Source organism: Chenopodium album, chromosome 20, assembly GCF_948465745.1.
Source record: "Chenopodium album chromosome 20, dcCheAlbu1.1, whole genome shotgun sequence".
Lineage (NCBI taxonomy): Eukaryota > Viridiplantae > Streptophyta > Magnoliopsida > Caryophyllales > Amaranthaceae > Chenopodium > Chenopodium album.
The window spans coordinates 21,996,180-22,068,268 of record NC_137853.1 but is presented as its reverse complement, the minus strand read 5'-3'; positions in this window follow the sequence as shown (position 1 = coordinate 22,068,268).

The window sequence follows — 72,089 nt, the reverse complement described above, 5'->3', positions numbered from 1 at the left end:
TGCTATTCCCATCATCCTCCTTGTCACTTTTCTTATCACTTTGTTGCTTTTTCTCGGACGTGTTGTCTGTCTGTTTGTAGGTGAATTTGGACTTGGTCACATAGGGTTTCAGCAGACCCTTGTCGGCCAACTTATCCAACAGCCTCTTCAGATTAATACAATCGTTCGTGTCATGACCTACATCCTTGTGGTAATGACAATACTTGTTCTGGTTTCTGTACTGGGCCGAGCATCTCAAAGGCTGAGGCTTCTCAAATTCAAACTTGTCTTTTATCTCCATCAAAATGGAGTAGCCATCCTTGTTGAACTCATACTGAGGCTCGTACGTCTTGCTTTTCTTTGACTTGGGTTGCTTGTCATCAGCTACCCAGATTTCTTTCCTTCTCTCTTTCGACCGGCCGAGTCTTGCTGAGAAGACTGCTTCTTCTCAGCCCCCTTGGCCGGCTGTTTTGATTTGGTGAGCGAACAAAAGTCCACGGCCTCAATATAGGCTTCGGCTTCCCGCAATACACCTGCGTATGATCGAATCTTTTTCCTTACCAAATCAAACTTAAAACCATTATGCCTTAATCCCCGGAGAAATTCTGAGTATGCCATTTCATCCGGAAGATTATGAATTTGGGCTTTTTCTTGGTTAAATCTTTGGACGTACGAGCTTAGTCCTTCATTCTTTCGTTGGACAATTGTTGCCAAGTTGAGACTTGTCTTTCTTGGTGGGATGTTGTATGAGAAATTTCCCACAAACAACAAACTGAGGGTAGTAAAACAATTTATGCATCCGGCTGGAAGGCTGTTAAACCAATCCTGGGCCACCCCCTTTAGAGTGGCCGGGAAGCATCTTCACCATGTAGCATCATCTACACTTTGCAAGTACATCAAATTCTTGTACTAGGTAATATGCTCCTCCGGGTTGCCCGTACCATCATAGGCACCCACTAGTACACTCTTCACCTTTGCTGGTTGAGGGGACGTTAGTATGTCTTGCGAAAACGGAGGCGGCTTATCTCCCAAATTCAACAAACGCATCTGCCAATCGATGGGCTGAGGCTGCGCGGACGTTCCAGCCAAGTAAGGAGCCTGGCCGAACCCTTGGCTATACGACCCATATTGCCCAAAGACTTGTGGGGAGTTGGCTGTATCAACCCATTGAGTACTTGAGGGGGCTGATATTGTGATGGCTGAACTAGAATGGGAGTAATAGTATGAGCGGCTTAACTTCTGCTGGAGACGGCCGTGTTGGTGTATTAAGAGAAAGATTGGTTGGAGACTTCATCCGGCATGGTTGGGGTAGAGGCCGTGTCAGAGTATGCGGCCCTCTCCCTTTGCTTGTGACGAATGTAATCCTATGCGTCCTTGAAACGCTGTGATGGCTCAGTCTCAACTCTTTTCGGCTGTCTGCCCCTCCCCCCAGCCGACTGTGTTTTCGTCAACAGGCTAGAGAGGTTGGTCCGTGGGACTCGGGGAGACCTTCCATGCGGACGACGGAATGGGGTGTTACCAGCATCTGTTGCATTGGTCATGTTGTTTGCTTTCTTGGATGTACCTCCTCCCCCTTTTTGCTGGTTGGAGGCCAAATCTTTGCGGAGCTTAGTCAGCTCGGCCATTAGGGTAGCTGGGGTAACAGGAGGTTGTTCGGCCTCTTGAAATGAGGCAGTCAAAGGATTGCTTGAATGTATGGTAGTACGTATGTCTTCTACATATCCGTCCTCGCCTGGACGAGGACCAGTATTAGGTGTCTTATCATCTATTGCCATAACGGACTAGTATCCCCACAGACGGCGCCAAATGTTTCAGGGTTTTTTGTGAACTCCTCGGATACTGGTCGCGTTCTCCTAGCAATGAGACGTGGACACCTGCAAAACAACGAATATTCCGTTTATCGGAATATTCACCTCCGACAATCAAGTTAGAGATCGGAAATCGGAAAAGCTAGAGAGAGAAAGTAGAGAAAAGTTGGAGCTATTTAATGCTCTATATTTTTGTTATGTCACAATCCACCCCTCCCATCATAAATGATTGGGGTATTTATAGGGGTGGGAACATGTGCCCCTTGATGAGTGGCAGTTATGCCACTTTTACATCCTTTTTCTCTAATGATCGTCCCCTCATTTGCACTCGTTTGAGCCTTTTTAAGCGGTTTTCCTTTAGTTTTGCCTTTCTCTTTCTTTTCTCGTGTTTCCTTTCCCTTTTTCTCTTTTTGATGGTTCTTCTTGCGCTTCTTTGTTGTTTTGTAAGTTCTTGGCCTCCTTTGATGAGCTTTGGATTGCATGGCATGCCGTGAAGGAGGAGCATGAAGGTCAAGAGAAGTAGAAGGGTGGAAGAATGAGCTAGGTTCGGTCAAACCTGGGTGTGGCCGAACCCTCTTTGTGGTGCGGCCGAACCACTTTGGCAGTTTCAAGATGAAAAACGGCCGTTTTGCATGAGTTCGACCAGACCAAGATCAGGGGAGGTTCGACCGAACCTACCCAGGGTTCGGCCGAACCTACCCAGGGTTCGGCCGAACCTACCCTGTGGTCCGGCCGAACCTTCCCACTGTTCGGTCGGACCATCTCTTTTATGCTAGCTGCTTTGTACGGTTTACTTTAGGCGGTTATTTTAGAACGTTTTTATGTAATGTTGGGGGATTATCTCATTATCCTAGACAATTAAACCTAATCTTAGAGAGAGGTAGAGTAGTATTGCACAAGTTATCTCATTGAATGCAACTTTGTATCAAGCTTTCCCTTCAATCAATCAATCAATAAGTAACTTTGCAAGTTTTAATATTTCTACTATTGCCTATCTAGTAATCTCTATTCCTTTCTCTTAGCTTTGTTTATTTGCACTCTAGTTGTTTATTTCTATCTATTTGGTGGATTGATATCTTTTGGTATTTTCATTGTTTTTGATCATGTTTGCTTCCATGTCTATTTTGTTTTCATTTAGTTATATCATCATGTTTAATCTCCCTTCTCTAGGCTAATTTCTTAGCTAGGGGAAGGGGGTGGAAAATATGTGTTGAATGTTGGATGAATGATGATGGTTGGATTGAATACATGCCTTAAATTGATGAAAGATATGATTTTTAATGGCTTGAGATTATTGTTGCACTTTATTTGATTGCCTTCTAGTTTAAATGCATGAAAATGATTTGAACTAGATTAAGATCACCCCTATTTTGATGATTGCATGAAAATGAGTTGTTAAAATAGTGTTTTATGAATTGTGCCTCTTTATTCTCTTGATTTTTCTAGTGTCTAATAGGATGCATGAGAATGATTCTATTAGCATAGGGCTCTTTCATTGATTTACCTAGACTATTGCATGAGAATGAATTGTTTAGGTAGGATCTTGTGTTCTTTGGCATGTTCTTCATGATAACTATCATTATTCACCTCTTTCTAATCATGTTTGACACCCTCGTACCCCTAGCGTCGTTCTCTCTTGATTTTTAATTTTCTTTTTATTTGCTTGTTTGTAGTCTTAGTGCTTTTTATCCAAAAACCAACAAAATTATCCTTTCCTTGACTGTTGATTAGTGAATTTGATATTTAGCTTGCATGCTTCCTTTGGGTTCGACCCTATACTTACCCCTATATTTGTATTAGGGTAGTTTAGGTTATAAGTAGTTAATTCGATTTGGGTTGGTAGTCCCAACGACCTACTAAATCGCGATCACCCCTCAAGGATTTATAACCTAGAATTTCGTGACGTGATTGGCTGCGCAATCAGGGGTCGCCACGTGTCATGGGGGGCGCCGTTTTACAGCATTCAAGGTTTTCTCGGGATTTGGGCCTGATGTAATCAAGGCCTTTTTCTCTTTCTGATGTTGTATTGTGTATTTAAAGGTAGCTGACACGTGTCACCCTGTCAGGAGGACACGTGTCACCCTCTCATAGGGCCACGTGTCGCCTTCTTATTAGGCCATGTGTCACTATGAGATTAGGCCACGTATTTGGGGTATTTTTACCCTAAACAACTTTCATTTAATTCAACAAGCTTTGTTTGAATATGTTTGACTTTTATTTGAATCAATTAGCTTTGTTGAATGCATTATACTTTCATTTGATTCAAAAAGCTTCGTTTGAATTTGTTTGACTTTCATTTGATTCAATTAGATTTGTTGAATGCATTGACTTTCATTTGATTCAAAAAGCTTTGTTTTGAATGTGTTTGACTTTCATTTGACTCAATTATCTATGTTGAATGTATTTGACTTTTATTTGATTCAAAACCAATTGTTTGAATGTGTTTGACTTTCATTTGACTCAATTAGCTTTGTTGAATGCATTTTACTTTCATTTGATACAAAAAGCTTTGTTTGAATGTGTTTGACTTTCATTAGACTCAATTAGCTTTGTTGAATGCATTTGACTTTCATTTGATTAAAAAAGCTTTGTTTGAATGTGTTTGACTTTCATTTGACTCAATTAGCTTTGTAGAATGCATTTGACTTTCATTTGACTCAATTAGCTTTGTATGAATGTTATTGACTTTCATTTGACTTAATTAGCTTTGTTAATTGCATTTCACTTTTATTGAATTCAAAAAGCTTTGTTTGATTGTATTTCACTTTCCTTTAATTCAAAAAGCTTTGTTTGAATGTGTTTGACTTTCATTTGACTCAATTAGCTTTGTTGAATGCATTTTACTTTCATTTGTTTCAAAAAGCTTCGTTTGAATGTTTTTAACTTGAATTTGACTTTATTAGCTTTATTGAATGCATTTGACTTTCATTTGATTCAAAAAGCTTTGTTTGAATGTGTTTGACTTCATTTGAGTCATAAAGCTATGGTGAATGCATTTGACTTTCATTTGACTCAATTAGCTTTGTTAATTGCATTTCACTTTCCTTTAATTTAAAAAGCTTTGTTTGAATGTGTTTGACTTTCATTTGACTTAATTATCTTTGTTGAATACATTTGACTTTCATTTGATTCAAAAAGCTTTGTTTGAATGTGTTTGACTTTCATTTGACTAAATTTGCTTTGTTGAATGCATTTGACTTTCATTTGATTCAAAAACAATTGTTTGAATGTGTTTGACTTTTATTTGACTCAATTAGCTTTGTTGAATGCATTTTACTTTCATTTGATACCAAAACCTTTGTTTGAATGTGTTTGACTTTCATTTGACTCAATTAGCTTTGTTGAATGCATTTGACTTTCATTTGATTAAAAAAGATTTGTTTGAATGTGTTTGACTTTCATTTGACTTAATTACCTTTGTAGAATGCATTTGACTTTCATTTGACTCAATTAGCTTTGTATGAATGTTATTGACTTTCATTTGACTCAATTAGCTTTGTTAATTGCATTTCACTTTTATTGAATTTAAAAGGCTTTTTCTTATTGCATTTCACTTTCCTTTAATTCAAAAAGCTTTGTTTGAATGTGTTTGACTTTCATTTGACTCAATTAGCTTTGTTGAATGCATTTTACTTTCATTTGATTCAAAAAGCTTCGTTTGAATGTGTTTGACTTGAATTTAACTTTATTAGCTTTGTTGAATGCATTTGACTTTCATTTGATTCAAAAAGCTCTGTTTGAATGTGTTTGACTTCATTTAAATCATACAGCTTTGGTGAATGCATTTGACTTTCATTTGACTCAATTAGCTTTGGTAATTGCATTTCACTTTCCTTTAATTCAAAAAGCTTTGTTTGAATGTGTTTGACTTTCATTTGACTCAATTAGCTTTGTTGAATGCATTTTACTTTCATTTGATGCAAAAAGCTTCGTTTGAATGTGTTTGACTTGAATTTGACTCAATTAGCTTTGCAGAATGCAATTGACTTTCATTTGACTCAATTAGCTTTGTATAATGTGTTTAACTTTCATTTGACTCAATTAGCTTTGTTAATTGCTTTTCACTTTCATTTAATTCAACAAGGTTTGTTTGAATGAGTTTGACTTTTATTTAGCTCAATTAGCTTTGTCTAATGCATTTTACTTTCATTTGATTCAAAAAGCTTCGTTTGAATGTGATTGACTTTTATTTGACTCAATTAGCTTTGTTGAATGTATTTGACATTCATTTGATTCAAAAAGCTTTGTTTGAATGTGTATGTCTTTCATTTGACTCAATTATCTTTGTTGAATGGATTTGACATTTATTTGATTCAAAAAGTTTTGTATGAATGTGTTTAACTTTAATTTGACTCAATTAGCTTTGTTAATTGCATTTTACTTTCATTTAATTCAAAAAGCTTTGTTTCAATGTGTTTGACTTTCATTTGACTCAATTAGCTTTGTTGAATGCATTTTACTTTCATTTGATTCAAGAAGCTTTGTAAGAATGTGTTTGACTTTCATTTCACTCAGTTAGCTTTGTTGAATGCATTTGACTTTCATTTGATTCAAAAAGCTTTGTATGAATTTGTTTAAATTTCATTTGACTCAATTATATTTATTCAATGCATTTGACTTTCATTTGATTTAAAAAGCTTTGTTTGAATGTGTTTGACTTTCATTTGAGTCAGTAAGCTTTGTTGAATGCATTTAACTTTCATTTGACTCAAAAAGCTTTGTTTTAATGAGTTTGACTTTCATTTGACTCAACTATCTTTGTTGAATGGATTTGACTTTCATTTGGTTCAAAAAGCTTTGTTTGAATGTGTTTGACATTCATTTGATTCAAAAAGATTTGTATAAATGTGTTTGACTTTCATTTGACTCAATTATCTTTATTGAATGCATTTGACTTTCATTTGATTCAAAAAGCTTTTTTTGAATTTGTTTGACTTTCATTTGACTCAATTAGCTTTGTTGAATGCATTTTACTTTCGTTTGATTCAAAAAGCTTTGTTAGAATGTGTTTGACTTTCATTTGACTCAATTAGCTTTTTTAAATGCATTTGACTTTTATTTTATTCAGAATGTTTTGTTTGAATGTGTTTGACATTCATTTGACTCAATTATCTTTGTTCAATGCGTTTGTCTTTCATTTGATTCAAAAAGCTTTGTTTGAAATTGTTTGATTTTCATTTAACTCAATTAGCTTTGTTGAATGCATTTGGCTTTCATTTGATTAAAAAAGCTTTGTTTGAATGTGTTTAACTTTTATTTGGCTGAATTATCTTTGTTGAATGCAATTGACTTTTATTAGATTCAAAAAGCTTTGTATGAATGTGTTTGACTTTCATTTGACTCAATTATCTTTATTGAATGCATTTGACTTTCATTTGATTCAAAAAGCTTTGTTTGAATGTATTTGACTTTCATTTAAGTCAAAAAGCTTTGTTCAATGCATTTGACTTTCATTTGATTAAAAAAGCTTTGTATGAACGTGTTTGACTTTCATTTGACTCAGTTATCTTTGTTTAATGCATTTTACTTTCATATGGCACTCATTGGGTCCCTTTTTGGATGAATTTCATTTCATTTTATTACTCTTTTGTTTAGTTTTCCTTAGTTTTATTCTAGTTTTCTTCATTTTATGTTTTTTGTAGTTAGTTTCTCTATTTTATGCATTTTCTAGTTTACTTGTTATTTTTCCCTTTTACTTGCTTTTTATCCTTTGTTTGTAGGTAGTGATTGATTGTCCAAGAATTCCCGAGCTTCCTCTCCATGATCTTTCATTGATTTTCATGCCTAAAGCTTGTGCAAGAAGTTTCAAGTCAAAGGGGGATCCAAGGAGCATGCTTCAAGGTCTTGTATATGTCTTTCTCATGGCTTATATCCTTCAAGAAATTCAAGAAAGTTACTGCCTACCTTGTCCTCCATCACCATCATCTAGGATGTTTGCACCACATGAGCTAGGATGAAGAAGAAGAAAGGAGGCTGCAGTTTTGTGCGGGCGCACACGGGGAGTGTGCGGCCGCACATATGTCGTGTGCGGCCGCACATGGAGTGTGTGCGGGCGCACCTTTCTGGGTGTGTCCCGTGCGCACTTCTGTCTCTCCTCCGAGCGCCCGCACCTACGTGGGTCTATTCTTGGGCGTCAAAACCGACCTTCTCCTTCGTATATATAGTTATTTCCTTCTATTTTTGTAGCAAGAAGTTTGATAATAGAATTAGATCATATTCTTAGCTTAGTTGAGAGCTTCTCTCTCTAGATCTAGGGGTTAGTTTTAGGAGTAGATTTTAAAGAGAGAAAGTGAAGAATTTCAATGGTGATTGAGAGATTGAAGATCCAATGGTGACAATTGTATTGGAGATCTACTCTATTATCAATGAGCATTTCTAAACTCTATCTCATTTATTGTTTTGCTTAGTATTCATGTTTAGATTGTTTGATTTGATTGGATTTTGATGATTGATGATTGGTATTGGATTAGTGTAATTGTCCTTCTTTGATTGTAGATTCTTAGATTGTTGATTGTTGATTTCTTAGTTGTTTGTTGAATTGATGATGTTGCTAGAGTAGTTGTTTGGTTAGGGATTTGGTAAAGCTTGTATTATGTAATAGATTGATGTAGATTGGGGATTTTGATGGAGTTGATGATGTGATTAAATTGGTTAATTGATTATGTGCATGTGTGTGTTTGATTTAGGCTTGATCATCCTAGTTATTCACACTAGATTGCATTGTAAGTTCACTTTGATACGGACCATTGATTTGTGGCTTGCATTTACACGATTGAGGTGTCTTGTGATGTTTCCTAGCTAGAGTTTATCGTAGTTGACGCTAGTTAGACCTCTAGGAGAATAGCTTGATATGCTCTTTTGGTTGCATAATTGATCTTCCCTCACATTGCTTGACTTAGTCAACTTCCTAAACCAATTTGCATTGTTCATTGCTATTATAAGTGAATCCTAATCCCTATCATTTTATTTGCTTGATTTCTTTGTCTTAGTAGTTGTTAGTATCCTCTTTTACCCTTCGTCTTCGACCTAGCTTAGGCACATAATTGGAAGCACTTAGACATTACCGTTCCTTTGGGTTCGACCCTTGACTTACCTCTATACTTGTATTTAGGTTTGTTGAGTGTTTATAAATTTTGTTTTACTTAGGAGGATTAGTCCAACGACCTAATTTTCTCACGTCAAAATGGCGCTGTTGCCGGGGAACGGTGTCTATGTTTGAGTGTTTTTGATTGCTTGAGTCTAGGTCTTTGTGTATACTTTTCTTTGATTTGATTTTTGCTTGTTTTGTATAAAAATGGAAAATACCTCGTTTCCTCAATTTGAGAATGAGCCATTTTGGGTGTACTTTAATAGATTAGAGGACTTCATTAGTTACCATGGTTATGATCTTTGGGAGGCTTGTGAGATTGTTATCATAATTTGACTAAGCAAACTAGAGACATTGTTGAAAGCATGTTAAATGGTAGATTTCGGGCATTGTCAATTGATGATGCTTGGGATTTTTATGTATGGTTTGCTAGAGATAGTTATAATCGTGGTCATGGTTGTTCAAATGCTTCTATTGATGATTGTTATGGTCCATGTTCCATGAATAATGAATCTTGCATGCCTACTTGTGCCCCCATTCCCCATATTAATGATGCCACTCATATCTCTAGTGTTGATCTTCATCACATGCTTGCTCATAATTCCTTTCCTCATTATGCTCCTCAACTCTCTTCACCTTTGACAACCTTGGAGCCTAACATTGAGTCTTCTTATAATCAAATTGGCGGTTCTTTGAGAAAATTGGAGATGAATTCTAATTTGGAACCAAATGAGATGAGATATTTGGAGATTGTAAGAAGCCAAATGGAATTGTTGAAAAAGTTGGAAGAGAGAAATGAGGTTGTTTTTAGAAAGAATGAGGAGATGGAGAATCAATTGTCATCAATATTGAATGTAAATGAAGTTTCTACTACTTTGGTAGATGTGGAAGAAGATGATGATGATTGTTTTGAGAGGCCTAAGGTGTGTGAGGAGGACATTAGAGAGCCTATGAGTGAGGAAAAGGGTGAAGAGATGGATGTTCCAAAAGAGAGTTTGCATTTTGAACCTCCTTCCCAATTTGAATTTTGTTCCATTGACCCTTTACATGGAGTTGAAGAGAAACTAAAATGGTTTACTTCTCTTAGTTTTGAGGAAACATTAATTCAAGTTAAGAAGGATGGGACATTGCAATTTTTGAAGCGTGGAGAAGTTGTGAGGAGAGAGAGTGAGGATGAGAAGGATGAAGTAGTCTCCATGGGAGATTGGATGTTTAAGGGTGATGAGAACCAAGAGGTTTTGAGTGTTGAAAAACCAATTGAAGAGTTCATTTCCCCACCCACCTCCCTTGATTGCAATTTCATTCCCCCATTCCTCAATTTTGAAGACCAACCTTCTTCCACCCCATCTCCTTTGTATGATGACCATGGTTTCTTTGAGGGTGAGGCCTTGAGCTTAGATGATTTTGATGAAGAAGAGGTTCCATGTGATAAGGTTGAGGAGGTAGAACCTACTTTAGATGATTATGAAGATGAGAGTGAAGTGTTTGGTGAGGTTGAATCTCCAACTTCTATCTCAAATTTTCAAACATTGCCCTCCTCTTTCACCTTTGATGACCCTTTCTCTTCTACATTTTCCACCATTGAGATGGATGAGGCCTTTTTAGAGGGAGATTGTACTTCTCATGATTATTTTGAGCTACCTCCCAAGTTTGACCCTCAACCCTTTGATGAGCTTCCTTTGAACCTTGATCGTGATTTGAAGCTTTTGAGAGCTCTCTTAGGATGTGAAGTTTGTGAGGAGGATGTGATTGAGAATGAGCTTGATTTGAATGATGATGAATTGGAGGAGAGCCCTTTGGATGTGAGTTCATTGGATGAGAGAGCTTGTGTTTCAATGGATAGTGGTGTAAGTGAGCAAGCAATTCCTATTCCTTCACCTTACACCTCATTTTCAAGAAAGCTTGATCTTGTTCCCTCTTATCCCATATCATTACCTTCTTTTCTCATATCCCCTCCTTTTGAAAAGCCTTTAGTCCCTCAAGTGCCTCATTTGATGACTTTTGAGGATGATGGTGGGATTTTCAACCAAAAATATTTTGTTGGGAAGAATATGCCTTCTTCTTTTTCTTTAATTTCTCTTCCTTTTTCTTATATTCTTCTTTTTCCCTTCTCTCCTTCTTCTTCTTGGCATACTTCTTCTGAACTCCATAGGTGTGCACTATGCTTGTTGCATGCCTTATTTTTGTCATGTGCATACTTGCTCTCATATGAAATGTGTAGTAGTGCATTTGACAAGCTCTTGCGATCGTTGCAATATTATTTTACTAGAGCGGTCAAGCTTGGACCTTAAGCAAGCCTTTCTCGGGAAGTAACCCGTGTTTTAGATTAGATTTTCCTTTTCTTTTTAGAATAGATTTTTCTCTCATGGAAATGTTTGTGTGCCTTTTGCTAGGTACATAACTTGATATACTTTGGTGCTTCGATTTGGATCAAGAATCAAGGAAGGTTGACTCCTATTTCTGCGAGCATATGGAGACAAGGTTCAATTCGTGAGAAATTAGCTTTGAAAGGTTTAAATTGGGTCATTTGCGGGTATTTACACCCACCTCAAATCCGGTAATATCTTTCCTTGCTCTTTCTCTAGTGGATGATGACTTGTTGGACATATGTTGGTTTATTGGATTGATCTCCTTGTTTTCCCCTCCCATGGATTATATGATTTATGTTTGAGTGTATTGTCTCATTCAAGCTTGGGGGAGGGTATTCTATCATGTTTGGTGGAATGTTGATTCTTATGTGTTATGCACCTTTGTATATGCTTTTCCATGTTTCTTATATTTTGAAAAACTCCAAAAAAAGATTTTTGTTTCTATCAAGGCAAATTTGCAATGTGTTTTGTTATGTTCTTGCTTTGGACATAATAACATTTGGACTTGTATAATTGAATGCTTTTCTTCTTAAATGGTAACGGTGTGCACGGTTTGATGTTGATTCTAGGATAAAGCATGCTAAGGTAGTTGGTTAGAACTAGTGGGAACATGAAGCCGGATTCTACTTGTTTGTGGCATGTTTGGTAGTTGCTTCCTATAGTCGATTTGACGCCAATAGTGAGTTTTTGCTACAACCATGTGACTTCTATGTTTTTCAAGCCTTCTACCTTACTTGTATGAGCGGCATGGATCCTTGAATTTTTGCAAACCTAATCTTGAAACTTGACTCATAGATCTTGAATCCGAGACCGAACCATTTAGGAAGGACAAAGGCACCTTTTTCGGGGTGGTATTTTTCTATTTTTAGGATAGTTTGTTTTATTTTTTTTGTTATTTTTGGGTTTACATTTGCCTTCTTGCAACCATTTGAGCCTTATACCTTCTTTTCAAGCCACATCTTTAGATCTTTGGCCTTTTGTTTCATTCTCTTTCTTTTCTTGGTTTTTGTGAAGCAATTGATCATACTTGATGGAGTTTGTGGTGGAGAAGTTGAAATGTTTGGTTCTTATAAAAGCAAGATTGTGTTATGATTTCTTTGTGAATAATGGCAAATGAGTATGAGTAAAAGCCGTCCTTCATTATAAAAGGCATGGACAAATAAGTGCAAAAGTTGAAAAAGCCGTCCAAAGTTAAAAGAGGCGAGGACAAAGCACTATCAAAATAAAAAAGGAAAAAAAGTGAAAAATGAAAAATTCAAAATAATATTTTGATGTGAGTTTTCTCCCTTTTTGAGCATTGAGGACAATGCTCTCAATGCTCCATTTAAGCTTGGGGGGAAGCATTCTCACGCTTTTTGTGTATATGTTTGTGATTTATAGCTTTGAATAAGCTTGGGGGTGTTAGTTTGTTTTTGTTTGGTGACTACTTGATTGTGATTCTAAGAATTGGCCGTTCTTTGCTTCACTATTAGGAAAACCACCAAATTTTAAATTTTTGCCTACCTTCACCCTTTTGCCTTAACGTTACAACCTTGGACAAAGACCTTTTGACCTAAATGGTTGAGTCATTCATCGGTGGAGAGGAATGTGAGTTTTAGGAATAGGGAGAGGGGATGCAAAAGTCAAGATGTCGAGTAGCCTAAAAATTCTCTTTTTTCGGTTCCTTCGTGGAATCATTGGGATGCTCATTAGAGGTCGATTTGAAGCTATTAAGAAGAACGCGGTAAGATCGTTTGGGATGAAAGTGGATTGTGAAAGCTAGTTCCTATGCTTAGCATATTTATGTTTCAATCAACCTTGGGTATCTTGGAACGTGCACTCCCTTACTTGTTTAGAAAGATTTGCAGCCACTTGTGCTTGTACATTTGCAAAGGTCCTTTCATGAACATTTGTTTGCTTTTCTTGTATTTTGTTTTCTTTTTCATGCTTTGCCTTATTTGTATTACTATGAGAGTTATGGGTCAAACTCTTAGGATACCCTTACGAGACCTCACTCGTCCTCATAGGCGACTTTGGGGTTTAAAGGGCTTGTTGTAGCTAAAAGCAACCGTGATTCCTACGACAGTGAGTCTTAGTGTATATTCTTATCTTGAGTCTTTCTTTTTATTTTTCAATAAATTTTTCATCCTTGATCTTCCTTGCTTTGTTTTGCTCGAGGACGAGCAAAAGTTTAGCTTGGGGGAATTTGATGAGTGACATTTATGGCACTCATTTGGTCCCTTTTTGGATGAATTTCATTTCATTTTATTACTCTTTTCTTTAGTTTTCCTTAGTTTTATTCTAGTTTTCTTCATTTTATGCTTTTTGTAGTTAGTTTCTCTATTTTATGCATTTTCTAGTTTACTTGTTATTTTTCCCTTTTACTTGCTTTTTATCCTTTGTTTGTAGGTTGTGATTGATTGTCCAAGAATTCCCGAGCTTCCTCTCCATGATCTTTCATTGATTTTCATGCCTAAAGCTTGTGCAAGAAGTTTCAAGTCAAAGGGGGATCCAAGGAGCATGCTTCAAGGTCTTGTATATGCCTTTCTCATGGCTTATATCCTTCAAAAAATTCAAGAAAGTTACTGCCTACCTAGTCCTCCATCACCATCATCTAGGATGTGTACACCACATGAGCTAGGACGAAGAAGAAGAAAGGAGGTTGCAGTTTTGTGCGGGCGCACACGGGGAGTGTGCGGCCGCACATATGTCGTGTGCGGCCGCACATGGAGTGTGTGCGGGCGCACCTTTCTGGGTGTGTCCCGTGCGCACTTCTCTCTCTCCTCCGAGCGCCCGCACCTACGTGGGTCTATTCTTGGGCGTCAAAACCGACCTTCTCCTTCGTATATATAGTTATTTCCTTCTATTTTTGTAGTAAGAAGTTTGATAATAGAATTAGATCATATTCTTAGCTTAGTTGAGAGCTTCTCTCTCTAGATCTAGGGGTTAGTTTTAGGAGTAGATTTTAGAGAGAGAAAGTGAAGAATTTCAATGGTGATTGAGAGATTGAAGATCCAATGGTGACAATTGTATTGGAGATCTACTCTATTATCAATGAGCATTTCTAAACTCTATCTCATTTATTGTTTTGCTTAGTATTCATGTTTAGATTGTTTGATTTGATTGGATTTTGATGATTGATGATTGGTATTGGATTAGTGTAATTGTCCTTCTTTGATTGTAGATTCTTAGATTGTTGATTGTTGATTTCTTAGTTGTTTGTTGAATTGATGATGTTGCTAGAGTAGTTGTTTGGTTAGGGATTTGGTAAAGCTTGTATTATGTAATGGATTGATGTAGATTGGGGATTTTGATGGAGTTGATGATGGGATTAAATTGGTTAATTGATTAGTGCATGTGTGTGTTTGATTTAGGCTTGATCATCCTAGTTATTCACACTAGATTGCATTGTAAGTTCACTTTGATACGGACCATTGATTTGTGGCTTGCATTTACATGATTGAGGTGTCTTGTGATGTTTCCTAGCTAGAGTTTATCGTAGTTGACGCTAGTTAGACCTCTAGGAGATTAGCTTGATATGCTCTTTTGGTTGCATAATTGATCTTCCCTCACATTGCTTGACTTAGTCAACTTCCTAAACCAATTTGCATTGTTCATTGCCATTATAAGAGAATCCTAATCCCTAGCATTTTATTTGCTTGATTTCTTTGTCTTAGTAGTTGTTAGTATCCTCTTTTACCCTTCATCTTTGACCTAGCTTAGGCACATAATTGGAAGCACTTAGACATTACCGTTCCTTTGGGTTCGACCCTTGACTTACCTCTATACTTGTATTTAGGTTTGTTAAGTGTTTATAAATTTTGTTTGGCTTAGGAGGATTAGTCCAACGACCTAATTTTCTCACGTCAGACTCAATTAGCTTTTTTCAATGAATTTGACTTTATTTGATTCAAAAAGCTTTGTATGAATGTGTTTGACTTTCATTTGACTCAATTATCTTTGTTGAATGCATTCGAATTTCATTTGATTTAAAAAGCTTAGTTTGAATGTGCTTGACTTTCATTTGACTCAATTATCTTTGTTGAATGCATTTGACTTTTATTTAATTCAAAAAGCTTTTTCTGAATGTGTTTGACCTTCATTTGACTCAATTATCTTTGTTGAATGCATTTGACCTTCATTTGGTTCAAAAAGCTTTGTTTGAATGTGTTTGACATTCATTTGATTCAAAAAGTTTTGTATGAATGTGTTTGACTTTCATTTGACGTTCATTTGATTCATAAAGCATTGTTTGAATGTGTCTGACTTTCATTTGACTTAATTAGTTGTGGTGAAATCATTTGACTTTCATTTGATATAAAAAGCTTTATTTAAATGTGTTTAACTTTCATTTGATTCAAAAAGCTTTGTTTTAATGTGTTTGACTTTCATTTGATTAAAAAAAGCTTTGTTGAATGAGTTTGAATTTCATTTGACTCAATTAGCTTTGTTGAACGCATTGGACTTTCAATTGATTCAAAAAGCTTTGTATGAATGTGTTTGACTTTCATTTGACTCAGTTAGCTTCGTTGAATGCATTGACTTTCATTTGATTTTAAAAGCTTTGTTTGAATTTTTTTACTTTCATTTGGTTCAAAAAGCTTTGTGAATTGAGTTTGACTTTCAGTTTACTCAATTAGCTTTGTTGAATGCATTTGAATTTCATTTGATTTTAAAGCTTTGTTTAAATGTATTTGACTTTCATTTGGTTCTAAAAGCTTTGTTGAATGAGTTTGACTTTTTTTTTACTCAATTAGCTTTGTTGAATGCATTTGACTTTCATTTGATTAAAAAAGCATTGTATGAATGTGTTTGACTTTAATTTGACTCAATTAACTTTGTTGAATGCATTTGACTCTCTTTTGATTCAAAAAGCTTTATTTGAATGTTTCACTTTCATTTGACTCTATTAGCTTTGTAGAATGCATTGGACTTTCATTTGACTCAATTAGATTTGTATGAATGTGTTTGACTTTCATTTGACTTAATAAGCTTTGTTAATTGCATTTCACTTTCATTTAATTTTAAAAGCTTTATTTAAATGTGTTTGACTTTCATTTGACTCAATAAGCTTTGTTGAATGCATTTTACCTTCATTTGATGCAAAAAGCGTTTTTTGAATGTGTTTGACTTTCATTTGACTCAATCAACTATGATGAATGTATTTGGCTTTGATTTGATTCAAAAAGCTTTGTTTGAAAGTGTTTGACTTTCATTTGACTCAATTAGCTTTATTGAATGCATTTGACTTTTATTTGATTCAAAAAGCTTTGTATGAATGTGTTTGACTTTCATTTGACTCAATTATCCTTGTTGAATGCATTTGACTTTCATTTGATTTAAAAAGCTTTGTTTTAATGTGTTTGACTTTTATTTGAGTCAAAAATCTTTGTTGAATGCATTTGACTTTATTTGATTCAAAAAGCTTTGTTTGAATGAGTTTGACTTTCATTTGACTCAATAATCTTTGTTGAATGCATTTGACTTTCATTTGGTTTAAAAAGCGTTGTTGAATGTGTTTTGACTTTCATTTGTCTCAATTATCTTTGTTGAATGCATTTGAGTTTTATTTGATTCAAAAAGCTTTGTATGAATGTGTTTGACTTTATTTGACCCAATTACTTTTGTTGAATACATTTGACTTTCATTTGATTCAATACATCTTTTTTTGTTGCTATTGAAAACAAGTTGTCGTACTAGTTGTTGCTAGATTTCATCAAATTTCGTCTTGTTTCCATATATCAACAGATTCTGACAACTAATTTTTTTTTGTAGCGATTTAAAAACAAATTGAAGCAACAAATTTTTGAATTGTTCCTATTAGAAATTAGCCGTCTCACTAGTTGTTGCATTTTACATTCATTTGATACAAAAAGGTTTGTATGAATGTGTTTGACTTTCAGTTGACTCAATTAGGTTTGTTGAGTGCATTGGACTTTCATTTGATTCAAAAAGCTTTGTTTGAATGTGTTTGACTTTCATTTGAGTCAAAAAGCTTTGTTGAATGCATTTGACTTTCATTTGATTCAAAAAGCTTTGTTTGAATGTGTTTGACTTTCATTTGTGTCAAAAAGCTATGTTGAATGCATTTGACTTTCATTTGATTCAAAAAGCTTTGTTTGAATGTGTTTGACTTTCATTTGACTCAATTATCTTTGTTAAATGCATTTGACTTTCATTTGATTAAAAAAGCTTTGTTTGAATGTGTTTGACTTTCATTTGACTCAATTGTCTTTGTTGAATGTATTTGACTTTCATTTGATTCAAAAAGCGTTGTTGAATGTGTTTGACTTTCATTTGACTCAATTAGCTTTGTTGAATGTATTTGAGTTTTATTTGATTCAAAAAGCTTTGTATGAATGTGTTTGACTTTCATTTGACCCAATTACCTTTGTTGAATGCATTTGACTTTCATTTGATTCAATATATCTCTTTTTTATTGCTATTGAAAATAAGTTGTCTTACTAGTTGTTGCTATATTTCATCAAATTTTGTTCTGTTTCCATATATCAAAAAATACTGACAACTAATTTTTTATGTGTAGCGATTTAGAAACAACTTGAGGCAACAAACTTTTGAATTGTTCCTATTAGAAATTAGCTGTCTCATTATTGTTGCTAGATTATAACAGATTTTTTATTTGTTATCATTTAGCAATGCCATTTTACAAAACGATTGGCAACAAAATTTCTAGTTGTTGCTATTTGGGACACTTGTTTTACTATTTGTTGCTAAAATGACATCACATTTTAATTTGTTGCCATTAGAAACAAGTTGTCTCTTAAATTGTTGCTAATTTATTAAGAGTTATTGAAGTAATTTACATAATATGTTGTAATAAATAAAACGAAAACAAGTCATCTTGTTCACTACAAAAGAAATATTTGAAGGAATTAATAATCGTTCAATCACTTTTAGCAATAAAACGAAGGCGATAAAATAATATACATTATTTTATAAGTTCATTAGAAAGAGCATGTAGAAAATGGGAATGTTTCTTACTATTTTGCCTGAATTTGCTTGATTTTGGTTCTACAAGACCTTAAAACCTTATGAATTGCTTTGTTTTTGTGATTTCTTTGTTGAGGCAGTTATGAATACATATATTTGACATGACTTAAGCCTTTTCAAGTTCATTAGAAAGAGCATGTAGAAAATGGGAATGCTTCTTCCCATTTTGGCTGAATTTGCTTGATTTTGGCTGTACAAGACCTTAAAACCTTATAACATGCTTTTTTTTTTGTGATTTATTTTCTTAGGAAGTTATAAACAGATATATTTGACATGAATCAAGCCTTTTCAAGTTTATTAGAAAGAGCATGTAGAAAATGGGAACGCTTCTTCTCATTTTGCCCGAATTTGCTTGATTTCGGTTCTACCAGACCTTAAAACCTTATAACTTGTTTTTTCTTAGTGATTTCTATTCTAAGGCAAATACAAATACATATATTTGACATGATTCATGCCTTTATAAGTTCATTAGAAAGAGCATGTAGAAAGTGGGAACGCTTCTTCCCATTTGGGCAGAATTTGCTTGATTTTAGTTCTACAAGACCTTAAAACCTTATAACTTGCTTTGTTTTTGTGATTTCTTTTCTTAGGAAGTTATGAATACATATATTTGACATGAATCAAGCCATTTCAAGTTTATTAGAAAGAGCATGTAAAAAATGGGTGCTTCTTCCTATTCAGCTCGAATTTGCTTGATTTCGGTTTTACCGGTCCTTGAAAAGTTATAACTTGCTTTGTTTTTGTTATTTCTATGATTAGGAATTAGAAATACATATTTTTAATATTATTCAAATTTTTTTAGTTCATTTGAAAGAGCATGTAGAAAATGGGAATGCTTCTTACTATTTTGCCCGAATTTGCTTGATTTTGGTTCTACAAGACCTTGAAACCTTATAACTTGCTTTGTTTTTGTGATTTCTTTTGAAAGGCAGTTATAGATACATATATTTGACATGAATCAAGCCTTTTCAAGTTCATTAGAAAGACCATGTTGAAAATGGGTACACTTTTTCCCATTTTGCTGGAATTTGCTTGATTTTGGTTTTACAACACCTTAAAACCTTGTAACTTGCTTTGTTTTTGTGATTTTTAAGATTAGAAAATTAAAAATACATATATTTTATGTGATTCAAAAATTTATAAGTTCATTAAGATGAGCATTTAGAAAATGGAAAGGCTTCTTACTATTTTGCCCGAATTTGCTTGATTTTGGTTCTATAAGACCTTAAAACTTTAAAACTTACTTTGTTTTTGTGATTTATTTTGATAGGAAGTTATAAATACATATATTTGACATAAATCAAGCTTTTTCAAGTTTATTAAAAAGAGCATGTAGAAAAAGGGAATGCTTCTTACTATTTTGCCCGAATTTGCTTGATTTAAGTTCTACAAGACCTTAAAACCTTATAACTTGCTTTGTTTTTGAGATTTCTATGCTTATGAATTTATAAATACATATATTTCACATGATTCAAACAATTATAAGTTCATTAGAAAGAGCATGTAAAATTTGGGAATGCTTCTTAGTATTTTGCCCGAATTTGCTTGATTTTGGTTCTACAAGATCTTAAAACCTTATGAATTTCTTTGTTTTAGTGATTTCTTTTGTGAGGAAGTTATGAATACATATATTTGACAATGCTCAATCCTTTTTAAGTTCATTAGAAAGAGCATGTAGAAAATGAGAATGCTTCTTCCCATTTTGGCCGAATTTGCTTGATTTTGGCTCTAGAAGACCTTAAAACCTTATAACATGCTTTATTTTGTGACTTATTTTCTTAGGAAGTTAAAAATAAATATATTTGACATGAATCAAGCCTTTACAAGTTCATTATAAAGAGCATGTAAAAATGGGAACGCTTCTTCTCATTTTTCCCGAATTTGCTTGATTTCGGTTCTACCAGACCTTAAAACCTTATAACATGCTTAGTATTAGTTATTTCTATGCTTAGACAGTTACAAATACATATATTTGACATGATTCAACCCTTATAACATGTAAAAAATTGGAGCGCTTCTTCCCATTTGGGCCGAACATGCTTGATTTTGGTTCTACAAGACCTTAAAACTTTATAACATGCTTTGTTTTTGTGATTTCATTTCTTAGAATGTTATAAATAGATATTTTTGACATGAATCAAGCCGCTTCAAGTTCATTAGAAAGAGCATATAGAAAATGGGAACGCTTCTTCCCATTTCGCCCGAATTTACTTGATTTCGGTTCTACTCGACCTTAAATCCTTATAACTTTCTCTGTCTTAGAGGTTTTTATGCTTAGGAAGTTACAAATACATATATTTAAAATGATTCAAGCCTTTATAAGTTCATTAGAAAGAGCATTAGAAAATGGGAACGCTTCTTCCCATTTTGGCTGAATTTGCTTGATTTTAGCTCTACAAGATCTTAAAACCTTATAACATGCTTTATTTTTTGTGATTCATTTTCTTAGCATGTTATCAATACTTATATTTGATATGAATCAAGCCTTTTCAAGTTCATTAGAAAGAGCATGTAGAAAATGGGAACGCTTTTGCTCATTTTGCCTTAATTTGCTTGATTTCGGTTCTACCAGACATTAAAACCTTATAACTTACTGTTTTTTGTGATTTCTATGCTTAGGCAGTTATAAATACAAATATTTGACATGATTCAAGCATTTATAAGTTCATTAGAAAGAGCATGTAGAAAATGGGAATGTTTCTTACCATTTTACTGGAATATGCTTGATTTTGGTTCTACAAGAACTTAAAACCTTATAACATCCTTTTTTCGTGATTTCTTTTGTTAGGAAGTTATAAATACATATATTTGACATTAATCAAGCCTTTTCAAGTTCATTAGAAAGAGCATGTAGAAAATGGGAATGCTTCTTCTCATTTTTCCCGAATTTGCTTGATTTCGGTTCTACAAGTCCTTAAATCCTTATAACTTGCTTTGTCTTAGTGATTTCTTTGCTTAGGCAAATAAAAATACATATATTTGACATGATTCAAGCCTTTAGAAGTTCATTAGAAAGAGCATGTAGAAAATGGGAACGCTTCTTCCCATTTGGGCCGAATTTGCTTAATTTTGGTTCTACAAGACCTTAGAACCTTATAACATGCTTTTTTTTGTTATTTCATTTCTTAGCATGATATAAATAGATATATATGAGATGAATCAAGACTTTTCAAGTTCATTAGAAAGAGCATGTAGAAAATGGGAACGCTTCTTCCCATTTTGCCCGAATTTGCTTGATTTCGGTTCTACTAGACTTTAAAACCTTATAACTTTCTTTGTCTTAGTGATTTTTATGCTTAGGCAGTTACTAATACATATATTTTACATGATTCAAGCCTTTATAAGTTCATTAGAAAGAGCATGTAGAAAATGGGAACGCTTCTTCCTATTTGGGCCGAATTTGCTTAATTTTGGTTGTACAAGACCTTAGAACCTTATAACATGCTTTTTTTTTGTTATTTTATCTCTTAGCATGTTATAAATACATATATATGACATGAATCAAGCCTTTTCAAGTTCATTAGAAAGAGCATGTAGAATATGGAAACGCTTCTTCCCATTTTGCCCGAATTTGCTTGATTTCGGTTCTACTAGACCTTAAAACCTTATAACTTTTTTTGTCTTAGTGATTTATATGCTAAGGCAGTTACTAATAAATATATTTTACATGATTCAAGCCTTTATAAGTTCATCAAAAAGAGCATGTAGAAAATGGGAACGCTTTTTACAATTTGAGCCGAATTTGGTTGATTTTGGTTCTACAAGACCTTAAAACCTTATAACGTCCTTTGTTTTTGTGGTTTTTTTTTTCTAGGAGTTATAAATACATATATTTGACATGAATCAAGCCTTTTCAATTTCATTAGAAAGAGCATGTAAAAAATTGGTGCTTCTTCGTATTTTGGTCGAATTTGCTTGATTTCGGTTCTACCAGTCCTTAAAACCTCATAACTTGCTTTGTTTTTGTTATTTCTATGGTTAGGAATTATAAATACATATATTTACATTATTCAAGTTGTTTTTAGTTCATTAGAAAGAGCATGTAGAAAATGAAAATGCTTCTTACTATTTTGCCCAAATTTGCTTGATTTTGGTTCTACAAGACCATAAAACCTTATAACTTGGTTTGTTTTTGTGTTTTCTTTTGTTAGGCAGTTGTAAATACATATATTTAACATGAATAAAGCCTTTTCAAGTTCATTAGAAAGAGCATGTTGAAAATGGGTACGCTTTTTCCCATTTTGTCCAAATTTGCTTGATTTTGGTTCTAAAACACCTTAAAACCTTATAACTTGCTTTTTTTTTGTGATTAATATTCTTAGAAAATTATAAATACATATATTTGACATGACTCAAGCATTTAAAAGTTCATTAGAAAGAGCATGTAGAAAATGGGAACGCTTCTTACCATTTTGCCCGAAAATGCTTGATTTTGGTTCTACACGACCTTAAAACCTTATAAAGTCCTTTTGTTTGTGATTTATTTTGTTATGAAGTTATAAATACATATATTTGACATTACTCAAGCCTTTTCATGTTCATTAGAAAGAGCATGTTGAAAATGGGAATGTTTTTTCCCATTTTGCTCGAATTTGCTTGATTTCGGTTCTACAAGACCTTAAAACCTTATAGCTTGCGTTTTTTTTTGTGATTTCTATGCTTAGGCAGTTATAAATACATATATTTTACATAATTCAAACATTTATAAGTTCATTAGAAAGAGCATGTAGAAAATGGGAATGCTTTTTACTATTTTGCCCGAATATGCTTGATTTTGGTTCTACAAGAGCTTAAAACCATATAACATCCTTTTTTTGTGATTTCTTTTGTTAGGAAGTTTTAAATACTTATATTTGACATGAATCAAGCCTTTTCAAGTTCATTAGAAAGAGCATGTAGAAAATGGGAACGCTTCTGCTCATTTTGCCCAAATTTGCTTGATTTCGGTTCTACCAGACCTTAAAACCTTATAACTTGCTTTTTTTTGTGATTTTTATTCTTAGGCAGTTATAAATACATATATTTGACATGATTCAAGCATTTATAAGTTCATTAGAAAGAGCATGTAGAAAATGGGAATGCTTCTTACTATTTTGCCCGAATATGCTTGATTTTGGTTCTACAAGACCTTAAAACCTTATAACATCCTTTTTTTGTGATTTCTTTTGTTAGGAAGTTATAAATACATATATTTGACATGAATCAAGTCTTTTCAAGTTCATTAGAAAAAGCTTGTAGAAAATGGGAACGCTTCTTCTCATTTTGCCCGAATTTGCTTGATTTCGGTTCTACCAGACCATAAAACCTTATAAATTGCTTTGTCTTAGTGATTTCTATGATTTGGCAGTTACTAATACATATATGTGACATGATTCAAGCCTTCATAAGTTCATTAGAAAGAGCATGTAGAAAATGGGAACGCTTCTTCCTATTTGGGCCGAATTTGGTTGATTTTGGTTCTATAAGACCTTAAAACCTTATAACATCCTTTGTTTGTTGTGATTTCTTTTGTTAGGAAGTTATAAATACATATATTTGACTTGACTGAAGCCTTTTCAAGTTCATTAGAAAGTGCATGTAGAAAATGAGAACGCTTCTTCTCATTTTGCCTGAATTTGCTTGATTTCGGTTCTACCAGACCTTTAAACCTTATAAATTGCTTTCTCTTTGTTATTTATTTGCTTAGGCAGTTACAAATACATATATTTAACATGATTCAAGCCTTTATAAGTTCATTAGAAGGAGCATGTAGAAAATGGGAACGCTTCTTCCCATTTTGGCCGAATTTGCTTGAAAGGTCAATGATTTTATTACATTTGCTACCACACAAGACAATGTCGTGATAGATGGTGTGATGAAATATCCATGTGCACAGTGTCGAAATATTACTTATCAAGATCTTGATACCATTAAGGAGCATCTCTATAGGAATGGTTTTTTGCCTAACTATTTCCAATGGGTTTTTCATGGTGAACTGCACTTCCAAAGAGAATCCCAAAGTAGCAGCTCCATATCCACCGAGGATGCATTGAACCCATATATAAACATGGTATTACATGCCTTTGGACTAGAAGGTGGTTTAGAATATATTAAAGAAGAGCCACATGCTAGTTACAAGAAGTTCTTTGACATGTTGAAGGCAGCGGAAGAGCCATTGTATGATGGCTGCAAGTTGTCTGTATTGTCTGCTACTGCAACGATGGAAAACATCAAGTGCGAGTATAATATTCCACATAAAGCTATATATGGTGTTGCTTCCTTAATGTAAGACATGTGCCCAGATGAAACCAAGATGACAAATAGTTTTTACAAGACTAAGAAATTGCTTGAAAGGCTAGAACTTCTACACCAAAAGATTCATGTATGTCCAAATGGCAACAATTAGAGAAAGTGGAAACAATTCTCCTCATAGTGCTCTTATTTACTTTCCTATAGGCCCGAGATTACAAAGATTATATGCAACAAGATCTACTGCGGAGCAGATGAGGTGGCATAAAGATAATCCTCGAGTTCATGGCCTTATGTCTCATCCAAGTGATGGAGAGGCGTGGAAACACCTAGATAAAGAGTACCCTTCTTTTGCAGCAGAGCCTAGAAATGTCCGACTAGGCCTTTGTATCGAAGGATTTTCACCATTTGGAAAGACAGGAAGGCAATATTCTTGTTGGCCCGTTATTTTAACTCCTTATAATCTTCCACCTGAATTGTGCATGAAGAAACCTTTTATGTTTCTAAGTTTGATAATTCCAAGTCCGAAGAATCCTAAAGGGAATCTCGATGTGTACTTGCAACCTCTTATTGAAGAGTTAAAGCAATTATGGGAGGTTGGGTTACCGACTTACGACATCTCGCAAAAACAAAATTTTCAATTGAAGGCTGCATCGCTTTGGACTATTAGTGATTTTCCGGCTTATGACATGCTTTCGGGATGGACCACGTCGGGTAGCTTAGCTTGCCCATATTTTATAGAAAACACTAAGGCTTTCACTCTTAAAAATGGTGGAAAACAAAGTTGGTTTGATTGTCACCGTCAGTTTTTACGCCATGATCATAATTTTCGAAAAAATAAGAATGCTTTTTTTAAAGACAGAGTTGAGAATGATTCCCCACCACCACGAATGAGTGGTGAGGACATTTGGAATCGAGTATCTTTATTTCCAAAAACTGTTGAGCAAATAAAGGGTGATGATAACGAGGCAGAAGGATATGGAAAGTTCCACCATTGGACAAAGCACAGCGTCTTTTGGGAGCTTCCATATTGGAGCAAGCTCTTGATACGCCACAATCTTGATGTCATGCACATTGAAAAAAATGTATTTGATAATGTGTTTCACACTGTAATGGATGTTAAGGGTAAAACTAAAGACAATGTGAAAGCAAGAAGAGACTTGGGGGAGTATTGTAAACGACGAAAATTGGAGGCGCAAGATGTTGTTAATAGTAAAGGGGAAAAACGGACTTTAAAACCGAATGCTCCTTTTGTGTTGCCTAAAGAGAAAAGGAAACTTATTTGTGAATGGGAGAAGAAATTAAAGTTTCCTGATGGATATACTTCTAATTTAGGTAGATGCATTGATTTAAAGGACTGTAAGCTATTCGATATGAAAAGTCATGATTGTCATGTTTTTATGCAACGATTGCTACCAGCGGTATTTAAAGACTTGTTATCCTTAAATGTGTGGAATGTTATTACTAAGTTGAGCCAATATTTTAGAGATCTTTGCGCGACCACCTTAAAAATTACTGACATGGTGCGATTGGAAGCAATTATTCCTGAAATTATTTGCAAATTAGAGAGAATATTTCCGCCTGGTTTTTTTAATAGTATGGAGCATCTTCCTATTCATTTGCCATATGAGGCAAAAATTGGTGGGCCGGTTCAATATAGGTGGATGTACCCTTTTGAGAGGTAATTATATAAAATTCATCTTTTACTTTCTTTTTTTAAAAATTAATTTGAAGATACTTAGCATTTTTTATTATAGGTTTTTATACCATTTAAAGAGGAAAGTGGGTCATAAAGCGCGAGTGGAAGCCTCAATTTGTAATGCCTACCTACTCGAGGAGGTAACAAATTTTTGCTCCCTTTATTTTGAAGAAGAAGTTGACTCTAAGGTGAAGGATTTAGGATTGAGTGCACATGCTGAAAGTGAATTGAACAATAATCCTAACTTACCTGAGATGTTCTCTTCAACTTTTGGACATAGTTGGTTAGAAGGTCAAGTTTGTTACCTTGTTGAAAAAGATTACAAAGTTGCTCACCAATATGTTCTAAGTAATTGTGAAACTCTACAGCAATATGAAAGGTAAATTTCTATAAAGGTACCATAACATGTTGCTCGTAACATATCTATATGTTTACATACTAATATAATTAACAGTTTGTTTGAAGAACAAAAGATTAGAGAACATAGATGCCAAAGTTCAGATGAAGTTTGGATCAAATATGAAGACATATATCCTGATTGGTTCTAAGATTATGTAAGTCACTTAACTAATATAAAATACTAATTAAATATATGATTAACTAGTGTTTTTAGCATGTTAGTATATGACCGTAATGACATTTTGAACCTTTGATTAATATAGGTATTGGAAAAGGGCATCAAAAATGACATTGTTCGCTCGTTAGCATTTGGACCACTAACAAGAGTTCGAAAATTTAATCACTATCACATCAATGACTATCATTTTCATACTCTTTCTCATTGGAAAAACAAGTAGAATCCCCCGTATTTATAAATATATTATAAATGAATTTTTATTTCATTTATAATATTTGTGTGTGTTTTTCCGGGATTTAAGTTTTAAAGTTCCAAATTATTTTTGGGTTGATAATTGATTTTGTTCTAAAAGGATTTTTAATTGTCCACTCTACATTTATGCCATACATATTAGACAAATCTAGTCCATTTCATTTATCTAATTGGCCCATTAATTTTATGAGGCCCAATCTTAAAACTAACCCTACACCACTCTATCTCCTATAAGTACCCCATACATCCCCAAATTTTATCCCCACACAAAAGGTTAGTCTTATTTTTTTTTCCTCCTCTTTATTTTCTTTATTTTATTTTTCCTTTTTTATTTATTTTTTATTTTTTCTTCCTTTCTTTTCCTTTTCTTTTTTTTTTCTTTCTTTTCTTTTCCTCCTCCTTCCTACGTGAGCCATGCTCACTGCTTCCCCCAACTGCCATTGTTGCTGCTCCTGTTCATGGCCGCTGCCACCACCGGCGGGCCTCCCTGCCGCCGCCACCTGGTCGCCGGCGACCACCCAGCCGGCGCCTACCACTGCAGCCACCTTTTCCCCCTTCTTCCTCCTTTGTTTTCTTATATTTTGCTCCAAAATTATTACTTTTGTTTTGGGTTTTATTTTTGTAGTATAAAGATTATATTTTTAGTATTAAAATCATGTTTTTAATAGTTTAAATTATTAATTTCAGATTTATAATTGTTATTATAATTTTCAGATTTTATAATTATAAAACCTAGGGTTTTAATTTATTGAAATTGGTATTTTAGGGTTCTAATGACTAATTAATTTGGGGATTTTGTTCCTAGTCAATTTCTAATGATTAATTAAGCATAAAGACATATTTTAAAGGAAGTTTTAAGGACTTTTAATGTAGATTATATTGCTGGAAATTTTTGTATGTATTAATTTGTGATTATAGGTTATTTTCTAGGAGGTGATTATTCCTTAGGAGACTTTTAAGTGATTAAAAGTGGCGCAAAGGATTGTTTACACGAGGTACGTACATGTCTACTTCGTTGCAAGTAGTGTCATGTTTAGGTACCAAAAAGAACGAACTTAGTTTCTTGATTAGAGAACAATTGGATGGAAATTGTTTGGTTATATATTTAATTAATTCCTGTATTTATGTTTATGAGGTATGTTTTGGTGAATTAAATATGCTTGAATGGAATCATGGATGCAAGTATGTTGAATTATATTGGATTAATTGTTTGTATGGAATGTTGATACAAACATATTTTATTGGATTGATTTATTAACCACATTTGGATTATTAAAGGATTGGAATTGAATGGTTTAAGTGGAATGAATTTATTAATTATTCCACAATGTTATTTATTTATTTATTACTCAATCATGACTTGTTAGTATGTTGAGTAAAGGTGGATTATTAAGCCGAAATGGCTAGGTGGGTTGACTATGTTCAACAATTTTGGATAATTTGGAAGTTTAATGGAATTAAAGGTCAACTTGTGATGTGATCACCATTGTCCTAAATAAGATTAAAAGTGAATTGATTTATTATTGTTATGTATGGTCTACTTGAATGAGTCGGATATTAATTAACATTGTAATCACGTAAAGTGAAACATGGATGAGCAATAAAACTCTAGAAAGCGTGCACTTCTAGAGTATTGACAATTATGGGTTGGGGTACACGGTGGTAGCCTGTGGCTTTTCGAGGCTTGTTTGATCAACATGTCCTCTTCTCTTTTGGTATTTACATTTTATTTTATAATGAAAGTTAGATGGGATCCTAGACTAACTTTGTGAGAATGGAGTCGCGCCCATTCTTGCATCGCGCTAAACTTTTATTTCAAATGGTCATTTGGGACCAAAATGATTTGGTGGATTGGACAACCTCATCTATTGCTTACTCCAAACTAAAGTAATTAAATTAAATATAGAGTCAAGTTTTTGGAATTGGTTAGTAAGTATGTTGAGTCAATTGAATTGTTTAAGTGTGAAGTCTTGATTAATGAATTTGTGTTATATGTTTATTTACTTTAATTAGTTGAGCATGCTAGGTTTTGTGCGTTGTAACTTGTATGTACTTAGCTTTGCTTGTTGCGTGCTTTTTGTATGTCTTTCTTTAGTCATGGCCTTCACTTTTCAATGACCCTGTGATGATCCAATTATTACACTTGTATTATTGGGGAGCAGTATTGCACAGGTTAGCTTGATGATGTGAAGTTCAGGGATTTGACAAACGCATTGTCAAGGGATTGTGTGATTTAGAGTATTCGATTCTTGTGTTGAACTTATTTATGCTTTGCTATTTCGTTTATGTCTTGGATTTTGATTATTGGTTTGGTTTTAAATAAGGGCCTTTATGGTTCCAACTTGTAAGCCTTGGCTTATTCGTTTTCTGAAATGTGTTATTTAAAGACTTATGTTTGGTTTTCCGCTGCAATACTTTGACAAAGCCTTAACGTTTTAACACGTGGCGGTAACATGTCAATGGTTCTCCACTCTTTTATTTAAAGGAAGTGGTTTGGAAAAGGGAGAATTATTGGGGTGTTACAACAAGTCAACTATGAATTATGGTATATGTGTGAAAAGTGTCCAAGGAAGTGATTATTATGGAATTATACAAGAAATAATAGAGTTAACTTATGTTGGAGCAAGAAAACGTTATACAACAGTGTTGTTTAAATGTGAGTGGTTTGATGTTAGACTTGGCATTAGGATACATGATAATTATAATCTTGTTGAGGTGAACCATTCAAAAAGATATCCAAAGTATGATCCGTTCGTACTGGCATATTAAGCCGAACAAGTATATTATGCTCCTTGTCCTAGTAGTAGTAGTAGTAATGAAAGAAATCAATGGTGGTTTGTTTTCAACATTAAGGCTAGAGGAGTTATTGATGCGCCCGTTGAGCCTAATGCATCCCAAGTTGCTTCAATTGAAAATCCTCCTTTGTTATCTGAATTTGAAGTAGATGAGGAAGAAGCCCAAGAGCTTTCTTGTATTGAATATGAGGAAGTGGAAGAGGGAGAGGATGAGGAGGAGGAGGAGGAGGAGGAGGAGGAGGAGGAGAAATTAGAGGAAGATGATGATGAAGAGGAAGATGAAGAAAATAGTTCATTTTAGATTAGACATTTTACTTTTTACTTTGGTTATCTTAATTTTCAAATATTTTTAATGCCTTTAACTTCTTGTTATTGTAATTTTGATAATTAAATTTTATATTATATGAAATTTATATCATATAGTTAATATTACTTCTTTAGTATATTTAACTCTTATAGTGCCTATATTACCTTGTCTTTTCTCATTTTCTAGTGTGCAGATACACAAAAATGGTTCTAACTAGAGGTGGCTTTAATGGGAGGGGTCCAATCATTAGGCGTCAACCTAATGTTTCATCACAACTTTCTTCTCAACAAACACCATCACATGGTAAAATGAATGATAATTCTCATATTGTAGAACTACATAGGGATCAAGAGGAGATGGAAATTGATGATGCAGATGGTGCTGGCTATAACGAAAATTAAGAGGAAGTAGAATTTCCTGATGACACGGGTAATCCAGATGTTTCTGAAGTATTGCACAAAACTGAGGGACGGTGAGTAACCTTAGTTAATACTACCTCCGTTTCTTTTTAGTTGACACGTATTCCTTTTTAGGAAGTTTCTTTTTAGTTGACACATTTAAAATTTTTACCTTGCATTTACAAGCTACCCCACTTGCCTTTTCATTCTCTATCACTCTCTCTCCTCTCCTTAATATATGTGCCTAAATCAAACGCGTCAACTAAATAGAAACGGTGGAAGTACAATTGAATTGGTATATATAATGTGTTTGACTTTCATTTGACTAAATTAGCTTTGTATAATTTGTTTGACTTTAATTTGACTCAATTAGCTTTGTTAATTGCATTTAACTTTCATTGAATTCAAAAAGCTTTGTTTGATTGTGTTTGACTTTCATTTGATTCAAAAAGCTTTGTTTGAATGTGTTTGACTTTCATTTGACTCAATTAGCTTTGTTAAATGCATTTTACTTTCATTTGATTCATAAGGCTTCGTTTCAATGTGTTTGACTTTCATTTGACTCAATTAGCTTTGTTTAATGCATTTGACTTTCATTTGATTAAAAAAACATTGTTTGAATTTGTTTGACTTTCATTTGACTCAATTATCTTTGTTGAATGCATTTGACTTTGATTTGATTCAAAAAGCTTTGTTTGAATGTGTTTGACTTTCGTTTGTGTCAAAAAGCTTTGTTGAATGCATTTGACTTTCATTTAACTCAAAAAGCTTTGTTTGAATGTGTTTCACTTTTATTTGACTTATTTACCTTTGTTGAATGCATTTGACGTTGATTTGGTTCAAAAGCTTTGTTTAAATGTGTTTGACATTTATTTGATTCAAAAAGCTTTATTAAATTTGTTTGACTTTCATTTGACTCAATTATCTTTGTTGAATGCATTTGACTTTCATTTGATTCAAAAAGCATTGTTTAAATGTGTTTGACTTTCATTTCACTCAATTAGCATTGTTGAATGCATTTTACTTTCATTTGATTCAAAAAGCTTTGTTCGTATGTGTTTAACTTTCATTTGACTCAATTATCTTTGTTGAATGCATTTGACTTTCATTTGATTCAAAAAGCATTGTTTAAAAGTGTTTGACTTTCATTTCACTCAATTAGCATTGTTGAATGCATTTTACTTTCATTTGATTCAAAAAGCTTTGTTTGAATGTGTTTAACTTTCATTTGACTCAATTTGCTTTGTTGAATGCATTTGATTTTCATTTGATTCAAAACGTATTGTTTGAATGTGTTTGACTTTCATTTGACTCAATTAGCTTTGTTGAATGCATTTGACTTTCATTTGATTGAAAAAGCTTTGTTAGAATGTGTTTGACTTTCTGTTGAGTCATAAAGCATTAATGAATGCACTTGACTTTCGTTTAATTTAAAAAGCTTTGTTTAAATGTGTTTGACTTTCATTTGACTCAATTAGCTTTGTTGAATGCATTTGACTTTCAATTGATTCAAAAAGCTTTATTTGAATGTGTTTGTCTTTCATTTGACTCAATTAGCTTGTAGAATGCATTTGACTTTCATTTGACTCAATTAGCTTTGTATGAATGTGTTTGATTTTCATTTGACTAAATTAGCATTGTTAATTGCATTTCACTTTCATTTAATTCACAAAGCTTTCTTAAAATGTGTTTGACTTTCATTTAACTCAATTAGCTTTGTTGAATGCATTTTACTTTCATTTGATTAAAAAAGCTTTGTTTGAAGGTGTTTGACTATTATTTGACTTAATTAGCTTTGTTGAATGTATTTGAATTTCCTTTGATTCAAAAAGCTTTGTTTGAATGTGTTTGACTTTGATTTGACTTAATTATCTCTGTTGAACGCCTTTGACTTTCATTTGATTCAAAAATCATTGTATGAATGTGTTTGACTTTTATTTGACTCGATTATCTTTATTGAATGCATTTGACTTTCATTTGATTCAAAAAGCTTTGTTTAGATGTGTTTGACTTTCATTTGAGTCAAAAATATTTGTTGAATGCATTTGACTTTCATTTGATTCAAAAAGCTTTGTTTGAATGTGTTTGACTTTCATTTGACTCAATTATCTTTGTGGAACGCATTTGACTTTCATTTGATTCAAAAAGCTTTGCGTGAATGTGTAACACCCCGACCCCCAACCAATTAGGGAGGGGCCTATTGTCACGAAATGCGCATGGAGGGCTAACAACTGTCCCCACAGACCAACACAAGTCCTTCCGGCGCATTTTGTCCTCACTCATGCGCACCCCGGGAAAACTTCCCAGGAGGTCACCCATCCAAAGACTACTCCCAGCCAAGCACGCTTAGCTATGGAGTATTCTTAGCATATGAGCTCCCTAAAAGAAAGATGCATCTTGTTGATATGAGTAGTATATCAAACTCCTTTTAAAGAAATCATGAGGGGTATTACAGAATAAGTTTGACTTTCATTTGACTCAATAATCTTTATTGAATGAATTTGACTTTGATTTGATTCAAAAAGCTTTGTTTGAATGTGTTTGACTTTCATTTGAGTAAAAAATCTTTGTCGAATGCATTTGACTTTCAGTTGATTCAAAAAGCTTAGTTTGAATGTGTTTGACTTTCATTTAACTCAATTAGCTTTGTAGGACGCATTTGACTTTCATTTGACACAATTAGCTTTGTATGAATGTGTTTGACTTTCATTTGACTCAATTAGCTTTGTTAATTTCATTTCACTTTCATTTTTTTCAAAAAGCTTTGTTTGAATGTGTTTGACTTTCATTTGACTTAATTAGCTTTGTTGAATGCATTTGACTTTCGTTCGATTCAAAAAGCTTTGTCTGAATGTGTTTGACTTTCATCTGATTCAAAAACCTTTATATGAATGTGTACGACTTTAATTTGACTCAATTATCTTTGTTGAATGCATTTGACCTTCATTTGATTCAAAAAGTTTTGTATGAATGTGTGTGACTTTCATTTGACTCTATTATCGTTATTGAATTCATTTGACTTTCATTTGATATAAAAAGTGTTGTTTGAATGTGCATGACTTTCATTTGAGTAAAAAAACTATGTTGAAAGCATTTGAATTTCATTTGACTTAAAAAGCTTTGTTTGAATGCGTTTGACTTTCATTTGACTCAATTATCTTTGTTGAATAAATTTGACTTTCATTTTATTCAAAAAGCTTTGTATGAATGTGTTTGACTTTCATTTGACTCAATTATCTTTATTGAATGCATTTGACTTTCATTTGATTCAAAAAGCTTTGTTTGAATGTGTTTGACTTTCATTTGACTCAGTCATCTTTGTAGAATGCATTTGACTTTCATTTGATTCAAACAGCTTTGTTTGAATGTGTTTGACTTTCATTTGGCTCAACTATCTTTGTTGAATGCATTTGACTTTCATTTGATTCAAAAAGCTGTGTTTGAATGTGTTTGACTTTCATTTGAATCAATTAGCTTTGTTGAATGCATTTGACTTTCATTTGATTCAAAAAACTTTATATCAATGTGTTTTACTTTTATTTGACTCAATTATATTTATTGAATGCATTGGGCTTTAATTTGGCTTAAAAAGCTTTGTTTGAATGTCTTTGACATTCATTTGATTCAAAAAGATTTGTATGAATGTGTTTGACTTTCATTTGACGTTCATTTGATTTATAAACCATTGTTTGAATGTGTTTGACTTTCATTTGACTCAATTAGCTTTGTTGAACGCATTTGATTTCGGTTCTACTAGACCTTAAATCCTTATAACTTTCTTTGTCTTAGAGATTTTTATGCTTAGGCAGTTACAAATACATATATTTGAAATGATTCAAGCCTTTATAAGTTCATTAGAAAGAGCATGTAGAAAATGGGAACGCTTCTTCCCATTTTGGCCGAATTTGCTTGATTTTAGCTCTACAAGACCTTAAAACCTTATAACATGCTTTATTTTTGTGATTTATTTTCTTAGGAAGTTATACATACATATATTTGATATGAATCAAGCCTTTTCAAGTTCATTAGAAAGAGCATGTAGAAAATGGGAACGCTTCTTACCATTTTACCCGAATAAGCTTGATTTCGGTTCAACCAGACATTAAAACCTTATAACTTACTGTTTTTTTTTATTTCTATTCTTAGGCAGTTATAAATACATATATTTGACATGATTCAAGCATTTATAAGTTCATTAGAAAGAGCATGTAAAAAATGGGAATGCTTCTTACCATTTTACCCGAATAAGCTTGATTTTGGTTCTACATGACCTTAAAACCTTATAACATCCTTTTTTCATGATTTCTTTTGTTAGGAAGTTTAAATACATATATTGACATTAATCAAGCCTGTTCAAGTTCATTAGAAAGAGCATGTAGAAAATGGGAACGCTTCTTCTCATTTTGCCCGAATTTGCTTGATTTCGGTTCTACAAGTCCTTAAATCCTTATAACTTGCTTTGTCTTAGTGATTTCTTTGCTTAGGCAGTTACAAATACATATATTTGACATGATTCAAGCCTTTAGAAGTTCATTAGAAAGAGCATGTAGAAAATGGGAGCGCTTCTTCTCATTTGGGCCGAATTTGCTTAATTTTGGTTCTACAAGACCTTAGAACCTTATAACATGCTTTTTTTTTTGTTATTTCATTTCTTAGCATGTTATAAATAGATATATATGACATGAATCAAGCCTTTTCAAGTTCATTAGAAAGAGCATGTAGAAAATGGGAACGCTTCTTCCCATTTTGCCCGAATTTGCTTGATTTCGGTTCTACTAGACCTTAAAACCGTATAACTTTCTTTGTCTTAGTGATTTCTATGCTTAGGCAATTACTAATACATGTATTTTACATGATTCTATCCTTATTAAGTTCATTAGAAAGAGCATATAGAAAATGGGAACGCTTTTTACCATTTGGGCCGAATTTGGTTGATTTTGGTTCTACAAGACCTTAAAACCTTATAACATCCTTTGTTTTTGTGATTTCTTTTTCTAGGAGTTATAAATACATATATTTGACATGAATCAAGCCTTTTCAAGTTCATTAGAAAGAGCATGTAAAAAATTGGCTTTTGATTTTGATTTGATTCAAAAAGCTTTGTTTCAATGTGTTTGACTTTCATTTAACTTTATTAGCTTTGTTGAATGCATTTGACGTTGATTTGATTCATAACGTATTGTTTGAATGTGTTTGACTTTCATTTGACTCAATTAGCTTTGTTGAATGCATTTGACTTTCATTTGATTGAAAAAGCTTTGTTTGAATGTGTTTGACTTGCTATTGAGTCATAAAGCATTAATGAATGCACTTGACTTTCGTTTAATTTAATAAGCTTTGTTTGAATGTGTTTGAATTTCATCTGACTCAATTAGCTTTGTTGAATGCATTTGACTTTCAATTGATTCAAAAAGCTTTATTTGAATGTGTTTGTCTTTCATTTGACTCAATTAGCTTTGTAGAATGCATTTGACTTTCATTTGACTCAATTAGCTTTGTATGAATGTGTTTGATTTTCATTTGACCAAATTAGCATTGTTAATTGCATTTCACTTTCATTTAATTCAAAAAGCTTTGTTAGAATGTGTTTGACTTTCATTTAACTCAATTAGCTTTGTTGAATGCATTTTACTTTCATTTAATTAAAAAAGCTTTGTTTGAAGGTGTTTGACTATTATTTGACTTAATTAGCTTTGTTGAATGTATTTGAATTTCCTTTGATTCAAAAAGCTTTGTTTGAATGTGTTTGACTTTTATTTGACTTAATTATCTCTGTTGAACGCATTTGACTTTCATTTGATTCAAAAATCATTGTATGAATGTGTTTGACTTTTATTTGACTTGATTATCTTTATTGAATGCATTTGACCTTCATTTGATTCAAAAAGCTTTGTTTAGATGTGTTTGACTTTCATTTGAGTCAAAAATCTTTGTTGAATGCATTTGACTTTCATTTGATTCAAAAAGCTTTGTTTGAATGTGTTTGACTTTCATTTGACTCAATTAGCTTTGTTGAATGCATTTGACTTTCATTTGATTGAAAAAGCTTTGTTTGAATGTGTTTGACTTGCTATTGAGTCATAAAGCATTAATGAATGCACTTGACTTTCGTTTAATTTAATAAGCTTTGTTTGAATGTGTTTGAATTTCATCTGACTCAATTAGTTTTGTTGAATGCATTTGATTTTCAATTGATTCAAAAAACTTTATTTGAATGTGTTTGTCTTTCATTTGACTCAATTAGCTTTGTAGAATGCATTTGACTTTCATTTGACTCAATTAGCTTTGTATGAATGTGTTTGATTTTCATTTGACCAAATTAGCATTGTTAATTGCATTTCACTTTCATTTAAATCAAAAAGCTTTGTTAGAATGTGTTTGACTTTCATTTAACTTAATTAGCTTTGTTGAATGCATTTTACTTTCATTTGATTAAAAAAGCTTAGTTTGAAGGTGTTTGACTATTATTTGACTTAATTAGCTTTGTTGAATGTATTTGAATTTCCTTTGATTCAAAAAGCTTTATTTGAATGTGTTTGACTGTGATTTGACTTAATTATCTCTGTTGAACGCATTTGACTTTCATTTGATTCAAAAATCATTGTATGAATGTGTTTGACTTTTATTTGACTCGATTATCTTTATTGAATGCATTTGACTTTCATTTGATTCAAAAAGCTTTGTTTAGATGTGTTTGACTTTCATTTGAGTCAAAAATCTTTGTTGAATGCATTTGACTTTCATTTGATTCAAAAAGCTTTGTTTGAATGTGTTTGACTTTCATTTGACTCAATTATCTTTGTGGAACGCATTTGACTTTCATTTGATTCAAAAAGCTTTGCATGAATGTGTCACACCCCGACCCCCAACCAATTAGGGAGGGGCCTATTATCATGAAATGCGCATCGAGGGCTAACAACTGTCCCCACAGACCAACACAAGTCCTTCCGGCGCATTTTGTCCTCACTCATGCGCACCCCGGGAAAACTTCCTAGGAGGTCACCCATCCAAAGACTACTCCCAACCAAGCACGCTTAGCTATGGAGTATTCTTAGCATATGAGCTCCCTAAAAGGAAGATGCATCTTGTTGATATGAGTAGTATATCAAACTCCTTTTAAAGAAATCATGAGGGGTATTACAGAATAAGTTTGACTTTCATTTGACTCAATAATCTTTATTGAATGCATTTGACTTTGATTTGATTCAAAAAGCTTTGTTTGAATGTGTTTGACTTTCATTTGAGTAAAAAATCTTTGTCGAATGCATTTGACTTTCAGTTGATTCAAAAAGCTTAGTTTGAATGTGTTTGACTTTCATTTAACTCAATTAGCTTTGTAGGACGCATTTGACTTTCATTTGACACAATTAGCTTTGTATGAATGTGTTTGACTTTCATTTGACTCAATTAGCTTTGTTAATTGCATTTCACTTTCATTTATTTCAAAAAGCTTTGTTTGAATGTGTTTGACTTTCATTTGACTCAATTAGCTTTGTTGAATGCATTTGACTTTCGTTCGATTCAAAAAGCTTTGTCTGAATGTGTTTGACTTTCATTTGATTCAAAAAGCTTTGTTTGAATGTGTACGACTTTAATTTGATTCAATTATCTTTGTTGAATGCATTTGACTTTCATTTGATTCAAAAAGCTTTGTTTGAATGTGTTTGACTTTCATTTGATACAATTAGATTTGTTGAATGCATTTGACCATCATTTGATTCAAAAAGTTTTGTATGAATGTGTGTGACTTTCATTTGACTCTATATATCGTTATTGAATGCATTTGACTTTCATTTGATATAAAAAGTGTTGTTTGAATGTGTATGACTTTCATTTGAGTAAAAAAACTATGTTCAAAGCATTTGAATTTCATTTGACTTAAAAAGCTTTGTTTGAATGCGTTTGACTTTCATTTGACTCAATTATCTTTGTTGAATAAATTTGACTTTCATTTTATTCAAAAAGCTTTGTATGAATGTGTTTGACTTTCATTTGACTCAATTATCTTTATTGAATGCATTTGACTTTCATTTGATTCAAAAAGCTTTGTTTGAATGTGTTTGACTTTCATTTGACTCAGTTATCTTTGTAGAATGCATTTGACTTTCATTTGATTCAAACAGCTTTGTTTGAATGTATTTGACTTTCATTTGATTCAAAAAGTTGTGTTTGAATGTGTTTGACTTTCATTTGAATCAATTAGCTTTGTTGAATGCATTAGACTTTCATTTGATTTAAAAAACTTTATATGAATGTGTTTGACTTTTATTTGATTCAATTATATTTATTGAATGCATTGGGCTTTAATTTGGCTCAAAAAGCTTTGTTTGAATGTGTTTGACATTCATTTGATTCAAAAAGATTTGTATGAATGTGTGTGACTTTCATTTGACGTTCATTTGATTTATAAAGCATTGTTTGAATGGGTTTAACATTCATTTGACTCAATTAGCTTTGTTGAACGCATTTGATTTCGGTCCTACTAGACCTTAAATCCTTATAACTTTCTTTGTCATAGAGATTTTTATGCTTAGGCAGTTACAAATACATATATTTGAAATGATTCAAGCCTTTATAAGTTCATTAGAAAGAGCATGTAGAAAATGGGAACGCTTCTTCCCATTTTGGCCGAATTTGCTTGATTTTAGCTCTACAAGACCTTAAAACCTTATAACATGCTTTATTTTTGTGATTTATTTCCTTAGGAAGTTATACATACATATATTTGATATGAATCAAGCCTTTTCAAGTTCATTAGAAAGAGCATGTAGAAAATGGGAACGCTTCTACTCATTTTGCCTGAATTTGCTTGATTTCGGTTCAACCAGACATTAAAACCTTATAACTTACTGTTTTTTGTGATTTCTATGCTTAGGCAGTTATAAATACATATATTTGACATGATTCAAGCATTTATAAGTTCATTAGAAAGAGCATGTAGAAAATGGGAATGCTTCTTAGCATTTTACCCGAATATGCTTGATTTTGGTTCTTCAAGACCTTAAAACCTTATAACATCCTTTTTTCGTGATTTCTTTTGTTAGGAAGTTTAAATACATATATTTGACATTAATCAAGCCTTTTCAAGTTCATTAGAAAGAGCATGTAGAAAATGGGAACGCTTCTTCTCATTTTGCCCGAATTTGCTTGATTTCGGTTCTACAAGTCCTTAAATCCTTATTACTTGCTTTGTCTTAGTGATTTCTTTGCTTAGGCAGTTACAAATACATATATTTGACATTATTCAAGCCTTTAGAAGTTCTTTAGAAAGAGCATGTAGAAAATGGGAACGCTTCTTCTCATTTGGGCCGAATTTGCTTAATGTTGGTTCTACAAGGCCTTAGAACCTTATAACATGCTTTTTTTTTGTTATTTCATTTCTTAGCATGTTATAAATAGATATATATGACATGAATCAAGCCTTTTCAAGTTCAATAGAAAGAGCATGTAGAAAATGGGAACGCTTCTTCCCATTTTGCCCGAATTTGCTTGATTTCGGTTCTACTAGACCTTAAAACCTTATAACTTTCTTTGTCTTAGTGATTTCTATGCTTAGGCAGTTACTAATACATGTATTTTACATGATTCTATCCTTTATAAGTTCATTAGAAAGAGCATGTAGAAAATGGGAACGCTTTTTACCATTTGGGCCGAATTTGGTTGATTTTGGTTCTACAAGACCTTAAAACCTTATAACATCCTTTGTTTTTGTGATTTCTTTGTCTAGGAGTTATAAATACATATATTTGACATGAATCAAGCCTTTTAAGTTCATTAGAAAGAGCATGTAAAAAATTGGCTTTTGATTTTGATTTGATTCAAAAAGCTTTGTTTCAATGTGTTTGACTTTAATTTGACTTTATTAGCTTTGTTGAATGCATTTGACTTTCATTTGATTCATAACGTATTGTTTGAATGTGTTTGACTTTCATTTGACTCAATTAGCTTTGTTGAATGCATTTGACTTTCATTTGATTGAAAAAGCTTTGTTTGAAAGTGTTTGACTTTCTATTGAGTCATAAAGCATTAATGAATGCACTTGACTTTTGTTTAATTTAAAAAGCTTTGTTTGAATGTGTTTGACTTTCATTTGACTCAATTATCTTTGTTGAATGCATTTGACTTTCAATTGATTCAAAAAGCTTTATTTGAATGTGTTTGTCTTTCATTTGACTCAATTAGCTTTGTAGAATGCATTTGACTTTCATTTAACTCAATTAGCTTTGTATGAATGTGTTTGATTTTCATTTGACTGAATTAGCATTGTTAATTGCATTTCACTTTCATTTAATTCAAAAAGCTTTGTTAGAATGTGTTTGACTTTCATTTAACTTTATTAGCTTTGTTGAATGCATTTTACTTTCATTTGATTAAAAAAGCTTTGTTTGAATTTGTTTGACTATTTTTTGACTTAATTAGCTTTTTTGAATGTATTTGAATTTCCTTTGATTCAAAAAGCTTTGTTTGTATGTGTTTGACTTTGATTTGACTCAATTATCTTTGTTAAACGAATTTGACTTTCATTTGATTCAAAAAGCATTGTATGAATGTGTTTGACTTTCATTTGACTCGATTATCTTTATTGAATGCATTTGACTTTCATTTGATTCAAAAAGCTTTGTTTAGATGTGTTTGACTTTCATTTGCGTCAAAAATCTTTGTTGAATGCATTTGACTTTCATTTGATTGAAAAAGCTTTGTTTGAAAGTGTTTGACTTTCATTTGACTCAATTATCTTTGTGGAACGCATTTGACTTTCATTTGATTCAAAAAGCTTTGCATGAATGTGTAACACCCCGACCCCCAACGAATTAGGGAGGGGCCTATTGTCACGAAATGCGCATCGAGGGCTAACAACTGTCCTCACAGACCAACACAAGTCCTTCCGGCGCATTTTGTCCTCACTCATGCGCACCCCGGGAAAATTTCCCAGGAGGTCACCCATCCGAAGACTACTCCCAGCCAAGCACGCTTAGCTATGGAGTATTCTTAGCATATGAGCTCCCTAAAAGGAAGATGCATCTTGTTGATATGAGTAGTATATCAAACTCCTTTTAAAGCAATCATGAGGGGTATTACAGAATGAGTTTGACTTTCATTTGACTCAATTATCTTTATTGAATGCATTTGACTTTCATTTAATTCAAAAAGCTTTGTTTGAATGCGTTTGACTTTCATTTGAGTCAAAAATCTTTGTCGAATGCGTTTAACTTTCAGTTGATTCAAAAAGCTTAGTTAGAATGTGTTTGACTTTCATTTAACTCAATTAGCTTTGTAGGACGCATTTGACTTTCATTTGACACAATTAGCTTTGTATGAATGTGTTTGACTTTCATTTGACTCAATTAGCTTTGTTAATTGCATTTCACTTTCATTTTATTCAAAAAGCTTTGTTTGAATGTGTTTGACTTTCATTTGACTCAATTAGCTTTGTTGAATTGTAGGGAATATTTCAAGCATTATGATCCCAAACTTGAACCCCACTGCGATCATAGACTAAAGTATGGTGGCGTTCCAAAGGGAAAGAAAAGAGAGCAAAAGAGTCGCCAACAAGTTTTAGGAACTTGTAAACCCAAAAGACAATCCAAAAGAACCATCAACTCCATAAGGTCTTGAACCAAACAGGGTTCGGGGATGAGGGTACGAATCCAATCTACAAAAGAAAGGACCTGCCCTATAAAATAGGCCTCTACTTTGTTCTGCTCGTATTCATGCGCGCTTTTCGAATAACATACAAACATTATATTAAACCTACCCTGTTTATCAATGTTGGTTGAATATTAATGCACAAATAATACTATTATTGGCGATCACTTGAGTTTAAATCACATTAGCCTAAACCAAATTGTTAATCATCTTATTAAGCGTGATTTCAAGTACAAATTCCCTTTAAACAATCATAAAAGTTGTGATCAAGCAATAACAATAAAATATATCAAGCAACATAAACAAAAAAACAATATTAAATAATGATGATAATAGCATGATGAGGCATAATAAATGATTTGGGTAAAAATACCCTAGGCCAGTTGGCCCAATCGGAGTCCGCCACGTGTCACTGAAAGGGGCGCCACCTTGGACCTCTCAGGGAACGACACGTGGCAGACGGATAAAAGGACCTGGGATTGGCGGCTTTCAGGCCCAAATCCCGAGGTCTGCAAAAGCTGCGTGAATATTCCCTAGGGCACGAAACCTTAGGGAGTGCGCGTTTTTCGAGAAGTCTATAAATAGGAGATGACCTCCTCATTTATGGCTACGTGATACGTATACAAAAAACCTTTTACACTCCTTACGAGGAATATTCAGTGATTACTAATCATTGTCAAAACTGTCACTCTCAAGAGAACAGTACACCCGAGCTCGGAATCCGAGCAGATAACCTTTACATTCCGCACCTTATTCTTCGGACTTAGACTAACTTAAGCTTCGGAGGCGGACCACCGACCATTCGGTGCTCCGTTGTTTTGTAGGTACAGGCATCCAAGCGAGCATCCAGTCTTAGTGTTGTAACTCTCCCAAGGGACTCAAAAACCCCGAAACATTTGGCGCCGTCTGTGGGGAGAGTACCTCTAAGATGGCCTCTTTGGAAACTGTACCAATTTCTGTAACCAATCGGCCTCCGGAAACCAATCGGCCACCGGAGACCAAACAGCCACCAGAGACCAAACAGCCACCAGAGACCAATCGGTCCCTGGACGAAGTATTGGTCCAGTCGGACCATGATTCAGGTGACGACGGTGACGTTGAAACCTATACTGCCAGAGATGGGTCCCTCATCTCCTGGCGCATCCGCAGCAAGGAAAAGCGGGAGCGCCCTCACTCTCAGAATGCTCCGAGCAAACCAGCCAGACATTCAAAGAAGCCGTCTGATTCTACCCAGGCGGAAGGGTCAGACCCAGTAACCAGAGACGAGCTCATGAAGCTTGTGAGCACTCTCTGTGGTGAGATAAAACAACTCACCAACAAGAAGTCGGCTACTCCTGCCAAGGAGCAGTCGGCCAAGAAATCAGCCCAGACGGGCAAGCACAAATCGATCAGGGACCGAAAGCCGACTCCTCATCCCAAGGAAACGGCTCGGCCTCAGTTTGACCTCTCAAGCCTCCGTTTCCCAGAAACGGTTGCAAGGAAAGCCATTCGGCATGTTCAGCCGGATGGTAACAAGAAAACATTCTCTGACGCTCGACATTACATCGAGCAGAAGAGGAATGAGCTTTCAGAGTCGGCCTCAACGTCGACTTACCACGACAGCTTCCAGCATACCTCGTTGAGGTATTTACAATCTGTGCATGAGACTCCAATAAGCAGCCCCCGGGTTCAAGTTGGACCTCATGTAATCCAGCCGGCTCAGTACATGGCTCAGCCATTGTACCAAACGCCTGCTCAACCTTACATCCAGCCTGCCTTCTTTGGAGGACAGGCGGCATGCGGCTATCAGCCCATGGACTGGCAGCTTAGGCTGCAGCACCTTGGAGACCAACCCTCTACTTTCTTTAAGGAAATAACCGACGCCGAACAGCCGGCCAAGGTTAAAAATGTGTTGGTAGGAACCTATGATGGGACCACCAACCCCGAAGACCACCTGCTAGCATACACCCACCTCATGTATTTACAAGGGCTGGATGATGCCGCATGGTGTCGCTGCTTTCCAGCTACCCTGAAGGGCATAGCCCAGCAGTGGTTCGGCAACTTGCCGGCTGGTTGTATCAATAGCTTCAAGACGCTTGCGTTCTTGTTTGCTTCCAACTTCTCTATGAACATCCCTGCCAAGAAGACAAGCCTTGATCTTGGAAATTTACAGCAGGGAGATAGAGAAGGTTTGCGTTCCTACGTCAGGCGGTTCAATCTGGTACGAATCCAGATCCATGGGCTATCTGACGAGGTCGCCTTCACAGACTTTTTCAAGGGTCTGAAGGACGGTTCTACTTTCAAGTATGAACTCGTCCGAAAACAAATCTTCACTCTGCAGGGAGCGCTACGAGAGGCGGAAGCCTATATACAGGCGACCGAGCTCTGCTCCTCCAACAGGAAGTCGGACTCTAAGAGGTCCGACCGACAGAAGGAGAGTCGGCCTGCTCAGTCGGCTACCAAGCTAGAAGAGAGCAAAAAGAAAAAGCAAGTCTGGGCCGTTGATAACTCTGATCAGCCGGCCCAGAAGAAGAAGAAAGAGTGGAAACCGTACGTCCCAAGGTACGAATTCCACAAGGACTGCTGCTCCATCTTGATGGAAATAAAGGACTGGCTGACTCTTGAGAAGCCGACTCCAATGAGAGGTTCCGTTGAAAATCGGAACAAAAATAAACATTGCCATTTCCATGAAGACATCGGCCATGACACTAACGACTGTTTCAGCCTCAAACGAGAGCTTGACCGTCTGGCCGACAAAGGACAGCTGAAGTCCTATGTGAAGTCCAATGTGACTTCAAAGGCGAATCAGGGGAAGTCCAAAAAGAAGGCTCCCCAGCCGACTGTTAATACCGACACCGATGAAGATCCGGTATATACCATAGCAGGCGGATTCGCCGGGGGTGGCCCGACCATTCGGGGCACCAAGGATCATCTGAAAAAGATGATCCATTCTGTTGAAGAGGGAGAGGCGGCAGGCACATCCGCCTTCCCTAAGGTCATCATCACCGAAAAGGACAGAGGCAAAGTCTGTCGGCCGCATGATGACCCTGTGGTCATTGAATGTAAAGTGGCCAACCAACTGGTTGGTCGAATCTTGATCGACACAGGCAGCTCCTCTGACCTCATCAGCCTCAAATTCTTGTCCAATCTCAAGTACAAGCCAGACAGCATGATGGAGGTTTCACACACCCTTGTAGAGTTTGGGGGAGGACTCGTGCACCCAGTCGGACGGATAGATTTTCCCATCCGGCTGGGGCAAAAGGGAAACGGTCGGCATATGACCATCCGTTTCCTCGTGGTTGAAGAGCTTACTGCCTAAAACCTCATCTTTGGTCGACCCACTCTTAACGAGTGCAAGGCCGTCATCATTCCTGCCCTCATGCTTGTTAAGTATGAGAGGGATGATGGCACAATCGGTTCCCTTAACGGGGACCAAAAGACAGCTCGGGAGTGCTATCTCTCGGATGTCAAGCCCGCGGTCGCAGCAACCTTCCGGGGCAAACAAACAGTCGACCTTGATGATAATAGGGAAGACCAAGCGGCCCCACCAGCTGAGAAAAAGAGAAAAGTTGATCAACTGGTGGTGGTCTATAAAGAGAAGCAATAGCAATCACTGACCGGGGAACGGTCGGATGATCTCCGTCCTCAGCCGACTAGTGAACACATTGATATCCCTCTGGACGACGCTCGGCCAGAGCGGACTGTTAAGGTGGGGACGGTTGCATTTGCTAAGCTAGGTGACAGTTTGCACCAGCTTCTGAAAGAATTCAAAGACATCTTTGCCTTTGAAGTGGAAGAGATGCCTGGCATAAGCCCGGATCTCGCTGTCCACAAACTCGCCGTGGATCCCAAAAAGAAGCCCATTCGGCAAAAGAAGAGAAATCACGGTGAAGAGAGAAGTCAGGCGGCAGCAGCTGAAGTTAAAAAGCTGCTGGACGCCAAGTTCATTCGGCCATGCAACTTCCCTGATTGGGTAGCTAACGTTGTGTTAGTAAAAAAGCCGAATGTTACTTGGCGGATGTGTGTTGACTACACCGACCTGAACAAGGCATGTCCGAAGGACAGTTATCCATTGCCAAAGATCGACAGCCTGGTTGATTCAACAGTCGGGCATGCCTTGATGAGTTTTATGGACACCTATTCAAGCTTCCATCAGATTCCCCTGTGGAAAAAAGATCAAGAAAAGACGGCATTCGTCACTGATCAGGGGTTGTTCTGTTATACTGTGATGCCATTTGGTTTGAAGAATGCGCCTGCTACTTTCCAACGAATGATTAATAGGGTCTACATTAATCAGATTGGGAGGAATGTAGAAGCATACATTGATGACATGATAGTCAAATCCAAACTACAAGCGGATCACCTTGCTGATCTCCAAGAAACATTCGCCACACTCAGGCGGCACAAGGTCATGCTAAATCCAAAAAAGTGTGTGTTTGGTGTTAAGTCTGGGAAGTTTCTCGGATTCCTTATTGATCAAAGGGAATACAGGCCAATCCTGAGAAAATACAGGCGGTCATCGACATGCAGTCGCCCCGAACTGTGAAAAAGGTTCAAAAGCTTAAAGGTTGTCTGGCGGCCTTGGGGAGATTCCTCAGTCGGTCAGGCGATAAGTGTCTCTACTTTTTCCAGGCAATCAGGAAGAAGACTAATTTTGAATGGGGTGATGATGCAGAGGCGGCCTTTCAAAAGTTAAAAACTCATTTGCACTCTTTGCCGAGGCTTGTTAGCCCTTTGCCCAAAGAGACGCTCTTCATGTATCTGGCCGTCTCCGATCATGCCCTCAGCGCTGTTCTCTTCGCTGAAAGAGACGACACTCAACTCCCAGTCTATTTCATCAGCCATGTTCTCAGGAACGCTGAGCTTCGGTACCCCATGGTTGAAAAGTTTGGTCTCGCTCTCTACATGGCCATCAAGAAATTGAAACCTTACTTCTTGGCACATGCGGTAGTGGTCTATACTGACCAGCCGATCAAGTGGCCTCTGACAACTTTGGAGTCTCCTGGGCGATTGCTCAAATGGGCGATTGAAATGCAAGGATTGGAAATCACTTACGAACCCAGGAAAGTAATAAAAGGGCAAGCATTCGCCGACTTTATTGTGGAAATGACAAGGCCGGTTGCTCCGGATGATACTAGTCAGGTTTGGAAAGTGTATGTGGACGGGAGCTCTACTGCGAACGGCTGTGGTGCAGGGATTATCTGTCAGTCTCCTGAGGGGGACAACTTTTAATACGCACTACGGTTCAAGTTCCAGGTCTCTAATAATGAGGCCGAATATGAAGCCCTGCTTGCTGGCATTCGGTACTGTAAGGCAGCAGGGGCAAAGAAAATTGACGCCTGCTCAGACTCTCAATTGGTCGTACTCCAAGTCAATGGAACGTACGAGGCCACTCATCCGGCCATGTTAAAATATTTGTAGGCGGTCAAAGCTGAAGTTGGGACACTTGAAGAATTTACTCTAAGTCAAGTGCCCAGGTCTTCCAACAATCAGGCGGATGCCTTGTCCAAACTGGCATCATCCGCCTCTTGTGAAACGCCTCGGTCAGTCTTCTGGGAGGTCATGGAAAAAAGGAGTATATCTGAGGAAGACCCCATTGGAGTTCTTGATCGAAGCTCAACCTGGATGGACAGCATCCGGGCCTACCTTACAGACGGCACGCTCCCTAACTCACCACAGGAGGCGGCTGTTTTGAAAAAACGAGCGGCTAACTTCGAGTTGCGACAAGGAGAACTCTTCAGGGCTGGTTTTCTGAAGCCTCTGTTGAAGTGTGTTACCCCTGAGAAGGGTAAGGAAGTCCTCGAAGAGTTGCATGCGGGATTCTGCGCCTCCCATATAGGGGGCAGATCCCTTGCTGCCAAAGCCAGGCGGCTCTACTTCTGGCCTACACTAGAGTCGGATGCAATGGAATTGGTGAAAAAATGTGACAAATGTCAAAAATTTGGCAAGCTCATTCATCGTCCGGCTACAGACCTGACGGCCATCCACAGCCCAATACCCTTTGCCAAATGGGGCATGGACATTCTGGGGCCATATACAGCTGCACCAGGCGGCAAGCGCTACATATTGGTGACGGTGGACTACTTTACTAAGTGGGTAGAGGCGGAGGCGGTCAAAAACATTAAGACAAAAGATGTCATTTCCTTCATCTGGAGGAACATAATCACTCGTTTCGGGGTGCCCATGTCTATGGTTTTTGACAATGGTCCTCAATTTGAAACGCCTCAACTCAAGACTTGGCTGGGAGACCAAGGGATCTCTAGCTTCTTCGCATCAGTCGGCCGGCCTCAAGCAAACGGCCAGGTCGAGGCTTTTAACAAGTTAATCTCAGACGGGATTAAAAAGAAAATTGAAAAGGCTGGTGGCCTTTGGGCGGATGAATTACCACACGTCCTCTGGTCCATCAGGACGACTGCTAAAGGAGCAACTGGAGAGACCCCATTCCTTATGGTGTATGGTGCAGAAGCTGTCCTGCCCATTGAGCACTATGAGCCGACTCTTCGAATCATGTTGTATGACGAAGAGGCGAACTGGGAGGCCATGCGTCTAGCATTGGACTCACTACCAGAGCGCAAGGGCAATGCTGCCTTGCGCCTTGAGATATACCGTCTGAGAATGACTCGGGCTTACAACAAAAGTGTACATAAGCGTCCTCTCAAAGTCGGGGACTTTGTGCTACGGAAAATGGAAGCAGTCGGTAGGGCGAATGAGTAGGGAAAGCTAACCCCAAATTGGGAAGGCCCCTACCGAATCTATAAGGAAGTAAGAGACGGCACCTGTTCCAACTTGTTCTATTATTTTTAAAGTTTTTTAGTACCGTCTGTACTAGCTACAGACGGCCAATATGTTTGAAAGGCGTCTGTCCCAACAGCAGACGCCCCAAACCCTTTGAAGGAGCCGATTGTTCTAAACAGTCGTTCCTACGAAATTTTATTAAGTTTATACCAACATTTACTTAATCAATTACGAGGCCTAAGGCCAGATAAAAATAAAAAGAGACCGAATGGTCACAGTCTGCTCCAACATGAGTATGACCGTCTGCTCCAACATGAGTCAGATAACCGGCGACGCCCATTCGGGTGAATTCGTCGAGGAGAAGCATCTCCCATTTGGGTGGCACATTGCTCTACGAATATACAAGCGGCCCAACCGAATGCTAAGGCAGCACTCGCCGTCGTTTGTTTTAATCGAAAGTGAAATCTAAAAGGCCAGAATTTTCTATCTGTTCTAGCACAGTTCAGAAATGGTCACTGTTTCATAAGTAGAGGCTAACCGAGGCATAAAGCAAGATGCGCCTGTTTTAGCTCATGGGCAAAACAGGCGGAATAATTTTATAAAAATACGTTAAGTTAACTACTTAGCACTTATTTGAGGCTATCAGCCGGATGACGCCTGATCCTTACCTATGGGGCAAGACAGGCGGACAAATTACTTTAAAGAAAATTAGCTAAGTCCCAGACTTAGCACTTTAGTCTCAAGGAGGCCAAATGGCCGGATGCGCCTGTTTTTGCCTATGGGGCAGAACAGGCGGGGATTTTTCCTTAGCATTACAGCTAATTTGGAAATTTGAGTTCTGTTCGAGCCAATGGCCGAATAAACACTTATATTTGCCAAATTCTGGATGGACGTCTGCCGCGTGGTTTAGGGCAATCACCATAGTGATTGATTGACTTAGAAACCATTAATACTCTTCTAAGTATCAATAATTTCCAAGTCAATCAATCTCATGAACCGAAACCACTTGACATCCGTCCAGGGGCAAGAACATTAGCATGGTATATAGGTTATAATACTTAGCCAAAAAACATGCAAAAATTTCAAAACAATTCAAGGGACAGAATATGAAAAAATCCAGCCAAATGGCCGAATGATTCAAATTAAAATGACCAATCGCCACCAGACGATTGGTTGAAATTTTTATCTGGCAGAGCCAGAGGAATTGTCAAATTACCCGACCCCTCGGCCGGTAAAAATACATAAATACTCGGCACATAGGCCGGAAAAGCAAGTACTTGGCCATTCGGCAGCAGAAACAGAAAAAATAAAACGCTTAAGTGATCAGGGGAGAGCCTCTTCATTGGCAGCCGGCATGTTGTCCTTCGGCTGCTCTTCCTCTTTTTGCTCCTGCTCCTCCTCCTGATCTTCCTCCTCATCAGAGGACGACTCCCCAGAAGAGTCGGACCCAGAGCCCTCGGCAGCCTCGGCCTCAGCATCAGCCTTGGTAGCTTCTTCCATCTCCTCAAGGAGACGATCGTCGAGAGCTTTGCTGAGTTCATCAAATTTGGACTTCCAAATCTGATAGTCCGAGCCTGGCTGAACAGCCGCCCAAGTGTCCCGCATGATGGCCTCATTATCCCTGATCATTTGTTTGACCAGTTCAGATCTATCTTGCTCGGCACGGGACTCAAACTTGGCCCTCAGCTGGTGCTCCTGGTTGGTGAGACGCTGCTCCAGGCGGCTCACCCTCTTCTGGGCCCTCTCGGCCTCATCCTTGGCATCCCGAAGGGGCTCGAGCTCCGTCTTAAGGGATTTGATCTCCTTCTTGAGGTTGGAGACCTGAAGACGGGCCGAGTCCAGGTCCTTCTTCACCTGCAGATTGGCCTCCGACTGCGAATACATCATATCAAGCTTCAGAAATTCATTCTGAGCAATATCAAATTGAGCCCTATCCAAGGCGGACTCGGCCTGAGCCTTAGCAACTTTTACCTCTTTGGACTTCTCCTAGAGGGGTTTCCCGAGCCCTTGGACGCGCAGCATGGCCTGCAAAAAGAAGCCGGATGGTTAAGAACCAGGCGGACAAAGACAAAAAAAAAAGAAAAAAGAAAAAAGAAGAAGACAAGACGAATGTAAAAGTGATTCAAGGCTAAGTCTATACCTCACAAAGGTTCCCTAGAATGCCATCAAGGTCTAGGGTGCCGACTCCTCTGACGGATGCTTTATCATCCGGATCAATCGTCCTCAGCATGGACTTGGCCATTTGAACTACAGTCGGCCTCCGTACAGGAACTGCAAGAGGAAAAAGTTAGAAAAATACTCAAGTATGGATAACTTGAAGAAAGAAAGGGGGGACGAATGGTCCTTACCGTCGTCCTCATCCACCTCCTCTTCCCCCAGAACCCTCTTCTGACCGGTAGAAGAGGCGGGCCTTTTCCCCAAAAGCCTCTCCTTACCGGAAGAAGAGGGGGGCTTTTCCCCCAGAAACCTCTTCTCACCGGTAGAAGAGGGGGGCTCTTTCCCCAAAAACCTCGCCTCACCGGCAGGGGCGTCTGAGGGCCTCATGGGCTTATGAGCAATGTGCTTCCGGCCGCCCTTGCCGGATGCGCTCACATCACCCGCCCTAGTCTTTTGGAGCTTAGGGTCGGATGATTTGGACGGGGATTTGGAGGAGGTACCCTGCATCATTGAAGACAAAACAAAAGTTAGAGAACATTCGGCAAAAGCTCAACATTAATCAGAAAAATGCTAAGTATAAAAATCTCACCCCTGGGGTACCGGCTGGTTGCTGCTCATCCACTCTTGCAGTGGTGGCTTCCGTCTTGTTAAGGACGTTTGATCTGTATTTGGCAGCAGATACAACCGGCTTCTTGGAGGCCGAGAGTTTTTCCATTGCTTTGTCTGCAAAAAAGAATCAATTGTTAGACACATTTAACGAGTGAAGACAAGCAAAATAAAAATGGCATATTAAACAGACGGCCGACTACCTCTCGGCATCTCAGTACTTAGCCCACAAGCGGCCAAGAACGTCCCTTCCTCAAACCATTTGTACAAAGGGAGATAGCATTGAGGGGTGACTTCCTTGTCCCCCTCATCATTCGTCTTCACAGACACGGTGAACAAACCCGCATCCATGATCTCCTCCTTTGCTCGTCTAGGAAGGCTTGGCAATGCACTCTTGCCTGCCAGGAGAGGTGGATCCTTATTCCACCTGTTATACTTTTGGTTCAAGCGGCGGTCGGCAGTTTTGACTATGTAGAACTTAGTTCTCCAGTCTTTCCACTTGTTCTCTTTGCCGACAGCCATCATGTACCCCTTGCAAGTAGTCAAGGTGTACCAGCCCTCGCCACCCCTAGCACGCGCCCTGCTAAGATAATGCATGTGGGCGAATGCTTCAAAGCTCGCCTCCACTTCCAGCATCTCGCAGGCGGCAACGTACCCCAGAATATTGATCCAGGAATTGGGTACGAGTTGCCAGATACCAAGTTGGTATCCATCCAAAATCCTCTCCACGGCCGGATGGAGAGGGAAGCGCAAGCCAGCCTGAAAGGCTGCCTCATAACAACCGAATGCTCGGTCTTCATAGCTGGCCATACTCGGCCAAGTAATGGTGTCGTCCTTATTGGGGACGCACAAAGTAAAGCCATGGCCCAGAACAACCTTACGCTTAAAACTTGTAAGGCCGTTTGCCATGGTGTTCCGCCTGCTCTGCGGAACATGATGATAGTAGGGGGCTTTCTCCAAGCGCCTGGAAACGCTCGGCTCGGCCCAGGATTCCCCCCTCTCAACTGCCAAGGACTCCCTGGTAGTATCTATTCTGGCCCTTGCCTACCCTGAAGAGGCGGAGGCATTATCTGAAGAAGATGACGAGGCCGACTCGTCATCAGAACTGTCATCAGAGCTAAGGGACTGCCGACTGGTGCCAGCAGGGTCCTCCCCTAGACTCTCTTCCGGCGCCTGTTCAGAAGGCCCGGCTGCATAGGTTTCATCTGCCTCCTCCAGTATCCTATCACTAGGTGTACCGCTTGAAGAGGGCGAATGGTAATAGGTGGGGGTAGGAGGAAGATAAGAAGGGCTATCAGGGTGTTCTGACACCTCACTTCGAGGCACCCTCATCGAGCCGTCAGAATAAAGAGTTGAACCATCCGACGGGAAAAAAGATCCATTGGAGTTAGGTTTTCTTGCTGTTCTTTTGGTTCTGGCCATTGTGTCCTGCACAGACACGAAAACAGTCGGATTCGGAGAAGTTCGCAAAGCACAGTCGCTGGCCAAGCAGTCGGCACTGCAAGTTCTAGATTCAGCCATCCCTGGTGACCGGCTGATCACTATCCTATGTTGTGCCGCATGCGATTGGGTTACCATTTTTTCGAAAACAAAGAAAAAATGAAAAGTAAAAGAAGAAACAGGCGTTACCTTTAGAAGAAGGGTGGGAGACGCTTGGTTGGCTGAGAATGGTCGGACAGCAGGCCGAGTATCGGATGCTTGAAAGCTAAGAAACACTTAGGGAATTTTGAGATTCTTAAAGTCAAAAAGTCCAAGATTCTCCAAAGATTCGTAAAGGGGTGAAAAATTTGGGGGGTGAAAACTTTCTATTTATAGAGGGGTTAAAAACCCTAAAACTTTCCCTCCACAGTAACAATTCAAAATCCGACCAATCGGATGCTGACACCTGTCACAGGCAACACGTGGCAAGCGCGTGTCACCTGTGAGGGGCAAATGATTTGGGTAAAAATACCCTAGGCCAGTTGGCCCAATCGGAGTCCGCCACGTGTCACTGAAAGGGGCGCCACCTTGGACCTCTCAGGGAACGACACGTGGCAGACGGATAAAAGGACCTGGGATTGGCGGCTTTCAGGCCCAAATCCCGAGGTCTGCAAAAGCTGCGTGAATATTCCCTAGGGCACGAAACCCTAGGGAGTGCGCGTTTTTCGAGAAGCCTATAAATAGGAGATGACCTCCTCATTTATAGCTACGTGATACGTACACAAAAAACCTTTTACACTCCTTACGAGGAATATTCAGTGATTACTAATCATTGTCAGAACTGTCACTCTCAAGAGAACAGTACACCCGAGCTCGGAATCCGAGCAGATAACCTTTACATTCCGCACCTTAATCTTCGGACTTAGACTAACTTAAGCTTCGGAGGCGGACCACCTACCATTCGGTGCTCCGTTGTTTTGCAGGTACAGGCATCCAAGCGAGCATCCAGTCTTAGTGTTGTAACTCTCCCAAGGGACTCAAAAACCCCGAAACAATAAAGCTTTAACATAATAGCAAGATCCTAGGCATGATACTAACAAAATTAACAACAACTCCTAGCATGTCACTAAGCAATAAAGATCAAAGCTTTAAACCTAACATGGTACTAACATGATATTAAAATATCAGAAAAGATTAAAGGCACCCTAAACATGATATTAGAAAGCACAAAATAACATCCTAACATGATACTAGGAATTAAATATCCTAACATGGTACTAGGAATCATAAAACAATACTACCTCCGTTACATATTAGTTGCAACTTTATAATATTTTATCTCTCACAAATATTGCTCAAAATTGCAACTAATATGTAACGGAGGTAGTAATAATCATGCTTTCTACATTGTTAATAAAATAGGGAGTAAGCTAATCTACTTACTTTGAAGCCTCGTACCTCTTTCTAATAACAAAATACACAAGTTAGTAAACTTCAATGAAAATAATAAAGAATAATTAAAGAATTAAATTGAAATCAAATTAAATAAAGTTTTGACTAGTTTTGGACCAAATCCTCAGAAATTATCAAACCTTGCACGTCTAGGGCGAAGGCAACTTCGAACTTGGCTAAGAGATTCTAAGTCTTGTGAATGCGGAATTGTGTATTGTAAAAAGGTTAGTTTAGAAAGAGAGAGAGAGAATTAAGAATTAAGCTATATTGCTTAGAGAGAGAATAGAGAGAATTGATAACTAGAATTGATGAAAGTTGATGAATGAAAAAAAGAGATTCGGGACCCTATTTATAAGGAAAATAGTCTGGAAAAATACAGAATTTGATAAGGAATAAAACTACACGCTGTCGCCAGGAATCGACTCTGTCGCGAGGCGACAGACTTGTCGTTTGGCGACAACCTGTATTAGCGCGTTTTTTCCACGCGGAATCCGATTTTTAATCAACTTGATCTACGGAATCCGTACAAAAGATAAAATACGTATTTTTAAGATAATAATAATAATAAAATAATGTTTTATTCCAAATAAAAGTCTATTTTAAAATAAATAATTATTAAATCTAATAATATTAGAATTAAAAAGAACCTTCTAGAAACTTCTAGATAATTATAATTAATCCTAATAATTCTAGGAATAATAACTAACATTGGGCCCTCCTCTAGATCATTGGGCCGTATGTAAATAATTAACCGGGCCCAGTTTAGTATCTTGGCCATAACTTCCTCAATATTCATTGGATTTGGGCTTATAATATATCGTTGGAAAGGTCTTTTCGAGCCCCATCCAACTACACTATTATTAGACCTCAATTAAGGATCAAACTAAACTGGTTTGGCTATTTTCAAATAAATAGAGTTATTTTCAAAAACAGAGAGAAGAAAATTTTAATAAAACTAAACCGCAACACTTGACTTTCAACCACTTTCACCTCATTCGATTATGGTTCGATGCAAAAGGTATTCATCACTGGGTTTGGTTTTGGGGAGACACAAATGGGTGTCTACAGAAGCCCCCACTTTGACAGAGTTTGGAGAAACTTATGTTTCGAAAACGAAAGTCAAAGTATCGATAGGGACGGAGAATGATTCAAAACGTTCTGCGATTCCAAATCATTCTTATAACGCCGATACCTGCAAACTAATCATTTGTTAAACAGATAAAAGAGTTAAAAAACGCGTATCTTGCACCGTCGAGCACACGTCTCTGAACGTAACCATTTTGTTGCTTCATTTGTTGTTTGTAACAACCTCCACAGTGCCTCGTGAACACCATCGTTGAAGATAACCATATGTCGTCGCCTTCAATATTCTTGGTGACAATCCTCCACAGTATTTTGGGAACATCGTCGAAAATAACTATATGTCGTCATCTTCTACGTTGTGGTCGTACGTCGCCACGGCAGTGCATCGCCGCTATAGACAATCTCTTCTTTACCTTGAGGGACCGTCGAAGTTGACCTTGCTTCGCCATCTTCAAAATTTGTGACATTACCTCGCCACGGCTGTATTTTGCCACTAGACAACTCCCCTCTATGCTGGGATATCGCCAAAGAATCATTCTGCATATTGACCCTTAATATATTATTATTATTTTATTTCTGTTTGTTCCAATGCTTCGGTGCTTCTGTCTTTGTAAACCATTATTTTGGTGCCTCTATTGAACCATTATTTCGGTGCCTTGTTATGAGCCAATACTTAGGCGCTTTAAGCTAAGTGAGACGATCTTTCATCAAGTCGATCACTTAATGCAATCGCAATCAAGCTAATTAAATCATGTTAATTTTACTTAAAGGGGCTAACTGGCGTACCAAGGAACCCAAACTGCTAAAATAGGAAAGTCATAATGTGGGGCCCAACATTCTGTCGCCGCTCCAGCGCTAGCCAGAGACACCTGTCGCGAGCATTTACTCCTGTCGCCTCGAGACAATTCTGTCGTTTGGCGACAGAATCGGGGTTTTAAACCCGTCTTCTTCTTCTTTCTCATTTCGCTGCTCTGCTTCTCATATTTTCGCGAAACTTCAATTTACTCGTTCTTGCTCATTTCTCAACCAAATTCGCTCAAACTTGTTGCAAATCGAAGCTTTTCTCATCTACTTACCCGATCTATGTAAGTTTTGCTCAAACTCTACTCGGTTTTTGATGAATTATGCATTCTTGTTCGTGAATTTTCGAAAAAATCGAAAATGTTCTTGCTTAATTTGCTTTGTTTATTGAATTTTATGCCTTGAATTTTTTTAATTATGCTTATATATTACCTTGGGAGTATTTTGAGACTTGTTTGCCTCAATTTGGTGAAGAAACGAACAATTCACCATTGTTGGACCTCTTGAGGTCGTGGAGAACAATGTGGGTCGTTCTTCGCATTTATATTGCTTTTGCTTGTACAATTCGTCACAATATTCATCATATGTTTGCAAGAAATTGTTTGTTTACTTGAAAAATGCTTACATGCTTAGTTGAATTTTTTCTCTGTTTTAGTACTACGTACTCTGTTTTGTGAACATAGTATCATGGGGCCTAGGCGAACCTTAGATACTGTAGAGCCTTAAAATTAATTACTTTTATATACTTTAGCGTGGCTAGATGACGTGGTTCTGGTTCTCGGTCGAGAGACTCGCGTCGAGAGGACGAGCCCACTAGTGAGGGCGAGGACGTGCCTTCTACTTCCAGGCTGGGTCTCATGCCGGATTGGGATGAGCGCACCCTGTTCCATGCGCCAGTTCACCATCTGTCGGAGCGAGTCCGACGAGGTCTTGCGAGCGGGAGGACCCGTAGCCATGGCTCGGGTAACTCCACCATCATTTCTCTGTACGACAACTTCATCAGTCGTGATGAGGGTCTTCGTCGTCTTTGGGAGTCATGTGGGTTGAATCCTCTTCTACAGGCCACTCGGGCCATGTTTTCATACGATGGGGGTAACCTCGTCGTTCGTGCTTTGGTGGAGTTCTTTAGGGACACCACCAACACCTTTCACTTTCCTTAGGGTGAGATGACGGTCACTCCAGCTGACTTCAGCCTCATCACGGGGTTAGAGTTCCAGTCTACCCCTCTTCCGTTTGACGCCGGTGTTACTGTCTATTCGCCGGAGGTTCAGAAGTTGTTGGGGCCGATTGTTGTTCGGGCCCAGGCTGAGTCTCAGTCGGGACAGCTGAGTTCCCGATGTATTCGTCGCTGCACATTGGCTGCAGCTTTTGAGGATGATGCCACCACCCGGGAGCAGCGGGTACGCATCTTTGTGCTGATTCTGCTGTTAGGGACGTTTTCCCCTGATCGAGGTAGTAGAGTACTTCTTTACTACCTGTCCGCTGTTCGCGACCTTCACTTGGTCGGGACATATGACTGGGCCAGCATGGCCTACGCGGACTTTCTACTGGGCTTGCGGCGTTTTTGTTGTCACAAGGCCTTGTCTGGAGAGGTGGCCCTTTCCAGCTTTAGGAGGGTCGTAGAGGTATATCTCTTTTCTTTTTGAGATTCAACTCTAGGTTAGAAACATAATCTTTACTGACTTTTGTCTTTTCATATAGATCTGGTTCTACGAGTACTTCCCTTCACTTGCGTCTGCGAGGCCTTCTCCTCGCGTGCTGCCCATTGCTGCTAGTTGGGGAGGCCGCAGAGGCCCTCCGGAGGTGTTACGCCTTCGAGAGATGATCCTCTCAGTAGGTTTCTATAACTTATACTTTTCTTTTATGACCTTTTGGTATTAGTGCCTTATTTAGTGATTTTTGTGGGAGCCCAGCCCGGTCTATCGACCTTGGGCTACTTTTCCTATTCCTGTGCTGGCGGCGCAGTACACTACTGAGTGTCGTTACTTTCTGGGGACGTACGACACGGTGGTCTACCTAGGGGAGAGGGTAGCCATTCAGCACTCCTCAGATGTCTTTGTTGTTCCTGCTCCTCCACCCCGGCATAAGTTCCACGATGCCTTGCAGCGGGATCGTGCAAGTGGATCTATTCGGGGTACTCCTTGGAGGTCCTACGTTCTCCTCGAGCAGTGTTATGAGGAGGACCTCCTACTGTTGCTAGCGCCGGCTCCTGTCCTTTTAGAGGAGGCAGCGGTATGCTTTTATTCATTTGATTTATCTTTCTTTAGGTAGCCCCCAAGTATTTTCCTAACCTTTTATTCTTACCAGGCCGGTCCTAGGGAGTTCATTCCCCCGAGGATGTCCATACGTTACCAGGGTATGTACGGGCCGATCGAGGAGCTCATTCCACCAGCTTCAGAGGGTGAGCTGTTTGTGGAGCGAATCCATTCCTCATCACCAGACTCGAGTAAGTAATCTTCACATATCTTGTCCTTATATTTTTGCTTATGGTTGTTATTGACGTATTTACTTTGACATTTTTCTCGCGAGGTGGTGACAGCTATGGCTAGGTGAATAGATGCCTTTCGCAGCCAGCTCGTGAGGTTGCGGGATCGTGCTACCTGTCGTAGCAACGACGCTGAGGAGGTATCATTTCTTACATTTAGCATCTTTGTCTTTTTTTTTTATTTGCATTTGCTAACTATGATTTACTTTTGCAGGGGCAGCCTATTCCTTCTCCACACACTCGGTCGAGACCCGAGCCTAGGAGAGAGACTACTAGGTCCGACTCGAGGCGTCGTCGGACTACTTCTGGTGGTCGGCGTGGTCGTTCTGAGGCCGCTGGTGTAGAGGACTCGGCGTCATCTCCTGAGGACGCTCCGACTGGGCCGACCATACGAGGTGGGATGGGTGGTGGGATGTACGAGTTTGGCTCGTCGCCGCAGCAGCCTTTGCAGCCCCAGCCTCTTTCTGTTGGGTACTAGGGTGAGGATAGGTGGCCTGGCCCTGAGTGGCAGTTTGCGCCGCCTGGTGGTTCAGGGGACGGTGATGGACATACTCCACGGAGTAGGGCTTTCTTTGATACTTTTGGTGTCCCTCACGATTTACGACCTCCAACACCGTAGTTGTACCTGTATTTTTATTTATTTTGACTTTGTAGGACTTTGTCTATTTTATTTATATGACTCATGTATTAGACATTTTGTATATATATGCACTTATTACACATTTTATCTCTTATTTTTATTTATTATTTTTTATTGTGCATGTGAGTGTGTGAGAAAGTGTAATTTTTGCGCAAAATTTTCCGTCATTTTTAATATTAGTGGAGGGTACCGACTTTCTCCCCCAAAAAAAGAAAAATGAACAAATGAAGGAACAAAAGTATAATTACTAAAAATAAGCCTAAAATTAATTAAGGTTAATAAAATATAATAATAATAAAAAAAAATAATAATAATAACGATAATAAGGTGTATGGATAAGAAAGGAGAAAATAATAAGGATAAGTCAAGTCAAAGTCGAATTCGGGCAAATAAAACACGGTTTCCAACGCGTAATAGCTGTCGCTGCTAAGAAAACGCTGGCGCCACGTAATTAAACCTGTCGCCACGCGACAGAGTCTGTCGCCACGCGACAGCTTTTGTCTCCACGCGACAGACTTGTCGCTTGGCGACATAGGCACTTTTCCTATTTCTCACAGGAGTTGAATTCTGCCGTGAAAAAAGCTTATAAATAGCCCCCGAATCCTTCGTTTTCTGCATAGTTTAACCAGTTTATTAATTAATTAATTAACTAGTAATCATGTGTAACACCCCAATAATTCTCTCTTTAAACCTCTGAGGACCCTGAACAATATTCAAGAGAATTACTGGCGTGCTACCGCCACGTGTTCAAACGTTAAGGCTTTATCAGAAAATAGCAGCGGAAAAACTAAATCAGTTATAAATAAGTTTCAAAACCAACGAATGAAACCAAATTAAGTCATACAACTTGGAACCATTAAGGCCCTTATTCAAAACCCAATAAAAGTAGTAAGTGATTAAATTCAGTGTTCAAATAAATTCAAACCCAAAAGAAATAGTGTCGAATAAAATCGAATTAAAATAAATTCAAACTTGCAAAAGGAATAAAATGAAACAACCAACTCTCTACTCAAGATCCCACAACCCTGATGAATGCTGCATGTGTAAGAACCTGTGGTAATTCTGCTCCCCAATATTACAAGTGTAAAAATTGGATCGTCACAGGGTCATTGAAAGGCGAAGGCCATGACCAAAGAAAGACACACAAAGCACGCAATCAGCATAGCTGAGTACATACAAGCTGCAAAATAAATTAAGAATTCCATAACATGCTACTAATAATCAATCATTAAATTATAGACTCAACACGCGACTCAACTATTTATATTACTAAGACTCCATTAATTAATAATAGGTAAATCATTATTTTTATTCATTGGATTACGCAATAGACAAGGTTGTCCAACCCATGCTCCATTTGGAACATCAATAAAAGAAAAACCCCATGCCTCCTTTCGGAAACATCAATAAACATCCAACGACCACGGGCGCGACTCCGTGACCGTAGTTAGTATGAGATCTCACCTAACTCCTAGTTTTGAAAAATATTTGAAATAAGAGACTCGTAGATCAGACGGCCTCGAGAAAAGTACACGGCTAATACCCCATGTACCCCAACCCCTGATTGTCATTACTCCAGAAGTGCACCAATCCAGAGTTTTATTGCTCATCCATCTTGCACTTTACGTGATTTACAGGTTTAGACTTGGTGATGACTCATATGCATAACAATACAATCAATCCAATATCAATTCAATCAAGTAAAGCAACTTTTCAATTTCAATTCTTGATTTATTAGTGGCAAGCAACATTTATTATTTATTCCTTTACTACCTCGGTGTATAAACACCTTGAGTGCATAAGGCACCCCAAACTCTTAACCTTGTCTTATAAGACATGAACCATTCCTTTACTCATCCTATTTCATTAAATCATGAATGAGTAATAATTAAGTCATTTCACCAATCACATACCTTTGCCTCTAAGCGCACCTTGCATAATTAGAACATAACCAATAATTACAATAAGGAATAGTGCACGTCAAAGGAAATTCACAATGTATAACCAAACAATTTAATCCAGTCATCCCTAGACATGATACTAAGTTCTCGATCCGTCCTTAAACATGCACCTAAAAGCAAGGTTTTGTAACTTGTACGTACCTTGAGCAAACGAATTAGTATGCCACTTTACTAACTAGAAATCACCTTCAATAAAATCCTCTCCTAAGCCAAATAATAACATCTCAATCAATACCCAATCAATCAAATTTACAACAATACTAACTTACTTTAAAACCTTCAAAATCCAAATCAAACAACACTTTAAAACCTTCCCTTTTGTTAAAATTAAAGGCTTATATATAGTTCTTTAAATTTTTCTTCATAAAAACCTTAAAATACACTCTTATACATGAAATTACAGCAAGTTCAAAGTCTAATAAAAATCTGAAAATTATATAAAAACCCCTAAAATCTCTCTTTTTAATGGGTGATTAAACCCTCTTTATAAAACATCAAAAGTAGTACTTAGAAACTATTTCCAACACTTGAAACTTCAATAAAAACATATATTTATGCTTAATTAACTTTAAACATAATTAATTTTATTAATCAAACTCAAGGATAATATTTCAAGTATGTAAAAACTTCGTTAAAATCAAAAACTGCCCGAAAATCATATTTAGAGGCTGAATTTGGCCTCGAAAGGGTGGTGCTCACTACCAAAGGTAGTGAGTCTTTCTTAAAACGTGGTTTCCACATGGAAAACACTACCTTTTTGTCAAAATCGGATGAGTTTAGAACCTGGTCGGGATTAAAACGGGATTAATATTAACGAACGGAAATCCAAAAATTAAAACACGAATCTATGTGTTCAAAATAATCTGGAATTAAGTTAAACTAATCAGTAGTTATAATCACCAAAATTTCAAAACATCATTACTATAAAAGCCCTAAATCAATTGTTCATAAAAACCCTAAAATCATGATTTTCAATAAATTGAAACCCTAGGTTTATAATTCATAAAATATGAAATTTATAACATAAATATAATCTGAAATTTATAATCTTTATACCATTAAAATATAATTTGATACTAAAAATATAATCTTTATACTAAAATCAAAACCCAAAACAATTAAATTAACATTAAGCAAAATAAAGAAACAAAGGAGGATGAAAATAAGACTAACCTTTTTGTGTGGGAAATTTTTGAAGATTCATGGGATATTTATAGGAGAGAATTATTGTAGGGTAAAAAGAAAGATTGGGCCTCATAAAAAATAATGGGTTGATTAAGTAAACAAATGGGTTAGGCTTGTATGATTGGACATAAATTGTAGAATAAAGGTGCATAAAATAATTTGTTCAAATAATTTTCGACCCAGATTAATAATTTGAAACTTTTGAAATTAAATTATGAAAAATAACAAATAAATATTATAAATAAAATAAATTTTCATTTATAAAATATTTAAAATACGGGGGATTACATCATGCCTTTAGCTAAAAGAACTTTTTGTGGATACATGAATGAGTGGTGTCGTCTTTTAACTTCTAAAGAGAAAAAAGAATTAGATACTTTCCGTATGGGGGGTATGTATGGTGTAAAGGGGGTGAGTCTTGACATGGACTTTATTTATTCTGCCATAAACTATTGGGATATTAATACTCACTGTTTTAGATTTTTCCATGAAGAAATATGCCCTTTACCGGAAGAATTTGGAGCCATTATAGGCTATTATTCCACAGATCTCGCGGTAATGCCTAGAGTAAGTGAATATTATTATAGGGATTTCGAATGTTTCTTTCATCTAAGGGGTATGGATTTAAAAAATATAGTGCATGGCAATGTAGTTGACTTGACAGAATTTGCACGTTATTATTATGACAAACCTAACCCTGGGTTTTTATGTCTATAAAAGAAGAGCTTTCCTCTTTTGTATGTTTAGCCAACTTCTTTTAATTAGTGGTAAAGATAATGAAGGTCAAGCAATAATTATATCTGTTATAGAACAAGTTGAATCCGGGAGAAACCCAATGTCACTAATTGTTGGAGAGACCATGTTGTGGTTAGATGCATTGAGAAAGAATCCAAAAGCACCTTTTCGAGGTTCTCCAATTTTATTACAGGTATAAAATAATACTATTCATAATTACAAGGAATTAAAAAATATTTTTACACTGTAATACTAATCAAATGTATGTTTTACAGATATGGCTCATGGAGAGGTTAAAATTTATTAATCCTCCTGATCATATACACAGATACACTTCCAATTGCATAGTCCGGCGAAAGAAACGATTCTTGAGGATAGGTCGCCGTGAGTGGAGCAAAGTGTTTGTTGCTGGTGATTTTACCATAAACTGGGTCATCCCTTGGTGGAGGATTGAGAAGATGGTTGGTTGTAATAGCCAAGCATACTGTCGTCTCCCGAGCTTATCAAAGTTGACTTTTTATTTCCCTTGTAGAGTTAAGAGACAATATGGTCTTGCACAAACCATCCCTACAGGAGATCTCCGTCGTCCTTATGAATTTCCTGTGTCACAAGAAGTTGAGCGCCTTGACAAGTATTGGAGTGGTAGGCCCCTATGGGAGGTGATTACCCACAGGGTTCCACCTTGTTTGTCAAACAATGTGAAACAATGGCTTGATGGAAAATTTCAGAAATCCCAAGTCAATTTTGAGAAGACCGATGTGAAGAATCGTCTAGGTGACTAAAAGATCCCTGCAAAGGAACGCCTAGGGGAAAGGAGTGAATTCAAAACTCCTATTATGCCAAGAAAGAAAAGTTCTAAGAAAGACAAAGGGAAAAGGAAAGTTGACTCTACGGAAAAGAAAGCTTGGGTAGAGAAGAAACACGGGGTTTTAGCGGAAGGGGAAACTATCTATACTAAAATAGAGTGTTGATCTTCTAATGGATGTCTCCTAGCAAAGGTTATGGATGAAGAGGAAGAGAATGCGGACAAAAATTGGAAAAGAATTAAGAAAGAGAAAAAAGATTAGAGCATTACTTTTCCTTTGATTTATTAGACAAAGTTAATTTGTTTTAGTTGATTTTTAAGCCTTTATTTCATCAATAATGTAATTTCTTTATTAATTAATAAAATTTCAGCTTTTATTTAAATTAACTTTACATTTAAAGCAATGAAAACAATTACAATATTTATTTTTCGGAGGATTTATTCGAGTACGGAAGTCAAACAAATTTCCAGAATACACAAAATTTTCCCAGACACTCACAGAGTCTATCTTCTAGCGCCAGTCTTGAAATTTTGCGGACATGTATTTTTTATCTCTGGGATACAGAATTTTGATAAATTAAAGTGGCCGCACCCTGTCAGGGTTGCCTACGTATCCTTTGTTTATGGAATCAGGCCAAACGTAGCTCTCTTGAGTGTTTTACTCAAGTAATTATGGGTAGTATTTCTTAAGTTGGTCAAGATTTGTCATGTTTGAAAATTCATTACCATCCATGTCAGTTAACTTAGCCGCGCCTCCTGACAGGATTGTTTTAACAATGTATGGTCCGGACCAATTAGGCCTAAATTTGCCTCTTGGGTCCAAAACATTTTTTCATAATGCTTTTAATACCAAGTCTCCAACCTTGATATTTCTAGTCTTGACCTTCTTATTGAAATGTCTAGCCATGCGGGTTTGATAGCATTGGGTGTGATGTAGAGCCTCTAGTCGTTTTTCATCGAGTAGAATTAGCTCTTCATATCGTGCTCTAGTCCATTCGACTTCATCAAGTTTACTTTCTAACGCAATGCGTAGAGAAGGTATTTCTAACTCTACAGGTTGTACGGCATCCATTCCATATACCAGGTTGAATGGCGTATTTCCTGTTCGGATTGACGTGCGATAACCCCACAGTGCGAAGTGAAGTTTGTCAGACCAATCCTTATAATTTTCGGTCATTTTTTCGATAATTGTCTTTAAATTCTTATTAGCGGCCTCATTTGCTCCATTTGCTTGAGGTCTATAAGGGGAAGAATGATGATGTTGAATACCATACTTTTGTAGCAATTCTTCACATTCGGCTTGAAAGTGAGTTCCATTGTCACTTATCATTTCATGTGTGACTCCGTATCGACAAATTATGTTTCTTTCGATAAAGAGTCCTACATGTTTGGCGGTGAGTTTAGCATATGATTGTGCTTCTACCCACTTTGTGAAGTAATCTATTGCGACTAAGATGTATTCATGACCTCCTGTTCCGGGAGGTGTAATTTTTCCGATTATGTCTATTCCCCATGTAGAGAAAGGCCATGGTGAAGTGTATGTGTAGAGGAGGGATGGTGGGACATGTTGCAAATTTGCATAAATTTGGCATTTGGGACATCTTTTTACATATTGATGACAATCCTTATTCATGGTAGTCCAATAATACCCTTCTCGCATTATCTTTTGGACTAGCATTTTGCCATTAACATGTGTTCCACATATCCCTTCATGGACTACTCTCATAGCTCTTTGAGCATCCTTTTTGCCTACACATAATAGAGCTCGACCTTTAGGTACCCTTTTGTGTAATTCATTTCCTATGAGTACAAACTGGGAAGCTAAAAGCCTTAGTGCTCTTTTTGCTCTTTTGTCAGCATGAGGAGGATATTCTCCTTTGGTGACATAATTTAGTATGTCTGTAAACCATGGTTCTTCTTCATGTTCTTCCTCTTGAATCACTTCATCGTCTTCTATTAGCTTGAATATATGCTGGTTTATGCCTTTTTTCTATGGTTAAAGGCATTTGCTCAATTTCCTTAGGAATCCTAACCATTGAGGCTAGTCTTGCCAAGGCATCGGCAAATTGGTTTTCTTCTCTAGGTAGATAAGTGTATTCCACCTTTTCCAACTGATCAATGAGAGTTTCCAAATATGTTTGATAGGGGGCTAAGCTTTCACTCCTAACCTTCCATCTGTTTGAGATTTGATTAATGATTAATGAGGAATCTCCAAATATCCGGAGTTTTTTTACTCCTAAGGCTAAAGCAGTTTCGAGGCCTACCACGCATGCTTCATATTCGGCTGCGTTGTTGGTAACGTCGAAATCTAACTTAATGGATATAGGAACATGTTCCTCTTTAGGTGATACTAGTAAGACTCCTACGTCGCATCCCTTTTGGTTTGAGGCTCCATCAAAATATAGAGTCCATGTATCATCCTCTGTCATCATTAAACTTTCATCTGGAAATACATTCTCTTCCAAGGGTGTCGAATCTTCTATTGGGAAATCTGCCAGAAAATCCGATACCACTAACCCTTTGATTGCCTTTTGAGGCATGAATCTTATATCAAACTGGGCCAAATTTACTATCCACCTTGAGATACTCCCGTTAAGTGTAGATCTTTCGAATAGATATTTGAGAGGATTCATTCGTGAGACTACGTAAACGGTATGTACAAGCATGTAATGTCTTAATTTAGTCGTGGCCCACACTAATGCGAGGCACAACTTCTCCAGTGGTGTATAGCGTGTCTCATACTCGAGCATTTTCTTACTTAGGTAGTAGATAGCATTTTCTTTTTTTTCTACCTCTTGTGCAAGCATGGCTCCCATTGTTTCTTTTGTGACGGTTAAGTATAACCTTAGGGGTATTCCAGGGAGTGCTGGAGCTAATACGGGAGGATTCGAGAGATAGGCTTTGATCTTTTCAAAGGCTTTTTGGCACTCATCGTCCCATATAATTGGTACATTCTTCTTAAGCTTCTTGAATATTGGTTCACATATCGTGGTCAGTTTGGATATGAACCTACTTATTTATTGCAACCGGCCAATGAATCCCCGAATTTGCTTTTCGGTTTTGGGCGGTTGCATGGACATGATCGCCTTGATTTTGGTGGGGTCTATCGCTATTCCTCTAGAGCTTATGACATATCCCAAGAGCTTTCCTGAGGTTACTCCGCACATTTGGAGGGGTTTAACCTCATGTTATACTTTATTAGCCTTTCAAAGAACTTTTTTAAGGCTATTGGGTGTCCTGGGCGGTCTTTGGACTTTACAATCATGTCATCCACATAAACCTCCACTTCTTTATGCATCATGTCATGGAGTAGGGCAGTCGCTGCTCGTTGGTAAGTGGCACTCGCGTTTTTCAGCCTGAATGGCATTACCGTGTAGCAGTAAGTACCCCAAGGTGTTATGAACGTTGTCTTTTCCATGTCTTCTTTAGCCATAAGGATTTGATTGTATCCCCCGTACCCATACATAAATGAGAGAAGCGCATGATTTGCTGTATTATCTACCAAAATATCGATGTGCGGTAAAGGGAAGTCGTCCTTTGGACTTGCCTTATTTAGATCTCGATATTCGACACACATTCGAACTCTACCATATTTTTTCAGAACCGGGACGACATTGGCGACCCATTCGGGGTATTTAGATACCCTAATAAAACCTGCAGTTTTTTGTTTTTGCACTTCTTCTTTTATTTTAAGAGCTACGCCGGGTTTCATTCGACGTAACTTTTGTTTTACAGGTTTCATTCCTGGAATTAATGGTATTATGTGTTGAGCTATCTCTCTATTAATGCCTGGCATATCTTCATATGACCAAGCAAATACATCAATAAATTCCTTAACTAGATTAATTAAATCGGTTCTTTCATCTTTACTTAGTGTTAGTCCGATTTTAACTTCTCTTTTAATGGTTGGATCTTTTGAGATATCAACCGTTTCTGTATCCTCAATTATTGGCGTTTTGTTTTCAAGTGTTTCCATTTCTTTAATTATTTCTTTGTCATTTTCATCATTAGTTAAGCAATGCTCGTCATCTTTAAATAAAGAAAAACAAGAGGAATACGGGGAAAAAGACATATTATTGAATTCTGAAATCATTACATCGAATAAAGAGATGTCTGTTGGGACTTGATTGCTAACTATCCTAGGAGTAGAAATAGAAGGTGAGGGTGCTACAACTAAAGATTTGGAAGACTCGATAGGGGAAGACTCTGACTCAGACTCTGACTCAGACGATTCTTCGAACATTGGCCCTTGTCCTGTAGTTACTGAAATCTTCCTTCCATTTGTAGTGGTTATCTTCACTGTTTTGCGCCATCCACGCTCTTGATCTTCTATTGGAGTGATAAATTTCGAGGGATCAAAGTTTTCACTTTGAAGGACCGTTTGAATGAGCGAAGAGTCATCTTCCGTGTATCTTGGCTCATTCTTTTCTCTTCCAAAGAAGAGTCTCATAACATTAAAGTCAAAGCAACGGGGTGCTTTCTCCTTATAAGTTGGAGCTGGGATCTCGTCTAGGAAATAACAATCCAAAAAGATTTCGAACCCAGGTTGTCTTATGCCATTTACAACGAAGGGTTCAGGAAACTCATGACAAGGATAATCCTCTCCTTCTCTTATAAATTGTCCATTAAGAGTGAGAGGATATTGATCCATGGGTATTTCCCTCTTTTGTGCACGAGCATTTTTCCGTGCTCTTTATTTTTCCTAGGCCCGCTTGAGGTCTTCGCGAGTTGGTTCAAAACCAAGTTCGAAAGTATCCAATTTAGGGAGGCCAGGTAATCCCATATGTTTAGCTATTCCTTTCTTCTTTCCTAGAGTCATTCCAGGAAAGTGTCCTTGTCTTTTTAGAATAGCATTAGTTGTCATATTTGAGTGGAGGTCGTAATGAAGAGGGCTCCTTTCATCTTCCTCTATTAATGAGACCTCTTCGCTAAAGCCCCACAAATCTTCATCATTTTCATCTTGCTCTACATTGATTAGTGGATTTTCCACCGTTTTGATTCTCATGGATGAAGCATCGATGGTGATTGGAATTCCTCCAACTATGGCTTTCACTTGTTGATGAAGAGATGAAGGGACGGCCTTTAGATCATGAAGCCACGGGCGTCCCAATAGTAAGTTAAAAGATGCTTTAATGTCCACTACTTAGAATGTAGTGGCATGTTCAATTGCACCCGCCGTTATGTTCATGGTGATTGTTCCTAATGCTTGACGGCGTGAGTTATCATAAGCTCTTATCCCTTGAGTTGATAGGGATAAATCCTCATCTCTTATTCCTAACATTCTCGCGGTTCTAAGTGGGCAAACATTAATTGCTGAACCATTATCCACAAGAGTCATGGGAACATTCATCCTTTTACATATTACTGTGAGGTTTAGAGCTTTGTTGAGTTTGTCACCTTCCGGTGGTAAGTCTTTATCCGAAAAAGTAACTAAATTGATTGGACTTGGAAGATCACTCGTGAGGAAGTTAGCAAGTCCCTCAGGAGTGGTGTCCGAATCTATGCCTACTTTAGCTAAGGCATCCATGATTGCAACTCTATGTTCTCGGGATGTGGCTAAGAGCTTCCATACGTTCATTTCAACCTTAGTCTTTTTTAGTTGTTTGACAACATCGTTGTCTTCTATGATAGGTATGGGAATTTGCTGGATAGTGGGCATAGGTTGTGTTACAATGGGAGAAGTTGCATTCTCCCGGACCTGGTGAGGACATCTATGGGCGAATCTTCCTCATCCCAAATGTCACTTACTGGGTATATTGTTGATAGAGGAATCTCTTCGATATCTTTAAGGTAGATGTCCTCATCATCACTGTCCCATACTCCGTTGATCGTAGCATCTTGTGGAAGTTGAACCAGTTTCTTTTCATCAATCAATCGTTGAACCAAATCTTTGAACTTGAAGCAGTTTTCTATTGTATGTCGCGTTGATTGATGATATGAACAATAGTATTTGTCCACCCTTTTTAGTGACTCAAATGGTCTCGGTTCGAGAGGTTGAATTTTACCATTCTCGGAGAGCATTTTGAACATATTAGCGTATGACGTCCCAATTGGAGTATAACATCTGTTATTTTTCTTGGGAGTGTCAATTACTTGGAGAGAAAAGGGTTTCTTCTCCTTGGGTGGAGGTCTACTCTTGAGTAACTCATTTTTCTCTCTTAAAGCCTCATAAGTTTGGAACAACAACTTGTACATTTCTGATAATATTAGTGTTAATACATAAACGTCTTGCTTAGTTGCAGGTTCTTGGTCATGAGATTCAAGAGCATCTTCGAAGATTTCTTCTTCAATGGTCTCGATAGGCTCTATGAGACTAGATGGGTCCACTTGATTTTCTTCGTTAGAAATAGCCAAGGAATCCGACAGTGGTGCGGTGTTGATGCTTGGCTTCTTGCTTGCAGGGGGCAATGGAAGCTTGTTACTATCGATTAAGTCTTGAATGGCTTCCTTTAGCCTCCAACAATTTTCCGTAGGATGGCCCCTGCCTTGGTGATATTTACAATGTGCATTTAGGTTCCAGCTAGCCGTTCTCCTTTCGACAGGTGGGTCCCCAAATGGTCCAATGGGAGTTATAAGACCTTTTGCATGTAGGCGGTCAAATGCGGTGTCATAACTCATACCAATAGGAGTATAGTTCTTCCTAAATGGTTTCTTTTGTCCTTGATTGTTATTCATTGCTAGGACTATATTTAGATTAAAGGTGCTAACATTGTTTGAGTGGGTGGATTTAGATGAAGAAGGATTGTCGTTCTTCTTATTTTTCCAGCCACTATTTGAATTATTGTTAGCAACTTTTTGTTTAGCGAGGTCATCTTCAATATTAATACCAATATCATAGATGGCCTTCAAGGTGTTTAGATTGCTTTGGTACCTAAGATGCTTAGAATATTTTTCTTGGAGGTTCTTAATGAACATCCTGACAGATTCTTTCTCACTAGGTACTTCAACCATTTTTGCAGTGGTTTCCCTCCATTTATTAAAGAAGGAAGTGAAACCTTCATTTTCTTTTTGCTTTAGAATTTCGAGCTCTCTATGATCAGTTTCAATTTGTATATTGCATTTATACCTTTCAATGAAAGCACTTACAATAGACTCCCAACTAGAGATCCTTTCTTTATCAAGTGAAAAGTACCACTGTTGACATACAGCTTCTAAAGATAAAGAAAATACAGAATGAAATGCTTTCTTATCTATCCCCTTAATATTCATTATAGTTTCAAATGCTCTTAAATGAAAATAAGGGTTATCCATAGCCTTAAATTTAGGGATGTCATTGGAATTGAACTTCTGCGGGAGAAGGTCCTTATCCACCGAGACCCCTTGTGAGCTAATCCCTTGGAATCTAAAGTCGTTGGACAGCTTGCCCAAGCTTTCCTGGATTAGATCCATTTGTTTCTGTCTTGCGGGGTCACTTATTTGCAGAGATAAGTTTTGTAATGTCTCAACCAAGTTGGCTACCTGTCCCTTGACGTCATTAAGTTATTCTTGACTAGCCATTGCCTTCTTAGCTTTCCTTTTCCTACTAACCGGTTTATCAAAAAGTAAGATTTGCATAAAGGTGTTGTCCTTGATCAAACGCCCTTCCTTTCTTGTCCACGCGCTGTAAGTTAAACCATATTTGTTTAAATACTCGATTCTAATTGACTTGACTTTATGGTTTAAAAATTAAAAAAAAAAGAAAAGGTAAAAATAGGGTATATATTTTAAGGGAAATTTTAAATTTAAATTTGGAGGATTAATATCCGACTTACCCCCCTAAAAAAAATGGCGGAAAACACGCAAGCAAGACTCTCTAGACATGGTCATAATGTGACAAACATGTTATGTGTGTGCTTTAGGAATGTGTGTGAGTGACATGCTTTGACTCTTAGTGTATTACCATTGGACTTTAAGTGCCTAGACTCAATTAAA